Raw genomic sequence first — 69733 nt, 5'->3', positions numbered from 1 at the left:
TCGCCCAAGCTGGAGGATTTCTTGGGCGCGAGCACTGTGATGGCGCTGAGCTTGGACAGCTCCAGCTTCTACTACGGCGGCGGTCACAGCCACCACGCGCACGGTCACGGCCACGACCAAGGCGGCTACCTGCAGTGCGCGGTGATCCCCGGTTCGGGCGGGCATGACGTGTACGGCGGGCACGGGCAGATGGTGGACGAGCAGTCCGCCGCGGCAATGGCGGCGAGCTGGTTCTCGGCCCGCGGCGGCGGCAGCGGCGGCTACGACGTCAACGGCGCCGGCGCCATCGTGCCGCTGCAGGGCAACCCGCACCCGCTGGCCCTTTCCATGAGCTCCGGGACGGGGTCCCAGTCCAGTAGCATCACCATGCAAGTCGGCGCCCACGCCGACGCCGTCACCGAGTACGTCGCCATGGACGGGAGCAAGAAGCGCGGCGGCGGGCAGAAGCAGGCCGTCGTCCACCGCAAGTCCATCGACACATTCGGGCAGCGCACGTCGAAGTACCGCGGCGTCACCAGGTATCCCCAGCCTCCCCACTCCCGACCGTCCGTACGCCGTGGCCGCCGTCTTTGTCGCACCCGCGCGAACCATCCGGCGCCCGTCCCGCACGAGTCGCTCACTCGCCGCGTGGTTTCCACCGTGTAAAAGCAGGCATAGGTGGACGGGGAGGTATGAGGCGCACCTCTGGGACAACAGCTGCAGGAAGGAAGGCCAGTCCCGGAAAGGCCGGCAAGGTACGCGCCACTGCCGCCATGGCAGCCTAGCTACGCCCTTCATCTTATTCACCTAGGAAAACTCCCTGTGCTAGAGCCTGATGAACTGCACTCCCGTGTCTCTCTGCCGAACCTTCACCCATGGGGATTGATTAACTTCTGGGACGACGTACTACTGCCACTGCCTCCCTGCAGTTTACCTCGGTAAGTACGTGCATTTCGTATTTAATCACTGCTCACTGGGATCAGTAATCCTGTGTGTAGGCAGGTCACAGTAATCTTGTGTTTTCTGGTTGGCTTAGGCGGGTATGACATGGAGGAGAAGGCCGCGAGGGCGTATGACCTGGCGGCGCTCAAGTACTGGGGGAAGTCCACGCACGTAAATTTCCCGGTAATGAACTGAATATATACAACGGTAGTCTGAATATAGGCGGTGTCTTCACAATGTGTGCCGATTGATGTTCTTGTTGTTTCCACCGTTTTGACGCTGATTCAGATCGAGGACTACAGGAAGGAGCTGGAGGAGATGGAGAACATGACCAGGCAGGAGTATGTCGCTCACCTGAGAAGGTATTAATCCTCTGTTCTGATGCTTGCTTAGGATGTTTGGTTTGTTCGAACAGATTGTGACGGAGGGAATCGAATCGATCGCCATTTGTTGCAGGAAAAGCAGCGGGTTCTCGCGTGGTGCTTCGATCTACCGTGGAGTGACCAGGTTTGTGCACGGCCATTCATCACGTCTGGATCAATGCGAAATACTGCACGGTCTATTTTCCCGTTGTATGTGCTACTGGAAGGTTACTGAAACGAACGCTAGTTGTATTTCCCGCAGGCATCACCAGCACGGGCGGTGGCAGGCGCGCATCGGCCGCGTCTCGGGCAACAAGGACCTCTACCTGGGAACATTCAGTATTTGTTCTTTCTTTCACCTTCTCACGCTTCCAAGTCGTTATCAGTGTCTAGAGAACCCTGCAATTGCAAACTCAACTCCTATCTATCTATCTATCTATCTATCTATCTATCTATCTATCACGCATCATGATCACCAGTGCGACTGCTGGCAGACGGGCTATCCGTTGCCGTCGCAGAGGTGTGTCACGGTTTAAGGACGCAGGGTGTCCAGTCACAATGGTCGAAAACCGAGCGAGCGTCCCCAATGATGCCCCTGCGCTCTGCGATGCCCTGGCCCTCCTCCCCCAAAGAATGTTTTGCCCTCTGCGTGCTTTTGGCTCTCTCGCTCGCGCATGCATCGACTCGCCGGCCCCAGTGGTCTCGCCCTCTCGCGTATGCATCCGGCCTCCTTTCCCTAAGGCTGGCGCCGCCGCAGTCGGGGTTGGCCGCGCTCGGCTTTGCGTTCGCACGCTCGATCGCGTCGCTTTCGCGCTTTGCCCGTTTGACCGTTGGCCCGGCCAAAAGCGCATTTCCGATGGCTGTCACTCCTGGCGCGCCGTGTTGGTGTTTAAGCGGGTGTTAAGGTGGATCCGTTTTTGTGCAGGCACGCAGGAGGAGGCGGCGGAGGCGTACGACGTGGCGGCCATCAAGTTCCGGGGCCTCAACGCGGTGACCAACTTCGACATCACGCGGTACGACGTCGAGAAGATCATTGAGAGCAACACGCTGCTCCCGGGCGAGCAGGTCCGGCGCAAGAAGGACGGCGACGCGGCCGCCTCCCCGGTCTCGGAGGCCGACGCCGTGGCCCGCGCCGCCGCGGCGCTGGTGCAGGCCGGCGGCAGCTGCGTGGCGGACACCTGGAAGATCCAGGCAGCGGCGCTGCCGGCTCCTTCCGTCGCGCGGGGAGGCGGTGGCCAGCAGCAGCAGCACCAGGACCTGCTGTCGAGCGAGGCGTTCTCGCTGCTGCACGACATCGTGTCCGTGGACGCTGCTGGGACGGGGGGCGGCAGCGCCAGCGCGAACATGTCCAACGCGTCGTCGCTGGCCCCCAGCGTGAGCAACTCCCGGGAGCAGAGCCCGGACCGGGGCGGCGGCGGCCTCGCTATGTTCTTCGCCAAGCCCGCGGCGGCGGTGCCCAGGCTAGGCTGCCCGCTGCCGTTGGGATCCTGGGTCTCGCCGTCGGCCGTGTCATCCGCCAGGCCCGGCGTGTCCATCGCGCACCTGCCAATGTTCGCCGCGTGGACCGACGCTTGAACATACATCCATCGCTTTACAAGGGTACTACGGTGGAGGTGGATAGGCAAAAACTGTGGCTCTTTTGGTTTGATTAGGGAATGCCTATTAGTTTGTTGGGTAAGGTTTAGTTGGGTAGTGGAGCGGTAGTCTAATCAGCATATGTCAGGAACTAGAACTCGCCATGCATGGCTGCTTGGCCTCCTGCGATTCCTCCATTTGCGTTGGAGGTTTCTTTTTGTAATATTGGGGCTAGCAGCAGCATGGTTCCTCCTACAGCCACACTGATTTGGAGTAGGATGATTAGTGTTGATCTACTAACCTCAATCAACTACGAAAACATGCCAAGTAAGATTAGTTTAAACTTCTATTCCATTCATCAGTGGGCTGGAATTCACGCGCATGAGCTAGGCTAGGGTCGTGCTAACAGTGCGTCTACCTCTCTGTAGTCTATACCGTCTCCGGCGGCGACGGCTTTTGATCTGATGTTCAGGTTCAGTTTCATACGGTGCTCGTGCTACTCGGCTAGATAGACTGGGCTGGGCACGCGGGAAGAGATGACCGATCGCACTGTTCCGGTGCGTGCCCCCGCCCCCTCTGAGTCCCTGTCGTCTTGCAACACCTGGACGACAGAGGAGAGCGGGCGGCGCCATGGCCCACCGTCCTTTCAGATGTCTCGGTGACGCAGCGCGCGTGTTTTTTTTTTTACAACACAGCGCGCGTGTTGGGTTGCCGGGAAATCAGCAAGCGCGGCCGGCGTCGCACCGCCCGAAAGCCGGGATCCGCTCCGCCGCCTCGTCACTACTCCCGGTCCCGGGCCCGGACCGCCCCGCGCGTTCCGTCGGTCCGGGGTCATATCTCAGCGGGCGCGCGGCGCGCCAGACCCCCTCCCCCCCCCGCGCAAAACACGCCGACGCGGCCTAGCTCACAGCGACGCGCGGTCGGCGCCGGCGGTGGTGGGTGGGGTGGGGGCATGGCGGCATGCCGCATACCGCGCTGCCCTGTGCCGGCGGCACCGCGGCAGCCGCATCCGCATGTCTCCTGTAGTCCTGTTTTTCCGTCTCCTTCGCCCAAGGCTCTCCTCGCAGGCAACACGCTCCATCGGCACCTTGACGGTTACCAGACCGCCGGCGCAGCGCAGGGCCGTTATTACGGAGTTTCGAGCCCGTGCGGCGCACGACGGGCACAATAGGCCCATACTGTCTCTCAGCCTATTTCGTGGAGGGCCTGCTAGGCTTGATTCCCATCTAGTAGGGCCACAGCAGGCTAACCACGAGGCCCAGCAGGAGGTCCGGCCCGTGTGGCATTTATTGGTGCCGGGCGATTTTGTGTTCAGTTCTGTTCTGACTACGCGCAAATACGGCGTACTATACTATCGTGTGCATTGCTGGACTGCGCTGCCACCTGCCAGCCATTAGTTTTACACTGTACCAGCTGAAAAATACTGTAGCCATTGTTTTTTTATGAGAGAAAAATACTGCTATGATCGGAACAAAAAGCTGGCCAGCCAGCCGAACAAGCCAGCTGGAAAACACTATCAGCCCGTTCGGTAGGCTAGCTGGTGCTGAGCTTATCGGCCCAGCTGTTCGGCAACCCAGCACCAGCCGAACGGCTGGAACTTATACCCGTAGCTTGCTCGCGTCTCTCACTTTCTCCTATTTCTCCCATCGATGGCTAGGGTTCCACGCAACGCGCCGCTCCTCGCCATCGGTCCGCGCATTTACCGGCGGTAGTCCGCGCCATGTCAATGGGCGGCGTCGGTGGCCACCAGATCCGGGCGCGGCCGCCTCTGTACGCCGTCCTCCTCGCCGGGGCTGCGGTTACCGTGCCGTCATCCTCTTCCCCCACCCCGCCTTCCAGCGATGGCGCCTAAGGCCAGGCAGGTAACCCGAATCCCACACCTCCGTCCTCTCACATGTCCGCCTCTGAGTCGCAGCTGGTCGTCTTGTTGTTTGACCTCCGTGCGGCTAGGGTTTTCCTCACTCTCGCGCGGCCTCGGTGACAGTGGACTCGGCCTCCCTCCCCGGATCCATCAACGACGACTCCTTCCAGAACGATAAGCCCCCCGGAACCCGACGCCGGCGCAGTTTGACCCCATCGGATCTAAGATCCAACATGTACTCCTGTCTGCTCCTCTATGTGTCCGATAGAAATCCCCACATCTTGTTTCTATATTCCAGAAGTGCTCTACGTACATATTTTAGGACTATGTTTCTGAATACTTTCCGAATAGATCTGGCAGATGATGCTTAATGGCTTAGTTAACCTTCGAATCACCTTTTGCTAACCGTTGTTTGGGTTTGCAGTCAATTTTTGCTATTAGTAACATATTTCCCGAACCATTTACGGTTATTAACATTCTCGTCTTGTTTGGTCGGTTTGTAAGGTTGCGTTCGGTATAGTGTTGAGGTGGAGCTGCAAGATGTCATGTCATTTGTTTGGTGCACATGTTCTATAATTTTGTTTGGCAACTGGTTGGCCATGGGCTACTTAGTTAGGCTGATCCCCCTGATAATATAAATGCTCTTTAATTACTCCTGTTAATCCATCTATTTTGTGCTACCTCGATGTCACCATTTGCCACGGATGATTACGACTTGTAGTGGTAATTAGGAGCCAAGAAGTCTTCCAGAGCAATTTAATGGAAGCTTCGTCGCAAGCTTATGTTGTTAATGTATTACTTTCCTCATTTGCCTTCATCGAGAAGCTGAGTTAGTTTAGTTAATTTGCAAGCCGACATTTTCCTTAACTTAGTTTCTCAGTTTTGTTGGATTGATTTGGCTGGCATTGAATTTGTAACATGTTTGGAGTATTAGTCGATTTCTGTTGTTATAAACTTTGTTCCTGTGCGATATAGGGTTATCTCCTATGAGTTATCGAGTCTAATGATTCATTGTTGTGTTCAATGTCAAACAACAATTTAGATTATGTTTTTCATCTTACAAGTGTGCTCTATGATTGCACTATAGACAAAGAAGGGACGTTTCGTCCGGTTGTGATCAACGCTGCCCAAACTGGCAGCGTCGTCGGCTTCGTCTTGCTCTCCAACTGCTGGCAGCCACTACACCCTCCGCTCAAACCGCCACAAACGGCCACAAAAGGCAAGTTAGGGTTATTATTTGTCAATTTGCTGTTTGGATTTGGGGTTTAGTTCTCTTTTGGTAATGTTACAGTGTCAGTGAAAGGTGGTCCTTACGCACCATAGTCATTCTTGTGGTTAAGTTGCTTGCCTCATCTCTTGCTTTTCGCCATGAAATTGTGTATGTATGCTCACCATGAAAGTGGTTGGACTTTGTGCTTCTATGTTGCCTTGGTTTTCGCTGATGGACAATCTTGGCTTTGGCATTTGCTTTTGGAAGGTTGTTACTTGGTTGGACTTTGCAGCACTGAAAAGACAAGGCAAACTATATTAGGGTTGACATGTCTTCCATTCCATTGACAAGTATGGTGCGTCTTCTGTACGGTAGTCAACCATCTAGTTTGTTTTCTTAATGTGTTCACAATAGACCCGATGTCTCCTACTTTTGGCAGTTCGTCTTTTGGTGTCCACCACTTATTATCTGAGTTGCCAACTTAATATGTAGGGAGTTCCATCCTCCATTATGTTGACATAAGCCACATGGCTGTGTCAACTCTCTCTCTTTTGTGTGTGTTGGCTCAGTTTTCTGTTTCCAGTAGATTATAATACAATGTCCTAACTGGTGATTACATTTTGGTACTGCTGCATTACTAATAGCTTTATCGATCCTTGAATCAGATGAGCTAGGACCATGCTTGCTGGGATGACAGAACAACCTCTCTGCTTCTTGACCTAATCATCTAGCAGAAAGACCTCTGTCACTAGAGCGGTGCCCATGGTCCAACCTCACTAGGCTGGACCAATATCGTTCATGCCTTCAACGAAGTCACGAACCTCAGGTACAACAAGTGTGCCAGAATAAGTACAACGAGCTGAAACGTTGTTACTTCAATTGGCGCGGCGGCTAGACCCATACTGGGCTAGGCCGTGACCCGCTAACTAGAGAGGTTACAGCTGACCCCGAGTGGTACGGCGCCAGCCCCGAGGTACTAACTACATGCATTTCTTTGATTTTTTTGTAGCAATTAGGTTCCTACTAACTCAGTACTAACTTCGTCATCACTGGAACATGTGCAGGAAAGTAACCAACCCGCTAGAAACAAGTACAAACGGCCCCAATGCTGTGAGCAACTGATCACAATTTTGGGATGCACCCCACGTGTTAGGGGCTAGTTGGTATCGACGGGGGGCCATCGACCTGACAAGTCACCCAGTAATGGAAGCCCTCGCACTCCTCCATCCTTGTCGGACGAGCCAGTCCTTCCACCTAGTAGTCATCAGCCCTCGAAGCGAGTCCATAGAGAATATTCAGTTAACAGTCCTCGCAGCAAGAAGAGTAGCCAAACTCCATCCATAGAAGAGTGCCTTGAAAACCTAGGCAAATTTCTCAGAGAGGCTAGGTCCTAGAAGGCCCGTCGTAACGCCGATTCTTAGGAGTTGGCGCAAGTCCAGGACATTCTGATTCAAGATGGTATCAGCGAGGCTGATGCAGTATTCGTGCAAGCCCTAAACCTTTGCAGAGACAAGCTCCGTCGTCAGGGTTTTCTTAAAATGAAATCTAAAGAGGGGCGGCTGAACTGGATCAATGTGATGTGGGACTTTGTGTGCTCCAACAAGTCCCAGTGATCAACACATTTCTTGTTTTTCTACTGTTTGCGGATATCTAGTATGTGCATGTTGAGTTCCTTCTGTTCATTGTTTCGTTATGCTCATTTTTTGCATTACCAAAGACATTGCATGTATCACCTATCTGTTGAGTGCATGTCGTTGTCTCGTGTTTTGAATAAAAAATTTGTGTACTGTTGTGAGTGTTGTAAGACATTATGCATGTATCACTTTTCTCTTGTACATCCCAACCTGTTTTCATGGTGCTACCTAGTTCAGGTATCTTTATATGTTCACTTATTTCCACATGTTTTGTTCCTAAAATCTGCATTATAATCTGCCTGATTTCTGCCCATTTGCAGGTAGCATCATGAGCAGCATGAGCAGCACTGACGAGTCGTCGTACAGCGACACTTCCAGTGATGGACCGAGCACTGTGACCGTGGCAAAGGCAGCATTCATCCTATTGAAAGGTATTATGTCACAGGAAAGGCCTAAGGTAAATCCTCCTTGTACCATTCCTAAGCTTTCTAGAGCCCAATGGATGCAGCTTACCCTTGCCGACCATACCAAATGTTTAGACAGTTTGCGCATACTGCGTGATGCCTTCCTGCATTTGCATGAAACCCTGCTGTCGTTTGGCCTGCCAACAACAGATAAGTGCACCTCGGTAGAAGCTCTAGGCATGTACATCTGGACCTGTAGCCACCAATCAGCTAGTAGAGAGTGCAAGGATAGGTTTGAAAGGTCTTTAGATACAATTAGCAGGAAGATTATAGTAGTTGCAGAGGTCATGTATAGGTGGGCAAATACTGTCCTAGTGCCAGTAGATAGGAACTACGCACGCGTGAGCCAAAAACTTGCTGCATATACACCATGGTTTGATGGATGCATAGGTGCTATAGATGGCACGCACATAAAGGTTGAGGTTAACCATGAAGCAAAGACTGATTTCTACAATAGAAAAGACGAAACAACAATTAATGTTTGTGCCATCGTGGATATGGATGGCCGTTTCACATACGTGGGGGCCAGGAAGGCGGGGGCATGTCATGACATGGCGGTGTTGAAAGACTGTCAGGACGACGCTTTGTTCCCATATCCCCCACCAGGTTCGTGATTCCTTGCTGTTCACATTCCTTATTTGTTTGCTTATAGTAGATGCATTGAAGCATACTTGTGTTTAATTTGCTAAGACAGCTGATGGCTGTATACTGTCTCCTAACAAAATTTGCAATTTGATTTCTCGCTATTTTCATCGCTTGTAGGCCGGTACTGCCTGGCGGACGCGGGTTACAAGGAGATGGTAGGTTACATGACCCCATACAGAAACACAAGGTATCACATCAACGACTTTAGGGGCATAGATATGCAACAATTGCAGAGGGAGGAGAAATTCAACTACATTCATGCGAAGTTACGGAATGTAATTGAAAGAAGGTTTGGGGTGTTGAAAGAACGCTGGCAGATTCTGGACGGGGTGTCATTTTGCAGTAGGATGAAGTAGGCTATGATAATCATTTCATGCTTTGCTTTATATAATTTTTTGTGGATGCGTAAGTACGGCGCAGATCCATCCGCCTATGAGTTGCCGAAGTGGGTTGACCTAAATCTAGGAACCCCTATCTCTGGACTTAGGGAGTTAATATCCATGGCGGTGTGGAGCGGTGTCTGATTTAGGCCAAGGCTGTTGTTTTAGAAACCAGTAGCTGTAGGTACAATTCCATGGCAGTCTTATCGTGTGCATGTGTAAGGATTTGTGGGACTGTGTTCGTTTCAAAAATTGGTTTATGGGAATATCATATTGGGTTCATTGGTGTATGAGGAATTGTAGTGATAGAACTACAAGTGTCAAGTTATATAGTGTTTGGTGATGTGTTGAAATACTCTGGTTCATTTGTCTACGGACAATGGACTAGTTGCTACACTGTTTCTGTGATTCACCATGGGAAGCAGTGGAGCAGATACAGCTTAGGCTTGGCTTTCTTCAAGGATTCTGTTCCTCAGAGGTATCATTGCATCATATTTGTTACTTTTTTGGTCATATGGATGATTGAACCAGAGGTAATATGAGTTTGCAACTGGCCAGGCCGCAGGTAAAGAATAAGAGAAGCTTCCAGTCGACGGAAGAAGACATGCTTCGTGCTTCTCAAGTTGTGCTTCCGGTTGCAAAGGTTATGATATCCACGGCACAAGTGCATTTTAGGCTTGCAAGTTCCAGTTGTAGTTACCTGACATTTATCCATGTTTGTCCTGAAAGCAGTGTTCCCTTTTCGTAATAGTAGTTCTTACCTTTTGTGATACTATATTTCTGAAAGGGTGTTCCAAGTGGTCGGGCCAATCCTAGTGCGGTTCCAGGTGCAGGAATAGGTGCCTTTGATGCCTTGCAACAGCTTCAACATGTACTAACTGTGCATCTTCGTACATACAAATAAGTAATGAGCCTATAGTTAACTTACTATGATTTATCGTCATCAATTTCAAGCACTGCTCCAGTTAGACCAGAAGGTGGTACTGTTGTTAGCAAATCCGAAGTTGGCTCAATATATGAGGTTTGGCTCAATACTATAAGGTGGATAAGTGCTCATGCTGTGTTCCATTTGGTACAGTATGGCCAAATATCAAGAAGCAAATCCTGGAGTATTCACCACTGTGACTTTCCCTTTCTTACTTGTTGTCAGGTTTGGTGTTTGGGGCCATGGAATTTGTTTGTTACTTGCAACGCTTTATCTGATATTTCGGGAGAAGAAACTAGCTTCACAGGTTTGTGCACTAGTTCTGATTGTATTTTGCTTCACTTATCTGTGTATCTGTAGGACTACAATTCTTTGACAGTGAATGGAGACCCTGAGTGCATTCCTTCAAGCGTTGCGGCTTCACTGGGTGGAGTTCCAGAACAAGTTCTATGAAGGCGATGGTTACAAGTTCGCCCCATTCTCCTTCGCACTGATTCATGAGGAGGAAGATTGAGCTCATCCCAGCATTTTGTATTTATTGTAGCCGATGTAAAATCTATCTTTGGTGGCCTTTGTTCCCAGAACAAATAATTTTTTCATCTGTTGTCTCGGATGAATCATAAACCTCAGTCCCTTTTGATCTGTTTAAACAGTAGACCTGACGGGCATGTAGCCTGATTATGGGACAAACTGTTCCAGGTCTTGAGTTGCAAACTGTAAGTTATTGGTTCAAATTCTTGGTTGAAACTGTAAAACAGCATGTCTAGAAATGCATGGTAGTTTGAATTTGAAAGTTTAAAATGAGCATGAGTAATAATTGGTTGGCGCTAATTTTTAAACGTCTGCACACTGGCTGCTGGCTGGAGGATGCTAGCTACGGTTAAAGGCTAGAATTAGCTGGCTGGACTGGCTGGTCCAGCCCCAGCACCAGCCAGCCTGCCGAACGAACTGTATAGCTTGGAACCCTTTGATCGTGCAGCGAAATAGTATTCATACTGGTTTGTACTGAGTGCTGCCCGCTGTCAACTGCGCGTCTTTTACAGTAGCAAGTTATTGCGTTCGCTCAGGCTACCCGTGCGTTTTTACTGTCCTGCGTGCTGTTATTTTCTTTTACAAAGGTCTGCATGCTGTCGGTGGCGTAAATACAATACACTCCACGCGCCATGATATTTGTAACGAGTACATACGTCATCAGAAAAAAAAAATCCCCACTCCATACGAATTTCATTGCACAAGTCACGAACCGAGTCCGAGAAACGCCCCAGCCCCAGGCGAGGTCCAGGACCCCTGCAATAATGCATGACGTCACCATCGTCCGAACAAATTGTGCTACCCGGCAAAGACAAAACCATCATTAAGCTAGCAGCGGCCCCTTCTACCAGATCGCTGGGCTGCGGCCATCATGGCTCGCGTCCGGTCCGCCATGATCGCAAGAGGTCAAGCCCACGTAGCACTGACCCATCAGGGCAATCGCCCGTCGTCCCTTGGCTTGTGCTGCACGACGAGGCCTTCCGAGTTCCGAACGCCGAGCAGCGTCACTGCGTCAGACAAAGGGAGATGCACTTGATCACCCATTATTATTCTCTGCGGGCGGAGGACGGGAGGAGGCCTCAACCACCACCACACACCACCGCGCGCGTCCACCGTCCACGACCGCACCAAACCGTCATCTGAAACGCGCTTGCTTTGGCTTGCTTGCTCACTGTGCTCGTCCTCGACCCAGGAGAAAATGCCTCGGCACGACACCAGCTGCCACGCAGTCGCGGCGGCGTGCGGTGCATGGGCATGACGATGGTAGGACGACTCGGCCAGGGTCAAGCGTTGCCACTTCTACGTAGACGTCGCCCACCTGACTCTCGGTTACTCACAGCTCAGCTCCAGAGGAGCCCACCTGACCTGAGTATGAGTTTTTAATAGCTTCACACTTGGTGCCTGGCAGCTGAAGACAAATGAGATCAGTTGGCCAGGTGTAGCAAGCACATTGTTGTCTTCTAGAAGTAGTATTCGGTAAAACTTCGGTGTTACAGAAGCTTCTCTTTGCTTGAAATTTGCTTTGAGGCTAAGGGCCAGTTTGAATGTCAAAATTTTTGGCAAAACGCTACTGTAGCGTTTTTGTTGTTATTTAGTAATTAGTGTCCAATCATAGTCTAATTAGGCTTAAAAGATTCGTCTCGTGGATTTCGTCTAAACTGTGTAATTAGTTTTATTTTTTATTTATATTTAATACTTTATGCATGCGTCTAAAGATTCGATGTGACGAAAAATCTTAAAAAATTTAGCATTTTAGAGGGAAACTAAACAGGCCCTAAGGGGAAAAAAACGCCCAGCAAATATGTTCTGCCCGACAGAAAGAACCAGTTTGACCAGCTGCTGGAAACTTGATCCACAATGATTATGGGCATATGGAGGAGACACAGCGCTCGACAACTCCCAACTTTCCCCCAGGGTCAAGCGGGGACAGGTACAACAAACACACATGGACAAGCTCACGATCTGGATCTACTCCCAACTTCACAAGTAGAGCAAGAGATCAGCAGCGTCCAGCTGCATCTACCAGGGCGTCTCCTTATCCAGTGGCACTTCAGTTTGCCTTCACCAATCGTACAGGCGAACAAGTGTGTGCTGTTACATCCTTGAGAAAGATCCACACATGAGCAACAAAAATTTATTACAAAAGAATGGGAGGGGACCCTGGACCTGGAAGAGCCGCGACGCAACAAATTTTACAGGCCGAGGAAACTGTATCTACACCTCCGAGGCGGAGGAGGTTCCTCTTCACGTGTGGATATCATCATATGCCGTGCAGCCAGGACAGATCCGGGAAGGCACAGCTGCACAAAGCATATCTTTCGAATCTCAGCCAAGGGCTGCTGCCACGTCCATGGCAGTGAGCCAGTAACACATCCCTCCCCCCCAGCGTTTCCATGGTGACTCCCCGTTTTCCACACCTATCAATTTCTGTTTTACACATTTTACTCGACCTGCTCGCCTATGAGGTCAAGGCCTACTAACAAGAAGGAGATGCCCTGGAACAGGAGGAAGTAGAAGTGTATACCCTGCTTCGAGAGCAAGCTTCGGGCGGCCGCGGTTAGGAGCAACATCGAGAGCGCGAGCTCCTTCTTGTATATCCGGTTGTGCTTCTTTTTTGCGTCCTTCTTCGATGCCAGCTGCTCCTTTGCAACCGCGTCGAGGTTCGGTGCAGAGCCTGTCTTTAGGTGCTTCAGCTCCTTGGGGGCCAGGGAAATGAGATCGCCCTCTGATGAGCGGCCTGATTTCTTGGTCACCACCCACTCGTATGCGCTTCCAAGCTGGAACAGACCAGAGATCATGGCGTTGAACTTGGTCACGGACATGGTGTTCTCGAAGAGTAGGTATGGGATGATGAAAGGGAATGACTTCGGAGAAGGCAGGATGTTGAGCAAGGACATGAGGGCAGGAATGTAGCACACGACCCAGTCAGGAAGCTCGGCTTCAGGCACAAACATCGTCATCGGGAGGATGATGCAGAAGAGCGTGAAGGAGTAGAAAGGTAATATGAGCTTTCGAAGCAGGAAAAAAAGGAAAATCAGGTTGGCTTTCTTCCAAAACGCAATCTGCAGCAAAGTGAAATAAAGTGAACAATAAATTAGAAGTCTGGAAGGTAAATTATGTTCATAACAATAACTAAAAGATAACTGAGGAGCAAGTTAATCGAGTATCATATTATAGTCTACAAATAGAGGTACAATTTATATTGCACTGCGTGGAAGCCAAATGATGACAGCATCTTAAAAGTGCATCAACCTAAGTAGCACAGTGGAAAGGTACATAATGTAGAGTACAGGTTTCTAAGCAATGAATTGGATGGATCCAGACACTCAGATCAAAGGCATCACACACAAAACATCTAGCTTTTCATGCTTTTATTAGCATGTACTCCCTCCGGTTCTCTAAAACAAGTCGTTTTGGACATCGACACGGTCTTTAAGAAACGACTTTGACTACAACTTTTTACTATAAAATATTTATAAAATATAGTCAATATATACTTTTATGAAACTACATTAGGAGATGAATCTACTTACATCACTTTCATATTTTCAAACTCAACCCCAAAAAAGTTATTTGTAGTCAAAGTTTAAAATGTTTGACTTAAGACAACCTCAAAACGACTTGCTTTAGAGAACCGGAGGGAGTACATCATTGGAGCACACTCTGGGCACGGACAGACATGTCCCATAGCCAAAGAAAATAAACCATTGCAAGGATGTATTTTATTAGCATAATGCGATCTTACTAAACATTATGTTAATTGAACAGGATATGCGAAGCATGCTATTTGGGGTCGAGGTTAAGTGCAGTTGTTAAAGAAGCAACAATGACGCCTTAAAAGTTCAAGATATACAGCAAAGAAACGTGTAAACCGGGATTGCAGTGACTGTGATAATTCTTTGTAATCACTGCTGCTACAGATATTAACCAAATAGTCACAAATAGAATCCAATGTTACATCATAGCACCAAAACATAAACCATATTTGTGCTGACAACTATAGTGCCTTTAAATCATAATAACTAAATTCCTTGCCAAAAAGGACATCACTAAATTTCCTCATTAACGGCACAACTTGAATTATTAAGTATTGGCTAAGGGATAAGGTAGATCCAAAGAGCATTGCAATACCTTGCATTTGATGATGTCCGGTAAACAAAGCCTGAAAAGCTGCATTGGACCGGAATGCCACCGATGCTGCTGCTTCCTGTAAGCCTCATAAGACTCGGGCAATTCGCACTGGCACTGTCCACAATACGACAAAAATCAGGTCAACTGAGGAAAACATAACATGAGCAAACACCAATTGGAAGATTTTCATATCAGACTAGTACCTCAACATCATTCAGGAATATAAACTTCCAGCCATGGAGATGTGCCCTAACAGCAATGTCCATATCCTCCACGGTTGTCCGTTCCATCCATCCACCTGAGTCCTCTAGTGCCTTGATCCTCCACACCCCAGCAGTGCCATTAAACCCAAAGAAGTTTAAGAACACTCCATTCACCTGTTGTTCCACCTCAAAGTGGAAGCAAAGATTAATATACTGCAACCGAGTCAGCAGGTTCTCATCCTTATTCACAAAGGACCATCTTGCTTGCACGAGCCCAAGTTCATTATTGTCCTGCAATGGTCCATTTGACAAATTAGACTTAGAATCCTAAAATGAAGAACAATCAAAAGTAAATTCCCCTCAATTCACCTTGAAATGTGGCACAGTGCGCTTCAGAAAGTCAGGATGAGGTTGGAAGTCTGCGTCAAAGATGGCGACAAATTCGTAATCCTTCACATAGCTGCAGCTCATGGCTGACTTGAGGTTTCCAGCCTTGTAACCATCCCTCAACACACGGTGCCTGTACACAATCCGGGCACCTTGCTGTTGCCATTTGGCCACCTCTTCTCTAATCAGAGTCTGTGTCAGTGGGTCGTCGGAGTCATCCAACACCTGAACCAAGAAGTTGGATTTCGGCCAGTCAAGGTTGCACACGGCCGCAATTGATTGTTGATACACCTGAAGAAACCCAACAACAAACCAATTGTCAAAAGACCGAGAGGTAGGTGACCAGAATTGCGTAGTATTTAGAGCGAGAAAGACAACACCAACCTCCTTCTCGTTGCACATTGGTATCTGGACAAGTACCATGGGGTAGTACCCGGCATCCGGGTCCTCGACATCAGGCAATGCAAGGGACTTGGGCTTGGGCTTGATGCGCTTGATGTGGATGTAGAAGCAGCCAAGGCACTGGATGAGGCGGTCGGCGCTCTGGATGAGGAAGAGCACGACGCAGGCGTCGGTGAGGAACTGTATCCCCGGCGCAACGTAGGTGGCGCGGAAGCGCAACCAAGAGGCGTAGAGCGACTCGAGGCCGATGACGGGGAGGGCGAGCGCGGAGGCGGCAAGATTCCAGCCGTTGAAGTAAGCGGCGACCTCGACGGCTAGGAGGAGCAGGGAGACGACGAGGAAGGCCTTGATGAAGGTGTAGAACCTGGAGCGCACGACGGGGCTCTCGCCGGTGGCAGCCACCACGCCGGCCTCGGCGTCGGTCCTCCCCGCGGCAACCCTGCGCCTGGCCGCGCCGCCTAGCGCGACGGCGGCGGAGGCGAGCGAGGCGAGGCACCCGGCGGCGCGGTGCGCCTTGAGGAGCAGCACCCACCTGATCTGCTTGGCGTTCTTGGTGCGGCCCCCCTTGCGGCGGCCGCCGGCGGCCAAGATGTCCTCGTCGTCGTCCTCCGGCGAGGAGATCTCGGAGATGGACCAGTTGGGGTTCTCCATCTTGACCACCACCGGCGTGCCCCGGTAGGCGTCGCCGCCGGCCTTGCCGCCCCACAAGCCGCTCCACGGCGTCATCAATGGCCGGTCCAAGAAGCCCGCCGCCTCCCCCGGCCTAGGCCACGCCTCTCGTTCTCTCCCCTCCCAAAATAGCCGCTCAATCCGCCACACGCTAATCCTGGGCTTCCTTTCCTTTTGGCCCCGCCAGCTCCACTCCAATGCCAATCCCTCTTCTCACAGGAAAATCCCCAAAGATTACTAGTACTAGTGCTACTCTGCAGAAGCTCCGCTCCACTTCCGTTTGAGAGTGAGCTTTATGAAGATGAGGGGAAGAGGAGGGCAGAGGTGGGAGCTGATGCTGCTGAGGCTGAGCGGAGGGAAGGCGACGAAGGACTGGGAAACAGCTCAACACGTCTGGGGAGAGAGAGAGAGAGACGAGAGAGATCCGGCCGAACGGTAGCCCCCAATATTTTACGCGATGTTCGTTCTCTTGTCCTTCCGCATGTCTGTGGACTTCCGCGGCGCGTTGTTTTGGTTGAGTATTCCTACTTCTGGCCTTGGTTTGGTAAGGCTTTTAATTTGGGAGTTAATTACGCGTTTTCTGTGGGTTAAACATGGCAGGGGGAGAAGGGCAAAAGAGAAAACATCATTATAACCTTTCATCAGGTATGTAGTTTTTTTTTCACATTTCACACTTGCCTTGCCTACCTGTAGCCGTTTGAATCAACTTCTTTTGTCGCCAGAATTCATGAGAAATTGCGAAATTAGGACCTCGCAGATTTCGTTGGTCTTCTTGGCCAGTCTGTTTTTAGGGGAATTTCTCGTCTGTCATTAAAAAATATCGCAATACTCTGTGAGCCTCTGAAAAAGTTCAGCATTATTCAGTATCACTGCTCTAACTTTTTTGTGTCCTCCATGCCACTGCCGTCAGTTTGGGCTCTAACGCCGTCAAATTGCAGGTGTGAAAAGTCAAAAATATCTTTAAGTCTAAATATCTCATTAATTTTTTTCGAGCATCTTAACGACTTTAAATAAAAAAACTAAAAACTAGAAAGTCCCGCCGTGCGTTAACTCTGTCCATATACGAAGCCCCTTCCATACCCAATCGAATGGATAATTCCACTGTATTAGTAACCGACACGAATCAAGCCCAAAAAAGGCACGTTTTATCTAAAAATGTATGCTTAATTAGAATCCTATTCGTTTCCTCTACCCTGTTCGGTGGGACTTATTGCTGTTGCGGTTGATTTATACGGCTAATTTGTTGTGAGAGAAAAATACTACTCATATGGCTAAAAAGTAGGGCTGATTCTAGGTGATAAGCTGAAGCGAACATGGTCTAGGAGCGCAATTCGAGGGATTCCTTCCATTTCTGGTAAAAAAATTTCGAACTGCTGTTGGTTTCGGTTGGGGCTGAATTGTGAGTTTCAGAGCTCTCATGCTCCAAAACACTACACTGATTACGTATTTGGTCTAACTTCGTCTTGAGAGGATGTCAAGTAATTAACTACTTGGGTATGATAAAAAAAAAACTACTTGGGCGAGGTCCTTGCTGGAAAAAGCGAGCCAAGGAGCCGTAGCTCTTGACCTGCCTCCCCGTGAATAGATAGAGGCCAACAGCTAAAACGGAGCTGGCCGAACCAACGGCGGAGATCGCCACCGACGCGGCTCTTTCAAACTGAGCCGTCCGACGTCTCTGCCCTTTTCCTCCTGCAGTCCTGCCGGCGTCACTCCCTGGCTGGCTGGCTCCCACCATCCCAGGCGAAGGAAAGCGGCGCGGAGGAGCGCAGAAAAGGGGAGGAAAGCGAAGGCCGAGGAGGTGTCGGACGCGGGCCCCGCCCCGGGACACAGAGACGGGCGTGCGGGCCCCGTTTGAGCGGGGCACGGTCCGTGGTCCCACGCGGGGTCGCGGGTGCGTTCCCGTGGTGCCGTGCGCTGCGCCCCCTCGCTCGCCCGCCGCAGCGCCGCTATTCCATTCCGCTGCGCCTCCACCCGATCGGCTCCGCTGTGTTCCAGAGTCCAGGTCGCCCCGAACCGTGCTCGTGCCGTGCGAGCCAGTCCCCTGTCCCGACCCCGAGCTTTGCTTGCTCGGCTAGTTCCAGCTAGCTAGTCCGCACTGCACAGGCAAGGGCGGTGAATTGCACAATCTGCACACTGCAAAGCACTGCATCGCGTCGCGGGCGAAAGCAGCTCAGCTCCGCCGGGTTGGCATTCTGCTGGCACGTTACGTGCAGCGACCGCGCGCCGCCTGCTTGATGCGGTGGTGCCTGGCTGCCTGCCACTGGCGAGAGGAGTAGTACGTGGACGAGTCAGTAACACGTGGACGCGTGAAGGTAAACACGTGCAGTAGCGGCAGTAATACCCCCTTGTATGGTGTATGTATGCTACAGGCTGCAGTAATAAGCCAGTAATGACACGGGTATAAATTGCTGGACTCTGGAGCAACAAAGGCAGAGGATGCACGTACGCTCTCTCGCTCTAACCAGGGTAAGTACACGTGGTCCACCGCTGTACCGCTGGTTAATGGAAAGTGCCGCAATGGCGCGCGGACGGCAGCTGTCGGTCGGTCCATAAGCGTTGCCACTCTTCTTCGGATGAGTATAGTCGTACTCCCTCCATACTGATAAAAAACGACGTTTAGGATAACATTTAGTATACTAAGGAGTAATTAATTAAGATAAAATTTTCCATGTCTACCTCTATTAAATACAGCTGTGGCTCCATTTCATATAAAAAAAGTTGCACACCCTTACTGGCTAGCGCAACAGGGGCTGGTGTCTGATGTTGAGAACGGTGCGGGTTTGACTCCCCACTGTCTCCATTTTTTTTTGTTTTAGCGCATTTTGCATAGCACTGTACAGCGGCGCATTTTGCATGGCTTGCGCGCGGCCTGGACGATTTCGCGCTGCATGGCACTGTGCAGCGATGCGAGCTGGTACTCGAGCGGCGCGCGGTTTTAAGACGTAGACGACCACACGAGAGGGCGAGCGTCCCACGCGCGGCGCTGAGTAATTGCACGCAGAGATCAATGAGCCAGGGACAAACAAGTCCGAGGGAGGGGCTATGGCGCTAGAACGACGTTTTATCCGCAAACTATGCGAGGAACCAGGACGTTGTTTTATTTGTATACGGAGGGAGTATATCCTGTTTCACGCATAAAACTATTGTTTGACTGCCAATATTCACTTGTTTTGTACGGTCGAAACGTCAACGGCAGATATTTCCTGCAGCATCGACGAGGCCACCCAATATTTCATTTCTGGTCGACTTTTGATGCTACTCGCCTACTCCTAGTTTGCATTTCGATTCCCCCGAAAAATTCCTTGCTTATCCCTCTTGATCCACATGCTTTATTGATAAGTAGAGTAACAAATGGAATTGCTTATGATCTTCCAGAAACCTTAACACAGCCTGCCCTCCCGTGCTGCCGTGCATATGTTGATACTTGATCCTTCTGCTGCTTTGCTAACAACTTGTTGTTTTTTTAGAATTATGGAGAACAAACAAGCAACCAGACCATCAAAGTGTTTACGGTTATATTCAACTATATCTGGGCATCGGGCCGGCCCGGCCCGGCACGACACGGTCACGGGCCAAGGAGGCACGCCGTGCCCTGCGGGCCGTGCCTCATCGGCCTGCGGGCCTAGCCTTCGTCCCAGGCACGGGCCTGTGGGCCATTTTTCGTGCCGTGCTGGCCCGTGAGGCACGGCAAAAATAGCAGGCCGTGCCAGCCCACAGCCCGTTAAATCTAAAACACCTCCAAATAAACATCTCGATCCATTTTTTTCAACCATGAACATATAAGTATGAATTTTGACCAACACAATTTTTTCACACTTAGCCATTTAGGACACTTAGGCAATAAACAGCAGCAACAGCAAGATGAAGACAACATATTTAAATATCAAAAAGAGCTGTTTTGTGTAATGCTGCCTCATTAAAAACCTACCTAGGTAAAACTCATCCTTGTGAGAAACCCTAGGCAGGAAAAAAGAGTGCAGCCAGCTCCAAATGTCTTAATCTTACATAGTTATTACAGACCGTTGTTCAAATGTTCAAATGAAAACTAAGCAAGTGAGTGAGGGACACATCCACTCTTAACTCACACAAAAGTACTCCAACACTCCCAGCCAACCAATGCCACTCTCAGCCACCAGATGCATCATCTTCACCTTCTGGTTCATCCAGGAACAGATTCTCGAATGCATCTTCAATTTCTTTGGTATCAGCAGCTTCATGTTGTTCCCTCTTCTCTCCTAGCTCCCAGTCCTTCAACAAGGTCAGCATCTCAATATGTTCTGGTTTCAAGCTCCGGCGCCGTTCTTCTAGGATCCTTCCTGCTAAGCTGAAACAAGACTCTGAAGAACAAGTGAAAATAGGAACTGACATGATATCTGTGGCCATAATAGCCAGGATGGGATATGTTAGTTTGTGGTCCTTCCACCACAGAAGAATGTCAAAACCATCCTCATAAGCAGTTATGCAGTCGCTGTCCAAATAGCTTAAAAGTTCAGAAGCAGTAGAGTGAGAAGAAGAACAGGCAGTGCCACTAGAAGGACCAGGCAGACCTGATCCTCCAAAAATTACCCCCCAAGCCTGTTTTCTCTTACCAGTGGGTGGGGTAGGACCAGCAACCCTTTGTGACCTGGTTGCACCAAACTTTCTCAAATATTTCTCAAACATTTTATGCAACTCAGTTTTCAAATTAGCATAGTAAGTAGTGTAATCAATACCAGTATATTCAGTAAGTAAATGGAGGACCCTTTGCATACCTCTGAGCTTAGCTCTAGGGTCAAGAATGAATGCAAATGAGTATAAGAGAGGAATGTCCTTACAATACTTAAGAAATTTATGCTGCATAGGGTACACAAAGGGTCTAAGATTAACATCCCTTTCACATGCATGCAAATGGGTTGCAATCTCCAGAACATGGTGCAGCACAAGAGGACTGGTAGGATAATAAACACCAGACAGTGTAACAGTAGAGTCATAAAATACTTCTAGGAACTCTAATATTTTTTCAGCCACGTGTCAATGGGCTAGAGACAACAGTGCAGAACCATAATTTGAATTTATGAACACAGAAAATACTTCACTGTAAGGAACCAAGTGTTTTAGCATGAGATAAGTAGCATTTCATCTAACATCCATGTCTAAGCCAAATTTTCTAGGTCTCATACCTTTAGCTTCATAGTAGTTTCTAAACATAGCAATTCTTTGATTAGAGGAGTTCAAAAAATTAATTGCAGTTCTAAAATCCTCAATATAAGGTTTGATTCTTTTTAGTCCAGATTTGACTATCAGATTAATAATGTGACAAGCACAGCGTTGATGCACAAGACTGTAACCAGGTGTAGGATCACAACCAAGATAACCAGCAAACATGGGTGTCAAAGTTTCTATAGCCTTAGCATTAGAAGATGCATTATCTAAAGTGATAGAAAAGATTTTATCTGTGTCAAAGTTTCTATAGCCTTAGCATTAGAAGATGCATTATCTAAAGTGATAGAAAAGATTTTATCAACCAAGCCATACTCCTCAACAACAAATACAATGGAAGCAGAAATGTTTTCACCAGAATGCTTAACTTGAATCAACCTAAGACCAACAACCTTCTTTTGCAATTCCCAATCAGCATTCACATAGTGAGCAACAACAGATATGTAATCCTCTTTAGCATTACCAGACCATATGTCAGAAGTCAAAGCAACAGATGCAGAAGCATGCACATAGTTCCTAATCATAGCACGACGTTCAGCAAATAACTTATCCAGATCTCTAGTGATGGTTCTTCTAGATGATCTAACAAATCTTGGGTTATGAGAATTTTTAATATATTCCTCAAATGCATCAGTGTCACCAAAACTAAGAGGAAGATCAAGCCTAGCAATCAATCTACACAGTTCAGTTCTAGCAACAACAGGATCATAGTTCCAATTATGCAAAGATCCATCAGCATTAAAAGCTAGTCGAGACTGAACCCTAGAAGCATTATCAAGCTTCTGTTTGCAAGATTTTTGGTGCCTAAGAATGTGACCAGTACCAGCAGCAGATTTAGCACTCAACACAGTTCTACACATCTTACATATAGCTCTAACACGCACATCGACACCATTAATCTTCTCATAAACCTCCTAAGTCACCCCAACACTTAGACTTGCGCTTACCAAGTCCAGAAACAGCACCAGAGGAAGGAGTATGAATACCATTACCATCAGCATTACCATTAACACCAGTGTTGTTGGAGTGGGTGTTGGAGTCCACCGTCCCTGTCCCTGTTGCCCCTGCATCGACAGCATCGACGTCGATCGCCGGCTATGTCCTGCGGGTGGCGTCATCAAACACCGCAAAGGGGTCACGACCGTCGTCGTCGTGCTCCGGGGACAGCCCAGCCACGACCAAGTCATCGTCGCTAGTCACAGGCAACATGGCATCGTCGCCCTGTGGGTCACACGCCATGGGGCCCTCGGCTGCGGACGGCTGAACTCTAGCACCATTCCTCAACGGTGCGCGGCTATGGCTTGGCCGCGGTGCCATTGCCCGTCGTCCGTCTATGGCTCTATGCCAAGGCTAGTTGACGACGAGGCATCGACAGCAGACCTGCAAAGAAAAAGAATACGAAAAAAAGAAAAGGATGAGAAAATAATCCCAAAAACAGAATCAAAACACTGAGAAACGTATAGATCTAGGGGCTAGGGTTAGGGTTACAATGGGGATAGACTTGCCTGCGCAACCGGAGCCCGGCGCCGGAGAAGACGAGGGCCACACAAGGGCAAGACGGGATTAAGAAGGACGGCGAGCGACGGCGGAAGAGAGACGGGGAGGCGGACTCACATGTTCATCGACAAACAGAGGAGAAAGAGTAAAAAGGAAGACGGAGAGGGATTGAGGGAGCAGGGAACTCAGGGAGAGGTGATGGAGCGGCGGCGATATCACCGGATCCAAGGACGACGGTCGCACCAGCGGCGAAGATGGATCGATGAGCGACCGAGCGGGTCGGGTGTCGAGTGCGGTGAGGGTTGGGAGGGGAATGGGGTTAGGGTTAGGGTGGGGGTGGGGGCTGGCCGACCGGGGGGGGGTTCGCGGTTAATATATGGGGAGGAGGGGGAAGTTCATGGGCCAGCGGCCGCCGGCCTGCTTGCCGTTGGGCCGCTACGGGTGAAGGGTCGAGATAGCGGACTAGAGGGGGTGAATAGTCTTTTCTAAAATTAATCGTGTCGGCTAACCGAAACAAGTGCGAAATTATAACTATCGGTCTAGCCAAGACTACACCCCACTATCTATGTTCACTAGCACCTTACAAAGATAACAATTATGCAACAAAGGTGCCGGGCTAGTTAGAGCTCTCCTAAACAATTCTAGGAGCAAGGTTACACAAACCTATGCCACTAGTATTTTAAGCAACAAGAGAGCTCCTACACATGCTAGTAAGCAAAAGCACAAAGCTAACAAAGCTCACTAGCAATGCTCAATAACAAGGCAACCAATGCCTAATTAGAGAGCGCAAATACTTAGCTACACAAACTAAGCAATGTGACTAACAAGGTTACTAAAACCAAATTAGCCACGCAAGGGAGCTACTTCTATGCTACATAAGCAAGAAGGTAATTAGCAAGCTACACAAGGTATCTAATTACAAGAGCAACTATACAAGCTTAATATGTATAAAAGTAATTGCAAGCTTGTGTAATGGGGATGCAAACCAATGGGAAGAACAAGGTTGACACGATGATTTTTCTCCCAAGGTTCACGTGTTTGCCAACACGCTAGTCCCCGTTGTGTCGACCGCTCACTTGGTGGTTCGGTGGCTAATTAGCATCACCCGCTAAGCCCACACGTCGGGCGTCGCAAGAACCTACCCCTTGAGTGAGGGTAGCTCAATGACACGCTTTACTAGAGTTGCTCTTCGCGGCTCCCGCGGGGCGAGCACAATGCCCCTCACAAGCACTTCTCCGGAGCGCCGCGCAAGCTTTTTGCGCGCTTCGACGGAGACCACCACCAAGCCGTCTAGAAGGTGGCAACCTCCAAGAGTAACAAGCACCACCGGCTTGCAACTCGATCACCTAGTGCCACTCGATGCAACCTCATGATGCAATCGCACTAGAATCGCTCACTCACACAATCGAATGATCACTATCAAGTATGTGTGAGATGGAGGGCTCCTAAGCACTCTCAAGCATGGACACAAAGTCCCCCAAGGTGCTCTACACCAGCCATGGCCGAAGGCCACTTCTATTTATAGCTCTAAGAGCTAAACTAGCCATTACCCCTTCACTGGGCAATGGTCGGGCCGACCGGACGCTCTAGTCGTGTTGACCGGACGCTGGACCTCAGCGTCCGGTCGCCCGCAGACGGCCACGTGTCCTGATTCCAACGGTCACTTGACCTGACTGGACGCAGCAGCTTTAACTGACCGGACGCTGGACCCTCAGCGTTCGGTCGTTTCCAGTAAGCTCCCGAGCATGACTGGACGCGTCCGGTCGAACGCGATCGGACACAGCACCAGCGTCCGGTCACTCTCCAGCTACTGCTACACTCCATGTCAGCACGACCGGACGCAGGCAGTCAGTGTCCGGTGCTTTTGAATCCAGCGTCCGGTCACTTGACCGATGCTGGCATCTCCTCCATTCTCTTCACCCTTGCTCAAGTGTGCTAACCATAAGAATTTACATCCGACGCAATAGAAAATAGGCATTTTATTTTCTCGAAAGCGCCAAATCACCTCCTTTGTAAATGTGCCAACACCACCAAGTGTATACCACTATGTATATGTGTGTTAGCTTTTCACAATCATTTCCCAAAGGATGTTAGCCACTCAACTTGCCACGCCACTCGATCCTAGCGACAATGCAAAGTTAGATCACTCGAGTGGCACTAGATGACCAATATGCAAACAAGTTTGCTCCTCTTGATAGTATGGCCATCTATCCTAAACCCGATCATAAACTTCTCTACACATCTATGACCGGTGAAATGAAATGCCCTAGGTTATACCTTTGCCTTGCGCATTCCATTCCATCTTCTTCAATGTCGATGCAACACATGCACCAACACGATTAACAATGATATGATTCACTTCATATCATCACGTGATTATATTGGTTCATCGATCTTGACTTTATTTGCTCTTCACCGTTGCTATCGTCCATCGACGCCAAATCTTGCTCAAGCTTCACCGCCACGCGGTCCATCACTCCAAAGCCTCCGACTTGCCCTTCACGCTTGCAACTGGTCCATCAAGCCAAGTCTTGTCTTGATCTTCTCCACCTTGATCGCATGACTCAATGTCATGTCTCATGTGTATTTAAGCTCCTTCATCATCACATGTGTGAGCTTTGCAACATCTCCAAGCTATTTTCACCTTCATGGCACATGTTGCTCACACACATGTACCTGTGGACTAATCACCTGTGTATCTCACATAAACACAATTAGTCCACCTAAGTTGTCACTCAATTACCAAAACCAAACAAGGACCTTTCAACGGGCCTGTCGTTATTTTGTGGGCCATGCCGTGCCGGCCTGTGGGCCTAGGGTGTGGCCCAAGCATGGCCTGCACCCCCGTGTCGTGCTAGCCTGGGCCCATTGACCTTCAGGCCAGGCCGGGCTAGGGCCGAGCCTAATTAGCGGGCTCCGTGCCGGGCTCACGGGCTCGGGCTTTGTGCCTAGATATGTATTCAACTAATGCCCATGCATCACCACAGAGGTTATAGCCAACCAACAATTCCAAAATTCCTCACGATTTTTCCTTTCAAAAAGAACATGACTCATGCAACACAACAGCAAAGAAAGGATTTTTGAAACGCCGCCAGAACATTGAATCCTTGCTATATTTAGCTTGTGCTTCAAGTTGACCCAACTTTGTATGAGACGGAGCCCCAACTATGGGCAGCTTGGGACAATTGCCCAAGCTAGCCGCGACAATGTTAAGGATGTGTGTAATAATACTCCATGAGTTGGCTCGAGTTGTCAAAATGCAGAAAGGTCAAGGCCAAGCAAATGATACAAAGAGCCTAGACGACGAGTTGAATGGAACATTGATGATTATTGTGAAATCCAAATAGATTCCCCTCCTCTCGAATTCTCCTTTTATCTAGTTTTGTTTTTCGTCCTCCTCTAGATCTTCATACTCCGATTGCTACTCATCTAATCCCCTGACTGTCTTCTAACCCCAACTACCCTGTTGTTAATATACAACCCCCTCTCCCTCCCTACTCTATCTCTCTTATCCTTTGGCCCTTCTCCTCCCCTCCTGGTAATCCTATGTTGGTATTTTTTTTCTAGTCAGAGTCAAGCAATTGTCTAAAGGATCAACAAAAATGTTAAGTTGCCGATCGGTGTCCCAACAAAAGTTATCAACTAATCATCCATTCGAAAGCTCAAAGTTTAACAATCCAGAAGATTAGTTATGCTTCCCCATCTGTCTGTCTATATTGTGTGTGTGCGCGCGCTTGTCGTCCCTAACTACTAGCGAAGAAGCAACAAGTTGAACCTAGTTGCTGCTCACCAGGGACAGCAGTTCGTAAAGATGGCAACGGGCCCCGATATCCGATACCCGACGGGTATTTGATCCATTAGATGACGGGGATGAAATCATATCTTTACCCGTGGACATATAAATGGGCAAGTATAACACTCCGGTGTTATGCAAGCATTTAGGCACTGCAAATCATGCATATTGTACATCATCAAGCATCCTAATCATACATGCCTAATCATGTAAATAATAACTGAAACCATGCTTCAAAACGTACGAAACATGCTCGTGAAACATGAATGTTGCATACACTTGTTTAGAGTTGTTTTTGCCCTAATTATGCTTGCTAGGTTAGTAAAACATGTTTGGCTATAATTGTAAATCATCTAGAATTATTTAGCATAGTTTTTGGAGCAAAGTTTGTATTCAAACTTTTGACAAAATATGCATTGAAATCTTTATTGAAAATGGTCAAAAATCCTCCATATTTAGCTTTTGCTTCCCAATTCAAAATCTATGCAAAATTTTTAGTTAGTCCCTAAAGCAAAGTTGTAGAGGATTAAATTCTAAGCAACTTTTATTTTTGGGCCATTTTCAAAAGAAGTCATTTTCTTGCTCAAAAGGGTATTTGAAAACTGATATGTGAAAATTCCTTGAAAATAGAATTTGAAAAAGGGTTTCTCTCCTTTCGTGGGCCGCCGCCTCACTTCTGGCCCGCCAGCCGAAGCCGGCCCAACACTCCACCTCGCGCCGTGCCTTCGCTTCAGCCCAGCCCGCTCGCCCCGCCTGCCTCCGCGCTGGCCCGCTCACGGCTCGCCTGCGCCGCGCCACGCCTGTTCCCGCGCGCTGCGCCCAACCGCGTCAGGGCGCGCTCACCGCGTGGCCGCCATGCGCCGGCGACGCACGCCGCACGACAGCCCTGGCCTGCCTCGCCCTCCATGCGCTCGCCTTCATCTGCTGACCCTGCTGCGCTCCCCACTTCACTCTCCCGCGCTGCCTCTCTGCTTCGCCCGCACCGAGCTCTGCTCTCGCGCCGCCTTCGCCACCGCAGCCCCGCCGGCAAAATTGGCCGCCGGTGGTCCACCACTGCCCACAATCAAGCACACATCGCTCCACCTTGCTCCCCGGCACCTGGTGCTCGCGGTAGTGACACCTTTTGAGCAAGGTATAGCGGCTTGCGCGTTTCGCCGCCGTCGTTCATGGCGCCGCCGTGGAAAGCTTTCCCCCGTCCCTCCTCCATCCCTTTGTGTAGCCTGCTCAGGTTCGTCACCCTCTTGCGGACCCCGCGTGCACGCCCGCTTGCCCAGACCTGGCCGGCAACGGCCGCTGGCCCGCTGGCAGCGCCCGCGCCGCCGTGGCGTTTGGAACGTCGACGTGGCGTGGCGCCTTCGCCTCGGCCGAGCTGGGCCAGGACGGCCTTGGGCCGAAGCCCTGAGCCAGGCCGCCGCCCTTCTCCTTCGCTCGATCTGCGCAGGCCGAAAGTGGCCGTGGGCCAGCCGTTTCTTTGGGCCGGCCCAGTAGTAACAGGAAAAATTGATTTCGATTTTCTTTTATTATTTTGGGAAGATAAATACTTTAGAAAATGTTTGTGTACTCATTTTGGCTTCAAATTTGTTGAAACAAATTTTTCTAGGTTTCTTGTCACCAGATCTACATGATAAAAATATTGCATGTCATTTTTGAGATACTTTTCTGTAGAGCTTTGTTTAATCCTTGATATTGCTGATATCTTGTAAAATGTGTAGTAAAACCTATATGTTTCAGAAAAATATGCTTCCAAGTGTGTTATTCTTCTTGTGTAATGTACTTCCTAGGAAAAATATATGTCATGCATGTCCTGTAGAAAAATTGTGAGATGTAGTTCAAGTGCCTTTAATGGCTGATTTTTGTTATTTTTGCTAGAGAGCAAAATTTGTATAAAACATGTATGTGATAATTTTTGTGCAATGATTATTTACTGTATAGAACCTAGGAAAAATACTAAATCTATTGTTTGACACTTTTCATAATACAAAGTATTTTCATGCTCATAATTAGGTCCAAGCTTGTCATTTTTGTGTAGGTTACTCCACTTATCCAAATGCCATAAAAATCTGGTGGTAGACTACTTAGGGTAGTACTGTGCTATGGTAATTTTCTAAGATTTTTCTAAGCTATAAAAATAGATGTTGCTATTCAAACCTATTATTAATTAGGGTTTAATCAAATGTTGCTTTATGCATGATTAAGAAATTAGTAAAGCTTTGGTGTATCTTTGAAGCATTTAATGAGATGTGTTGACTTAGCATATTAGTAGTAGAAGAGAATGCAGTAGATGACATGTGCTTGTAGTATATGTTCTTGGATGATGTTGACTACCTTGCATTCTAGCATATCCCTTGTGTTCATTTCATCCGATGCACTTTTTGCATAAGCACTTACGCACATGCATCATACAGGATCGTAAACCGAGAGCCCAGTCGTCATACCCAAGGAGCCCGAGGAGCAGCTCGAGGTGCAGCCGTAGGAAGTGACCAAAGCCGTCGAGGAGGATGTTGAGGAACTTCCAGAGTGCCCCGATCACCGCCCAAGCTCCTTCGAGAGAGGCAAGCCCCGGAGCATTTTTCTTCCTGGTTTGCAATTATTAATTAAATGCTTTACTTTAATTAATGCATTACGTTCAGGAGTTGTTTGCAACCGTTGCTGCATTATACCTTGTCTACCTTTGTTATATTATATCCTTGTTACCCTGGTATCCGTAGTCGAGTCAATGCTTAGCTGGCTTAGACTGGTAAAAGTCGGGTGATTTCCTGTCACCTGCGAGCTATAGGTGGTTATCTGGATCTGCTTGGATAACTATGTAGTCATGGTATAACTAAGTGTTAAATGAAGTTGAGACCAGACGGAGACTTACAGAGTTTTGGACTGTAGTGCTTTCCGTCTGTGTCGATTAAGGACCGACCGTTGTTGGGCCTCGAGTCATGTTGAACGCATGCCTTATATTTAGCTGGCCGAATAAAGTACCTTTTGACCACGAAGCTGGGAGATTATTCGGGCCGAGTAGATTACCCGCAGTGCACTGTGCCAGAGCAGGTGTGGTTGAACACGGGGGCGAGATGATAAGACCAAAGTGCAGTCGGTCGGCCCCCGGGTACATATGGTTCCTGGTAAACTCGAGATTCCTGGATAGTTGACTCGGTGACTGATACCTCACTTTAGCGGGTGAGTGAGGTTTGTGTAAGGAATAAATCACCAGCTGGTTAGAAATCGATTCGAATCGCCATCGCTCCTGGATAGTGAGCACTTGACTTGAGTTACTTCATCGTAGTAATGTTAATGGAACACTTGGACAGTTATAATAAATATGACATTATGGAAGTTGTTAATGATCATTGGTTATCATTATTTGCTTAATCACATGTTTGCTCTAGTATAGGTGCAAATCTAGTCGGCAGGTTAATAATAATTAACTTGACAATAATGCTTTTGGAAAGATTCTTGAAATGCTAAAAATGCTTCTTTTGCAAAGGAGTCAGCTACCCTACTATAAAGCCCTTCATAATCCTTGGTGTCACTTATTTTCGGTTATGTCGGGTAAGTCTAGCTGAGTACCTTCTCGTACTCAGGGTTTTATTCCCACTTGTTGCAGATAGGCAGATGTATTACGACTACTGTATCAACTGCCTTTATCCTGCGATGGGTGATGCTTAGGACCATGGGCGTGGTCATTCCGTACGTCTCGTCTGATGCTTGTGTTGGAGATGATCATTAGCTGGCACTGTATTTGAACTCCGTGTGAGTGTGTGTGGTTTTGAACAAATGGCTTCCGCTACTTTTATTCGAACTCGTGTGTAATAACTATGTTTAAACTTTGATGTATCTGTGATGCAAACTTTTATGTAATATGTGATGGTGACCGCTAAACTTATTACGATCTTAGCTGGTATGTGAGTTGGTTTGAAATTCTTCGTGATTTCACGGACTACCGGGTTATACGGGCTTAAGTTTGCTAAATCGTCTGCTCTGACGGATGATTTTCTTACTTAATTTCGTATAATTGGTCGGTTCTGTTACATCAAGAATCCGTCCCCGACGGGTATAACGGGTACGAAAACGTTCCCTATTTACTGTCCCCGTTACCCGTTGGAGGAACCTGACTATTTGAGCTGTCATATGAGTATTAGGTCTAAAGAAGCTCAACATAGGTATTTTGGTCCAAATCTGAACAATCATATATATAGTTCGTATGTTCTAGGAACCCTAGTTCAATTTTTTCTCACCATCTCCGTTAGCAGCACAAGCACGCCAGTCTCACGAGCGCTCGTGCCCCTTGCTTTCTCAGTTCGGTCTCTCTACCATCTTTGCTCGTCCTCCTCGCAACCTCGCTCCTTCTCCTTGGCATCTCCGAGACTCCGACACTTATACCCGGGTGAAGAAGAAACGTCTCCGATTGCAAAGCTGCGACCCCAAGTGTCTTTGTTTATCGGGTATGCGGTACCCGTCGGGTATCTGTTACCCGACCGATGCCCGACGGGTACGGGGATGGACAAGAATCTATACCCGAGATAGTTAACGGGGACGGGGACGGGATGGATTCTCCGTAGCGGGAAAGAGAACGTTCCGACGAGTACATCCCGTTGCCATAGGAGCCGAGGAGAGAAGCTACAACCTAGTCAAGCAATCAGAGGTGCAACTACATAAGGCGGCAAGGACAACACTTATTGCAAAGGGAGCATCGGTGTCGATGCTATTGACAACGAGGTTACGTAACGACTTTGGTTAATAAGCGGCAACTGGTAGGCGTCAATGTTAGACGAGGATAAGGTAAAAGCTTGCGATAAGACACAAGAACATGTTTGGATGCCTCCATCCGACGAGCTCGCATGCCCTCACTCGTATAAAAATATTGGAGAAGTTTGTTTGGATGTCTAGTTCTGCAGTGCAAAGAAATGATCCCTCCATTACTAAAATCAGATAATAAACCTTTAACAAGACCTACATTAGCAACTTTTCAAAACATCCTAGTCGAAGAATTAGGCAGGACCTAATTTTCCCGGGCACCCACATTTGTGTGCTCCCTGCCCCGGCCGATTACGCTGCCCGCCCGCCCGGCGCGTCACGCGTGGTTTGGCTCAGCCAGCCGACCGCAACGCGATCCATGTGCCCTCCTGTTCCGCCGGCTGCCTGCGGCGGCCTACTCCGCTGCGCCCATGGCTCAGCGGAAAACGTCGGGCCCAGCTCAGGGGACTCGGGAGGCGAACGCGGAAATGGAAAAGTGCCTGTGTTTCGACATGACGACATGCCTCCGGCCTTTAACCAAAGTCGGATGGGTCTTGTGGTGTCAAAGCACAAGAAATCAAGGGGGTCAGCGGAGGAAGAGTGGGGAAAAGGTGCCGTCCACCACGCGATCAACGTGACGGATCACCGGAGAACAAGACGCATGCAACTGCGCGTTCTCAGGGGCTCAGGGCTCATCTGAGCCATCTCATCTAGTTGTATTATCTGTGGCCGGCCGTATGGGCGATCGGCGATGGACATGTTGATCAGAGCAGGTAGGACCCTTCTTCATGCCACTTTAAACATGTGCTAACTTTGGTAAGCAAATGTTAATCCATTAACCGTACGAATGTTTGATCGCGTTTATTCTGTCACGTACTGGTAATAAAAGCTTGTACTCTGCCATTGTATCTGTAATCTGTGCGATGTGGCGCTCTCTTCTCCTTCAGTAGCATGCATGATGTGCACATCATACATCCGACGAGTTCGCTGGCTCGTATACGATCGTGGATTATAAGCTGGAACAGTATTTTTCTCTCACACCAAACCAATCAGCAGTAAATAATACACGATCGTTTACGACGAAACGAACGGGCCAAAGGAGAAGAAAACGAGAAAGACTAAAGCGTGTCGATGGCAATCTCAAGCGGACCTTCCGGCATCAGAGAGCAAACAAACGCCTCGGCATGAATCGGAGTATCGGGCTATCGCAGGCCGTATACCGAGCCATCTGGCCTTTATACCACCACGGTAGCATGCGATCGAGACGTACGTGCGAGGAGAATCGGTCACTATCCTGTGCCCCGCTAGAGAACAGAGGAGCGGACAGGTTCTTCGGTTGCACACTCGCTGTCTCGGCCGAGAGCAGAGCTTCTCCTCGCACTCGCAGAGCTGAAGCTAACGACCAAATCCAAACGTCACATTTCGATCGGCGTTGGACCTTCCGGTCAGCATGCTTGCATGCATGAACTTGCCGCGACCGCGAGTACGAGAGCACCGCGATTTTTCTCGGGCAGATCCGGCGCGGAATCAGGCAAAAGTGGAAAACGGAAACGCCACGTGCTTTAGCCCGCGTCCACCGTCTCGGTAGGCTCCAGTGCGCGCGCGACCCACGTGCCGCCCGGGAACGCCGCATGTGAATGAGACTGTGACAGTGAGGTCGCCTACGCTACGACGTTTCCTGCCGCTCCGCGATCACTGTCGCTGGACCATCTCCGTCTGCGCCCGGGGGGGTCTTGGCATGTGAGATCCACCTCAGGTCCACAGTTATGGCGATGATGACAGCGCCGACGGACGCTAGGAACACGGTCCTGAAAACTAACAGCTTCCCTGGTAAGTACGTACCCTATACGCAGCTTCTTCACTGCTTTAACGCTGGTGGCAGTTAAAAAAAAAAGCTGGTGGCAGTGGCACAATACATTCGGTTTGTTCGCTGGTTGGTTTCTGAGCTGATTTAGGCTGGTTGGTGTTGGTTTGTTGTGAGAGGAAAACACTGTTGGCTGGCTGGTTTGGACTGACTGAAACCAACAAGCGAACAGGGTGATTATCATAACGTTTGGATAAAGATAGGGAAATGAATATTCCACCCTGCAAAAGGTAATACTGTATCCTAGCCATCTATCCTTTACGTCTTATTTAAACCTAGCCGTTCATCTATTTTTCTTTTCCTATCCCACTCCCTCTGTATTCAAACGCCACCTATTTGTTTGTTCTCGTTCTGACAGCAACCTTTGTTACCACTTGTATGCAGTCCTCGCCAGCTCGCGATCGTGTTTTTCTTTCGCCCCCCACCCTCATGTATTCTACGGGTGGACGCACAGTTGCACAAAATGAAAAAGCTTCATCTGTTCTCTCCAATTCTCCATGAGTAAAGTGCAGAGGTGACACAGGAGATTACTATACATTTTTAAAATACAATTCTAATATAGTACAAACAAAGGCAAATCATCTCGAGATTGATCAACTTTGTATAAAATTATTAATATTTATCGTAATAAAAAGAGTATTATTAGATTCGTCATAGTAGAATTTTTTCTTATTATTCCTATTTAGTGTCATATACATACTTCTTTTCCATATAAGTTTAATCAAACTTTAATTAATTTAACTAGAATTGGATTATTTTCCGCTAGTAGATGCCAGACAAAGATGCCGAAGGCGTGTTTTATGTGCACGCTGCTTTTCTTTACGAAGAAGGAGCCAAGGACAAGGAGGCAGGGAAACCGTGCGGCAGGGGGAAGTGCGTGCACCGCTTGCCTGTCACGTAACACGTGCCAAATCGGCAATTAACTGAGGTCCCACGTTCGGTCTGTTCGCTGGTTGGTTTCTGGGCTGGTTTGAACTGGCTGGTGCTAGTTTATTGTGAGAGAAAAACACTGTTGATTTGCTGGTTTAGACTGGCTAAAACCAACAAGCGAACAGGCTGATATGGGCAGGCAGGCAGGCTGTCTGTCTGGGCCCATCCGGCCGTGACCTCGCCACTGCCAGCCCACCTTCGCCATCGCCGACACGCCCTCAACTCAACGGCCGCCGCGATTCCTGCACCATCTCCGGCAGCGTCCGGTTGCCGCCGCCGTCATGCTCCCATGTCAAAAACCTAGCCCAGTGCATAAGAATAGTACATGACGTCTTCCACGACGAAGTCAGTTCCCGGATGCGCCGCCGTCCACGCCGTGAGCTTTTTTCGTTACCCTCTGCACGGGTGTTCACTAGCAGTATTCGTTGGTTTCTAGTCTGCCTCCATTTGTTTTAATGCAGAAGCGTACGAGACGCAGGGTTTATCAGTGTTGAACGCACGCATCTGCAATTTTGTCTACAACGCCGCTCGAGGCCGGCGGTTTTGGAACATTTCGGGTCAAGCCGTCAAGGGGACCCAAGTCCCAACAGATCGCGCCCTCCTGGTTGTGAATGCAGGTGTTGACGACCAACGGCTTCCTGCGATGCGAATCTATATATGTGCTTGTCTCGCCAAAGACGACGGTGTCATTCTGTCAAAGCCTTAAAGTAATCCAATTCTTCACGCGTGAACTGACACGGCTACAGAAGTGTCGTGCCAAAATGCGAGCCGCGGCGGGACAACCTTTTGCCCGGTTACATTTGGGGCATCCGGAACGCGAATCCAGCAGAAGCTTCGTGCTACAATCTAAGAGGGTGTTTGGTTCCATGGACTAAATTTCAGTCTATGTCACATCGGATGTTCGGATGCTATTTAGGAGAACTAAATATGAGTTAATTATAAAACTAATTACATAGATGGAGACTAATTTACGAGACGAATTTATTAAGCCTAATTAATCCGCCGTTAGCATATATTTACTGTAGCACCACATTGTCAAATCATGGACTAATTAGGCTTAAAAAAAATCGTCTCGCAAATTAGCCATAATCTGTGTAATTAGTTATTTTTTTCGTTTATATTTAATACTTCATGCATGTATCCAAATATCTAATAGGACAGGGACTAAAATTTTCCTGTATGAAACAAACACCCCTTAAGTCAGCTGTCGATCGTGATGGCATATCGTTTTTTTTTACTTGATTGAAAAAGGTACTAGCAACAAATAGTACCGAACAAAAAAAAAAAGAGGCACTTTACAAGGCTACAAGCAAACAAGAGGTGTCCTACCAAGTACCAACTTTAAGGCTTGCCCTATCACCGACCACGATCAGAAAACCCGACACCGAGCAACGGCGCGTCGATACGTACCCACGCGTGAAGGGCACCCCGGGCCTGAGTCACCGTGCGCCGCGCACGCACGAGAGATGCCCCTGCGGCGTCGCTGCTGGCTGATGAGTGATGAGCTGAGCAGCGAGGCGCCACACGAGACACGACACGCAGCGCTCGCTTATTACCCGCAATCAATCCGATATCCGTCATCCGTGGCACTGTTCACCGGATCACCGGCTACGCTGCGCTGCGCGGCGCAGCTCGATCAGCCAGCCGTGTCCATGGCAGCATTGATCAGAGGTGCCCATGGACAGGGCAAGGGCCAGGGCCAGCCATGGAGGGATGGATGGCTTCATGGCGGGGCTGCCGTATCTGTTCGATGGAAATGTATCTGCATCTGCTCCGTGCAATGTACTGTACTGTACATGAAGTGGTCCACTGCCTTGAGGGGGCCTCCTCTTCCATTTCCATGCCGGGCTTGGGCGCTTGGCGACGCGCTGTCGTCCTCTGTGTCGAGGGACCAGCAAAGCTGGTAGCGGTTTCGGATTGGCTGGGCGGCGGCAGCACGCCACTAACGCTCTCCTCGTGACACCCTGGTTGGAATTTTTTTCCTGAATTTGTGTTGTGGCTATTTGGATCTTGTTCATGCACATAAAAGGAAACGGGACTGGAAATGGGACGCATGCAAGCACAGAACAAGGAGTCAAGGGCAACAAGATAGCGAGATGAAATGGCTCCTAGTCCACACAGCTGAATCAAAATGTCTCATGGGCTGGGCCTCCTTTCCCCAGTTTAAGCTACAGAAAGAATCAATTCCAAAGCATTTTACAGAAAGAATCTTGACATCTTGTTGGTTGGTGGTGGTACAGTAACAAAGTACTATAGGAATTCCACCACATGATTCGCGGAAATAAATGATCAGTGTACATAAGTCAACAAAATCCAGAAAACGAATTCGACGCCGTAAATACAGAACTCGTCGTTGGAGGCTTGGAGCAGACAATAAAACCATTGTCAACAGTTTCTCTTTTCCTTCCTGATCCTCCACGAACTCGCAACTGATGTTTGGAACCTCGACAGTTTCACGGTAGCCTTCCTCTCCTTCCCAACCCGGGAAGGTGTCATAAGGCCACTGCGCAAACAGAAAGTGAAATTGTTATGTCAGGCTCAGGCGTCACGCCGTGGACAGCAACATATATATGGCCTGTCAGGGGTGGAACAGAAAGTTAGACTGTTTGAGCTTAACAACGAGTCCTTGCAAACCTTGCTGTTTTGGTTATTCGAGTTGATGATGCAGCAACCCTAGAAACTGTGTGTGGTTTCACAGCTTTGCATTGGATGCTGTTGAAGGCCGGCCTGGACTCACCTAGCTGCTGCTGACCCGTTACAATCAGGGTGCTTTGTTTCTTCTGAAAATATATGGTAAGCACAGATCAGCATGAGCACTCGTACTACTTGTATACTTGAATTCGACTAAGAAATATTTGGCAGCATTATTGCTCACCTGTTTCTTGCCGCAGGTCGGCTTGTCTCGTCCCTTGCCATGGGTGTGTTTGTCCATTTGCTGCATTGTATTGCAAACATACAGAGCAGTCAGCGACCTGGCTGTTGAAACTTGAAAATGATGGGCATCTGGAAGCTGATGAGCTTACCGTCGGTCCTCTGTTTGCATCCTTGAGTACTGCCATGGAGTTATTCTCAGAGAACGGCTGCCTTTTCTCTGGTTTTGCTTCTTTAAGCACTCCTCTTTCCTATAGAGAATAGACCAGTGAGAAGCAAAGCTATTTTTACTAGTAACTAATCCTGAAGTACAATGAGAATCGGAGGGTGTAAATGCTCACGTCAGTCCTTAGCCTGAATGGCCTAGGATTGGTAGTTTTCTTCAGCTTTCCTGCTTGCTCCGGATGCACTTTGTTCTGCATTTTGGCCACCTGCATTTGATCCACAACAGCATGTCAGGTTCTTCACATCCTAACTGCAGGGGAAAAAAAGCTTCATTTCTTTTTCAGTACCATCAGTTCACAGTCATAGTTACCTTCAGAGCAACATTCTCCTTCAGAGGAACATTCTCATTGTTCTCCAACTGTCTGTTTTCACTTTCAGAATGTGAATTGTCCGATGCTTCTTCAGTCGGAGCACTCGACAGATTCTCCTTGTTGTCATCGGAATTGTCAGATCGCGATGTATCCACCTCAATTCTCAATTCCTGCAGCACCACCTTCCTTTCCTGATCGGAACCAGCAGTTTCTGCAAGCAAGTTCTCGTCTGCAGCAGTGCTGCAACCATTTCGGTTCTCTCCATCAGGCTCCGCATTAGCACACTTCGCCGAGCGTCCTAAAATTTTCTTCTTGGCATTCGTCTTGGATTCCTGCACCCGGTTGTCGCTCTTGGCCACCGCGGTCTCCTCACCCTTCTTGGCAGTCTTCGGATTCTTCAGCTGAGACATGTACCTGCTCGGCACCTCCCGGCACGCCAAGTTCAGCTTCCTCGGCTTGGAGCAGGCCTCAGACACCGCCTCCTTGCCCTTGTCTGCCGCCGGCGTCTGGACCTTCTCCTTTGGCGTGCTCATGAACAGAGCCTTGACGACCGTCCCCTTCCTGGCTGCAGCGGCGAACGGCTCCTTCTGGTGCTTCACGCTGTGGAACAGCTCCGGCCTCGGCCGGACGGCCTTGCTCCGCGGCGTCGTCAGTGCCTTCTTCCTCTCGCTGGGACATTCGACCCTCGCAGCCTTGGTACGGATTGGGGACGCTCGCAGGGCGCAGATCCGCTGGGCCCTTGGCTTGGGCTTCGCCGGTGCCTTATCTGCGGCCTCCATCTCCACGCTCAGCCTCGCGAACCGAGCCCTCGGAGGCTTTGGCGGCGCAGATTGCGGGCATTTCAGCATCGAGCTGCAGCAAAATTAGAACCCGGGATATAAATCTGAATCGATGACTGTAGAGTTCAAATGGAGCATCCAGCTCAAGTCGATGCTGTCGGTACCGTACCTCTGGTTCTTCCTGCTGATAGCCTTCTGTAGCCGCATGTTGGGGCTTCTCGCCGCCATGACCTGTGAATTAGCATCACACCATTGATCAATCGACGACATTCGCGTTGTATTGTATCCCGGGTTGATTGATACTAACGGAGATATGATAGAGAGAAGGGGACAAACCCGCATAAAGAAGCTCCTGTCCAGGGCCTCCGGGTCGACCTGCTCATGGCTCTGGTCACAACCTGCGTGCCACGACACGGATCAGGACCCTTCGCTGGCGTAGAACCCGCGAAGCAGCGAAGAACCGAGACGACTTGCGAGGGGGTTTGTCGATCACTTACCGACTCGGAGGCAGAACCAGGCGGGGTCGTCGTCGGGGCGGCCGGCGTCGGGCGCGGTGAGGTCCACGAACTTGGGCGCCTGGATGTCCTCGTAGAACAAGGCATCGGCGTACTCCTCCTCCTCCTCGTGGTCCGGGTGCCTCGACGGGATCCCCATGGAGTTCTCTGGATCCTCGACGGGGTGCGCCGGTGGGCGATCGAGCTGGCAGCTGAGCTCGCTGGCGCGGCGGCGGCGGTGGCGTGGTGCCGGTGTTTGGGCTGAGAATATGAGATTATGCCTGGTGGCGCGGGTGCTGGATGAATTTGAGATCGCGGAGGGGAGTGTGAGCGGGTGGAGGGTCGGCAGGCTAGGCAACTAGCCGTTGGAGCGGCGGCGTTGCGTTGGATTGGACTATTGGAGGGAATTTTTATATTAAACAATACGGTGGGTGTCGGCACATGCCACATGGCAGCTCTCCAGAGACGTTGGCAACGGCTGCAACTTGAACTAATTGAACTCGATGGATCGGTGGGGAACGGGGATTACATTACATGGAGGGTAAAATGAGCTGCTTCAGAGTTCAGATTTGCAAAACGAACTGGGTTACCGATGTAGGTAAAAAGGTAGAAATAGCCGCGTGACCGTATAATTACACGGCTTAGCACATGGTTCAGACTTAGTGAAATTCAAATAGCAGGTATCCTCGTCACATGCTTTACTATCTCGTTCCGCTTCTAAGTTAGTGGCTTCATCAGTGATTTTTTGTTAATAGAAGTCGAGATTATATCATCGTGATTTGTAATAAGCCACACATGTTTGAATAACGCCATGACCTTGAGCGCTCTAGGCGCTGAGGGTGGTGAGACAACTTTGTATAGTTAAAAAATATTATCATCGAGACAATGTGTTGTTAGCGGTGAAAGAGGGTATCTACTGGATGGTGGTGAGAAGCAAGATGAAGACGAGCTTAGAAGAACAGGGCAGGGGAAGCCATGAGCGGCTAAAACCTAGCGTGGCACACGTGCGTCAAAGCCTCACTCGCCAATAACTCACGTGCCACCGTCTTTGTTGAGATTTATGCGGTCGCCGTGGGCTCTTGGCATCTCAAATGACTTTGGTCCCGTTTGGAGGAGCTCCGGGAGGCTCCGGCTCCGGCACTGTTCATGCACTGTAGCACCGAGCCGGCGAAGCTCGAAATCGTGGCTTCGCCGGCTCCTCCTCTTTTCGGCTTTTTTTCAGTTCATTTTGCGCCTCGATTTCCGAAACGGCTCCTGATACAGTGTCGCTACAGTACCCATGAGGGGAGGAGCCGGAGCCGCCAGGAGCAGCGCCAAACGCGTCCTTTGTGAACTTCCTATTTAGTCACTACGCCTCTTATCTCGCTCTATTGGCTTCCCCTCCATATCTGCCATAAGATTGCGTTGTCCCCTTGTAGATTTATAGCCTCCTCGACATGGCCACAAGCCTTGTCGCACTACTTCGCCTACAAGGTCCACACCTTCTCCTTCTATCTCTTAGTCCATCGTCTACCTTAGCAACTCCTATACGGTAGTTACCCCAAGCATGTGCTTCCACCTCTACCAATTTAAACCGGTCGAAGATAGAACGAATAAGGCAGAGAGAGGAGGAATAAGGGCCTATTTGGATCATCTTCTCTAAACTTTAGAGATAAAGCTCCAAACAGGTAGTTTAAAGTTAGCTCTAAACTTTGGTCCGCCTCACATTAGAGTTTTAGACATCAAAAGTGAGCTAAAATGCTCTAAATTTTTTAAAACTTTAATTAAAGTTTAGAGAAAGAGATCCAAACAGACCCTACGATAAAGCGAGGATAAAAAAACCCAGTCATAACCTCTCTCTCCACTATTGAATAAATAACTATTTTAATTGTTACGGTGTCTAATGATGAAAATTCAAGCTTTTATAATGGCGCTAGACAAATTCGAACGTTAATAGTATGCATCAATAAATCCTACACAAGAATAATGCCTGTGAGCAAAAATTGCCTATTCATTTTCGTGTCACGAGATAAATTCACCACGGGCAGATTGTCAGCCTGTTCGTTTGGCTGTGGCTTGTCGTAAACGATCGTAAATTTCCAGCCGGAACAGTATTTTTCTCTCACACAAACCAGCCAACAGTACTTCTTCACGAACCAGCAACGATACGAACCAGCCAACCGAACAAGCTATGTATCATTGCGTGCCCATCGATATTTTGGTCCAAACTTCACTAGAAACTGAAGTACATGTGATTTGTGAACCACAGAGTGGTAGAGAAGCCCAATGCCAATCGAGCCCAACGCAGCTTGATTACCTGGGTCAAACCCCAATTTCTCTTTCTTCACAGCCACTAGAATTTGGCGTCTGCATAATTCGAAAAAAGTTCACATTACCTTTGTCAATTTTTACGAAAGTATGATTTTCCTCCCTGAACTCTAAAATCGAGTAAACCACCTCCTTAAACTTTTAAAACAGTTCTTTTTACCTCTTGACTGGTTATAAGCCGTTTTCGAAGACGATTTTGTATTTTTCTTTTTATTTATTTTGGCTGAATTTTTAAAAATCATAGTAAATCACAGAAAAATCATAAAATAGAAAATCCAATTTTGTTGGACTCCACGTGAATAGATCTATACAGTGAACATATAACACGGTATGCTTTAGTACAACATTTTTGCTGTAGCTTTAGATCTATGTTTTTTTATAATTAATTCATAGCTGCAGTTTCTATGCTTTAATTGTGCTGAAATTTTTATGGTTGACTAATTATTGTATGCTTGAATTATAGTAAAAATTTCATACTCATTGGATCATGTATAACTTAGTTATAGACTAAATAAATCTATAACTAAGTTATACATGATCCAATGAGTATGTAATTTTAACTACAGTTCAAAGATACAATAATTAGCCCATAATAAAAAGTTCACCACAATGGAACCATAGAAACTGCAGCTATGAATTAATTATAGAAAATCATAGATCTAAAGTTACATCAAAAAATTTGTACTAAAGCATACCATATTATATGTTTAATGTGTAGATCTACTCATGTGGAGTTCAATAAAATTAGATTTTCTATTTTATGTTTTTTCCTGTGATTTACTATAATTTTTTTAAATATTCAGCTGAAATAAATAAATAAATTAAAGACAAAAGCGCTTATAATCGGTCAGAGAGGTAAAACGAACGGTTTTAAAAGTTTAGGAGTGGTTTACCTAGTTTTAGAGTTCAGGAAGAAAAAATAAACTTTCGTAAAAGTTGAGGAATTAATGTGGACTTTTTCCGCATAATTCGCCGAGGCAGCCCAATAAGCTTCTCCATTCGAACACTGGAGCCCTTCTAGGCCGAAAGCACTCGGCCCATGAGGACTAGAAAGCCTATGCAACTCTCCGCTTCCCCCACGCGGCCACGCCGCTTCCGACGCCCCGGTTCCCCGCTGGCCTCACAGTCGTGCCGCCAAAATTTTCGCTGCCTCGTCTGTCGCCTCGATCGGGCAGAAGGGGATCGTGGCGGCGGCCGGCGGGAGCTCGGAGAGGCGCGGCAGAATATCCGATTCGACGATTCCCGGGCTTGCGCTAACCCGCCGGTGCCATCTGACGAATTCCCCTCTCGACCATCACAACAGGTGCCAAAATTTCATCCAATTCGACATTCCCTAGTTGGGCTGGTTCACGTGATTCCTCGCAGTCTCTGGGTTCCTGCTCTCGATGTACGGTACACGGAGAGAATGGATAGCTGTTGTTTGCGAGTCGATCGACGAACGAACTCTACCTTACCAGGGTTAGTTGTTGTAGGGGTCGCAAATCGATCGTGTATCGACCGAGGGCAGGAGAAGAGGGTTGTTCGACTTTCTAATTGTTGAACAGGCTGAGAAGGTGGCAAGAGTGCTGTGCATGGTTCAGTAATCTAATAACTTGAACTTTTTGCATATAATTGTACCATTTGTCGGCCACAAGTTATTCAGTTGAAAATGGTTCTGTTTTATTTGCCACCGGACTGTGCATTTGATGCATCTACTAGAACTGACATGCTGTAATGTTCTTCAGAGATCAGTATAGGAGTGTTTCATAGTGTTTTGGTGTAGCAGTGCTTCAGAGTTCAGTTCAGAACTGACATTTGACCCACAAGCTAGCATAGTTCAATATTTGTCAAAAAAAAAGCTAGCATAGTTCAGTAGACTAATAATTTGAACTTTATTTGCCATTTCGTACTCTCTCTTTTATTACTGAAACATTTGGGTTTGAGAGAGATTCCTTACAACACAGCACAGTTGCATGTAGCAGTTTTGTTAGTGTCCTAATTTGCTTGCATATACACAGTACTGTTGCCATCTCGTACTCTCTTGTACAGCTACCGCAGCTAACGTGGCGAATGCTGGGTCGACCCATTGGTCACCAGAGTAACTGTCTCCATTAGGTTGGGTTGACCCAAAAACCAAACTAAATTTATTGGGTACTCTAAGTCAAGCTATGGGCCGATTAATTGTGACCCATCTGCATCGCTAGTATGCATGCTCTCTCCCACTTTGTACTTATTTGGCTCCACTTCAACCAACCTAAATCCACATGTATTAGAGTGGATTAGGATAGGCAATTAACTAATTTTCCACCCCTAATACATGTGGATTAGGGGATTATAGTGCAGCTAAATAAGGCTTTAAATGGAAAGTGTGCACTGATGTGGTCACCCCTTGCAAAGGAAACCACATCATCTTTTGTCAATGCCTCAATGGCACGGATCACTCGTTTCGGTTTTGGGTACATCCAAGGCGATTAACATGTAGACAGGCACCACAGTTAGGACTGCACGCACAACCGTCCTGCAATTGTCATCATTGCCTCCTTCTGACCGGGCAGCATGCCCAAAATAGAGTTTAGATGATGAAATTAGAGCATGGGTTTTGGTTGCTATGTCCTTCCTTTGCAGGCCTGCAAATTTTATTTACATTTACACACGTAAGTTTTTTTTTTGACGAAAAACAGGAGGGGCACGTGCCCCTACTGCAATTTATTTATAAAAAGAAACTTAAGGAAAGTTTCATGAAAGGCAAGTACCTTCCTGATGCATTCAATATATAATCTACGAGGTTTGCATTCTTATAAGCTCTACCATATATCGCATCAAACATAAACAGGATATATGTTCGAACTGTATTGTAAAAACCTGTCCTTTTCCCTAGAAAGAAATGTTGATGGAGCACGTTTACCGAGTAAAAGGGTGCATCATTTCCACTTTTTTGTTTCTCTTTTGACAAGTAGGGACCATTTGATTATCCTAGATCATGAAAAGAGGTTCCAATCTTGTGCCGAAAGAGCAAGTGGTAGATCCTAGGTTTATTGTAGCATGTCCTCAAATGTACAATATGTGGTTCAGGTATGAAATCAATTACTCTGATTGAGAATGCATGACAGTAACTTTGGATTCCTTTTTACTGGCATAGATAACTTAATTGGCTCAGATGCATCTTTGACCAAAAGGCCCAACAGCTCTTCCACCAGTTAGTATTTTGGTCCATGAGAAACTAGACATGGCTAACATGGTTTTGGATAGAGTAGCGAACTTATTATAGCTCACAAATAAGAAAACTAAATCAACCATATATTGATTAATATAAGAAAACTCTAAATCATTTTTTTTGTAACATGAATATGTCAGTGTTATGCTTTAGAGAGGCCTTTTGGGTATAGTTCTCTGTTATGCATATTATTCTTTTGTTCAGCTTGGTGCTATATAACTATGCTACTGGCCTTCTTCTGCAGCAGGATGGAATATGTGTATTGAATCAACAGTGTTACACTCATTTATCAACAAACAAAACAAAAGGTTTCCTTTCTAACTATGTGCATCTCATCAATCTTTTTTGCACAATGTAGGAATGCAGTGATTACGGCAAGAGACCTTCAGTTGATGTCAGTTCCAGTTCATTCATATTCTGAATGGATCCAACTCGTGAAACTTGTGACAGCTGCAACAGCATGGTGCATTCTTCCTGGCTGTTTCATATGCTGCATCATCTTTCATCTTACCGTGATTTTTCATTTCATTATTTTTTTATACGACATGATAGTACAATCATAACATTCTTTTTCATTCCTGTCATGAGAGGTAATTGCATTTTTCTAATGCACCAAACTTGCTGCTGGCATTCAGATATAATAGAAAGAAATACAGGATTGAATTATTGAGGATGCAGCCATACAGAAGAGGATCGCCAATGAGGTTAGTATGTCACTATGATTATTCCTTTATCCCCTTCCTTTAGACAACATAATCAGAGCCATCTCGACGTCTTCCTCTTGTAATAGAACAACCAACAAGTTAACAAAGTAGCTGCCCTATGACAAATCATTAAATAATTATGACCTCGATCTATAGGTGCAATAGAGTATGTTGGGGGGAGGAGGCCGCTAGATCAAACACTTTCGTGCTAGCTTATGAAAAGCTAAGCAACATCACACTCGATCTTAGTGACTGTCCCTGTCAAGCAATAAACAATGAGCCCTTCTCCGATTTCTTGAGTACTTTAACATTACAGGGTTAGTTGTCTAGTTCTTGTCTCAGGTCCAGGCTTGTTAGAATTAGACTCAGCTGTATTGACGGCATGTGCTATCAAGTTGTGAATGTTTGACATTTTGCAAGGCGCCCTATCTAGCAGAAACCTAGTTGGGCAGGGATATTCTCACCACTTTACAGCCATGGTCATGGTTTTTATATGAAATTTGTGTAGCCCGCGTGTTCTTTTTGGTGTGCGTGTAGAGCTTATCTTGTTGCACATTCTTGTCTAAGGGCGGTTCTCATTATAAGTTTCAGGGCCCTTGATTCGTTACAGGACATACTCGTGTTCGCAAAAATCATGTCTGCTTGCCTATCTTTTCCTAATTAATTTTATTTTTACAAATACATGTTGTTAACATTAATTATTAATTATTACAATATTCTTATTTTCGCATGCATCCACTGAAGTCGGTTGCAGTAAGCAAGCAATCGCTGCCTAACAGTCTAGTTATATATCTAGTCACTACAAGCAACATGCATTAGCTCTTAATTTTCGCAACCTACTAACCTCAGTTAGACAGCAGCTGTTCCCTTTATAGTTTATCCTATAATAAAATGGTCCTCTTTTGTGAGTTTGGCTGTAATGAGGGAAATGAAAAACAAAGCCATTTATCATAGATATCATATAGCTGAGAAATTGCAGGAGAACAAGGAAGCTTGATGTGCTATCAAATGAAATAAGGGTCTGCTAAGCAAATCAACTTTATATTCTAAAAATATTTTTGTTAGTGATGACATTTTGATTTCGCTTGGGGTTAGATGACCATACTTGTCTCACAAGGCCCTTCTGCAAAACTCCTGTAACACAAAAATGGTATGCTTGCTATCTGCAGTACCACCGTTTACTTGCTGACTCTACTGAAGAAGACCATCGTATATAGTTGTAACGTCCACTTCGAAATTCTCTGCATGTCACCACTGATGTATATATCATCACTGTGCTCATATTAAAATGTTTTTTTTCCACATAAGGGTTTCTTGTCCATATCTTTAGGAGATCTCTTATATCCTATCTGTTCTTCTATTCTAACCTGTGACGGTGGGTGTGCTAGCCACACGGGTCTATTCTAAGTTGTGACAGCGCTAGTGTTCTATCGATCACAGGTTGATCTAATGATATCACCGAGTCACTGTTAACAAGCATACCTCCTTTTGAGTTCCATGGAACACAGTTTCTCCACATCTATTGCTGTTGTTTCCATTAAAGAGAATAGATTTATAATGAGAGCCTGGCAACAGAGCTAATAAACAACTGTAATAGGACCATAGCAATTCGAAGAAATATCAAATTGTTGGCTGGCGTGGATTGACTCATCCCATGAATTCAGCGTGGACAAATTTCCTCACTGACCAACTGGTAGTGACAGATGAGATGACTTTTGCCCCATCAAGTCATCATTATAAACATGCCTATAACTCACCTACGCAGAGGTTAGGTAACCGAAGCAACATTGACTTCTCATTATATATATATAAAGTTCCTTTATGGTTTGAACTGTGAAATTACCCGCCTTGACTGTTCTCAAGCATGCACTATTTTATTATTTCTTTCTAACTATTTGTTGACTTGTTTGTCATTGATGCTTCCTAAGCATCATACTTCATACACCCATATAGACTTGGAGTGTTTCTTGCTTGAACATATGAACTTTTAGTAAAATAAAGCTACATACACTAACCCTAGTACTCCATCCATGTGTTTATTTGAATTACTAGAATACCAGTTTTCTGATAAGATGATCCGTCTCTCTGAACATGCCTTTAGCAATGTGATTCACATAGAGCAAGCATAAACTAATTAACTTGGTATCAGTTAACATTAAATTATCACTATCGTAAATGAAATATATTTCTATGGGGCCTAAAGCCTTTCTTGCTTTAGGAGCTACTCCTGTGCTTTTGTTCCTCATGATACATATGCTTTGACATTAGAGATTAATGTGTGTATTTGCTCATCCCTTCTCTCAATTTCAGGGTGTCCCCTCGCTGTGCTGACTATATAGGGACAAGGCACTCCAGGATTGAGAAAATTCATGTCCATCTCCGTGGCAGCTTTTTTGAATTGCTAGATTTTGTTTTGATTGGAATAATATTTCATGATTTATTTTACAAATCATATAAAAAATGCCATTGTAATATTTTAAACAATAATAGTTCTTTTTAAAAGAACAATAATAGGTGTTAGATACCCAATAACTTATAATTTCTTTCTTTTATCCTCAATTCACATGTTATGAATCTAACCCAATGTTAAATTCTTCATCTATGCAAGCATACATAAGGAGAAGTAATATGCACACTGTCGGTGTTTTGGACCGGCGAGCCCTCAATCGACTAGTGAAAATATACTGCGTGTCCCTAATCCCGGATGGTGATGCAAAGAGACACAAGGTTTATACCGGTTCAGGTAATATGTGCTCTACGTCCAGTTTGAGAGAGCGATCTTGTATTCCTTGCACCGAGGTGCTTGTAGTAGGGGTTTACAAGCTGGGCGAGAGAGGGAGCTAGTCCCAGGTCTCTGCGTAGTGGCGTGAGTTGCTTGAGATGTTGATCTCTTGCAGTGAGGAAGAGTGCGTTACAGAGCGTTGTGCGTTGTTTGCACGTGTGTGTGCCTGTGAGTCTCCTCTCCTGGGTCTCCGTTTGTCCTAGAAGCGGCCCCGGTCACTCCCTTTTATAGTCGAAGGGAGGCACAGGGGCGGTACATGGGTTTGCTACGTGGTGCTTTGTGAGCAGAGGCGGCATGTCCGAGCCCTGTATCTCGTCACTGTGGTGGTATGGTCGATGGAGTGGTCTTGTCCTCGGTGCACTGGAGCGACGCGCCGGTCACGCCTGATCCTGTGCGACGTGGGAGCTCCTGTGGCCTAGACGCAGGGTATGGTGCGTACTGTGGACGACGTGCCGGTCGCTGTATGTTGACAACGTAGAGAGCCGAGGCCCAGTCGGTGTAGAGGCTGAACCATTGTGGGGGCTCGGCGGGCGCGAGTCCCGAGGCTACCGAGACCCCGAAGCGGATAGCCGAGGCTCGGAGGGAGCGGTTGGTTTTGGTACGTCGATTCCGAGGCTACAGGGACCCGGACATGACTCTCCACGCCGCGCTGTCCTCGGAGCAGGGGTTAGGCAGCACAGTGCAGCACGGGTGTCAGTCATGGGCACAGTGCTGAGCACAGCGACCGGTAACCCCTGCCCCGTCCTGTCCCGGACGGCATGGCGTCGATGTGACTCACGTCTCGTCGACCACTACGCTGTATCGAGCCGTCGTTCGGCTGATATCGCGGGGGTGGTTGAGCTCGTTAGTTGGACGTGACGTCCTGTCAGAGAAGTCGGTCAAGGCGGAGGCGACGGGGTTGTTGCCAAGCCGGCCTCGAGCGAGGCGGAGAATCGATACCTCATTCGAGGCCTTACGGGCGGGGCCTCGGGCGAGTCGGAGAATCGGTACCTCGTCCGAGGCCTTACGTGCGGGGCCTCGGGCGAGGCGGAGAATCGGTACCTCATCCGAGGCCTTACGTGCGGGACCTCGGGCGAGGCGGAGAATCGGTTCATTGTCTGAGGCCTTACGTGCGGGGCCTTGAGCGAGTCGGAGAATCGGTACCTCGTCCGAGGCCTCACGGTTTCATTTTGGGCCGAGCCCGCTTCGGGTGAGTCGGGATACTGTCCGAGGTGGGCCGGGTGATCCAGCCGGGCCTTGGATGAGGTGGGGGTTTGCTGGTGGTTGTCTCTTGGCTTCAGTATTTACAAGGTCTAAGCGATTTTTTCGGTTCTCGCTTAGGGGACCCCTTTTTATGGTACCCGACAGTAGCCCCCGAGCCTCGGGGAGAGTGTGAGCGCTCTTTCTAAGGTTTTGATGAGACTTGGCTCGTGGCAGCTCCTGGCGGGATGGTATTTCATACTTGAGGCCTCGGTGGGTGCGCATGAGCGCACCCACCGGGTGTAGCCCCCGAGGCCCTGGAGGAGTGGATTCATTCCTCCATGGGCTTTTCTCATGTTGAGTGAGGGGTTCTATCGCGTTTGCCGAGCCTACGAGTGCGAGTTCGGGTCGCTGGGCCTTGGCTTGTTTGCAGGAAGAGCCCCCGAGCCTCTGCGCGGAGCAAGAGGGCGGTCAGGAGTTTCCCTGTCTTTTTTGTGCGGCCCTCGCGCATCCTTTTCGTTCGGAAGGAGGGTTGGAGTATGCCAGGCTACCCTCGGTGGGCGCGAGCAGTGACACCTCCGATGAGCTGTTATCGGGTAAGTCCAAGTGGAGGCCCATGCCCTATTTGATAGGGGTCGGCTAGTGGTCCAGAGACGCACTCCAAGAGTACCAGAAAGCTTCTCTAGTGGGTCCTAGGGCCGTTCGATTGGCCCCGAGAGCTCGGTGCCTCCCTATGGTGGGATCCCAATCAGAGACCTCCCTGCCGGTCTCGGACACAACTTAGGGCATCCCAAGCAATCGCTTGCTTGGGCCTCGGCCATGTACGGGCCCGCACATAGTCATCCCTGACTCTGTTTGTCCTGGGGTGGCTGTCGAGACCCTCGGAGGCCCAGCCTTCGAACCCCTGGACCGTAACGGGCTCGGTGCCCAGTTCCTTAGTCTAGAAGGAATCGGGTGGGGGATATCCTGTTCCCACCGGCTGACAATAGCGGTTGCGCCTTTTGAGGTGGTTCCTCGGGGAGACGGAACGGCGCCTGCCGTTGCTGTGGTCGGATGCGACGTGATGTCTGCGGATGGGACATTGCTGTGTGCGCGTGGTTAATAAGGAAAAGGTGGACGCGTGGGCGGTTTAGTCAAATCTGGATTAACTATGCTAGATCTGAGGGAAACTTCCCTGGTTTCGTCGCCCGTCCGTTTCGCCCCCTTCCCTCATAAATACGTGACGAGCCTCGCCCCTCCCCTCCTTACCTTGCCTGCCTACGTTCGCCTTTTTTGCCCTCAAGCGGTTGCTAAGAACAGAGGAAGAGAGCGCCGGGGAGAAGAAGGGAGAAGGGGGAGGAAAGGCGAGAGGGAGAGAGAGGGATAGCGAGAGCACGCCTTGCCGCCTTAGCCGCATTCTCCTCCGCACCCATGGCCAGCGGCGCTGTTGTCGTCCAGGCGGATCCTTGGGGTCCGTCTGACGTGTCTGCGGCGACGCTGCAGTCGCTCATCGACAATGACCTCCTCCGCCCGGTTACCGACCCCAACAGACCGGAGTGGATTACTCCGAGGGCCGAGCCGGAGCCGAGGCCATGCGATGGCTACATCGTGAGCTTCGTGGCCTTCCACGAGCGCGGTCTTGGCCTGCCGGCGGACCGGTTCATGCGGGCGCTCCCGCATTACTACGGCGTGGAACTCCACAACTTCAACGCCAACTCTATTGCGCAGGCGGCCATCTTCGTCGCCGTCTGCGAGGTGTATCTGGGCATCGCCCCCCACTGGGAGCTGTGGCTCCACCTCTTTCGGGCGGGGCTCACCACCAAGCCGGCGGGCACGATACGTACGCAGAAGGCGATGAGGGCCGACGGCTGCACTCTCCAAGTGCACCAAGACCGGCATCCCCTCTACATCCCGGCCCAGCTCGTGTCATCCAACCGTCGCTAGTACAACAACTGGTTCTACCTTCGCAATGACGACGGCGGGCTTCCTCCCTATACCGGGCGGGTCATGGAGAGCCAGCCGGAGAGGTGGAGGTACGGCGTCCCGATGGCTGATCAGCCCAAGCTGCGACCACTCCTAGAGGCGTTGGAGAGGATGTGTAGCCATGGCCTTACGACGACTGTGGTCGTGGCGGCCTTCCACCGCCGGAGGGTGCTGCCGCTGATGGCTCGGTGGCAGCGCCTATTCGAGATGACACCGTATGAGCCGATCGAGGGCGTTCGGTTGTCCGTCGTCGCCCTCTCCGATGAGAAGATTCTACGTCGGGTGAGAGAGACGGTGGAGGGGCGGCTAAGGAGCAATGGTCTGACCCCATTCCTGATGCGCCCGTCGTGGGGGTACATCTCCCTAGTGAGTCACGCGCCGCTGTGGCCCCCGAGGCCTCCTTGCTCCTTACATTCGATCTGTTCCCTTATTTGCGCTTGCCGTTTCTACAGGGGATGAGGGATGTACGAGCATCCCCGCCGCTCGTTCCCGAGGACGCAGAGCGGCGAGCGGTGAACAGGGTGCATGTCGAGGCGTACAAGGAGTGGAAGGATGCTGAGGAGGCGAGACACAAGAGGAAGAGCCTCGAGCACGACGAGCTAGAGAAACGTCGTCGGCAGCAGAGGCACGACGGTCTCCCGGTGGAGCCATCTCCGTCACCGTCATCGATGGATTCTTCGAGCGATGACGACGAGAGCGAGGTGGGGCAGGGTCCTCTGGACCATCTCCCTGATGTCAGGGGACTGCGCCTAGGGCGTCGGCGAGCGGCCTAGTGTTTCAAGGAGGAGGAGGAGAGGATGCCTCGGGGCTAGCGATCGCCCGCCCCGGGGCTGAGGCCGACACGCCCGAGGCACAGGTATTGGGGAAGCACGCCGTCAGCCCGATGTGCTCGACAGCGGAGGTGGAGCGGGCGACGGCGGGGGCGATCCAACAGCCTCCGCAGAGGGTCGAGGGGGCGTCGGAGTTCGGCGAGGGCCGGCCGGCACCGGCGGACACGGGGGCCGCGCCACCGCCGTTGCCACCGCTATTGCAGAGGACGAGGGACATAGTGCGGAAGCTATTGTGTCCCCATTCGAGGTAAGTGTTTTGTCAGTGGAGTTTACAACATCTTCCACTCGTTCTTTGGCCGTATGCTGACCTCGTGAGTGCCTTGTTTTCAGTCGGAAGCGTTAGGCGGACATGCCTATCCTAGCACCACATAAGGCGCTCAAGGTGAGCACTAGCTCCACCGCTTGATGGGTGGAGGAGGCGTAGGCCACCATACAGCGTGGCGTGGCATCGACCAGGGCCGACCCGAAGGAGCCGATTGCCCAAGTGGAGGCTATCGAGGCGGCCACGAAGCAAGCGGGGGAGGAGGCGCCTACGCCCTGTGAGGCCAAGGCCCTTGAGCCAGGTGAAGCCGAGGCACCCTCAATCGCTAAGGCCACCGAGGGCGAGGCTGGGGCCCCTAGGACCTCCGAGGCCAAGGTGGCGGAGGCTGGAGCTCTCGGGACCACCGAGGCCGAGGCGGTGGAGGCCGGCGTGGGTACGACGGAGCTGGCGGCCCAGGATGCGGAGACAGAGGCAGGGCAAGCTTCGGTACCGCCCCTGGTCCAAGACCCGCCGCCACCGCAGGAGAGCGCCCGAGAGGTGGAGGTTCATTCAATCTCCTCCGACGATACTTCCTGAGGGAAGGAGGTGGCGGACATTGAGGCGACCAGCACCGCGGAGCAGCCAGCTCTGACTTCTGGCGAGGGGAGCTCGGCCCTCGTTCGGGTACAACCCGAGCCCCGCGGGTGGGATAGCCCACGTGTCTTGTGGCGGAGCCGGGACGACCCTGAGGGAGAGCCTCTGTTCGCCCTCGAGGATGCGGCCGAGGGGGGCGCTGGGACTCCTTCGAGCAATTCCGTCGTCTGGCGGAGCAGTCATTGCGGACAGCGCTGTCCGTCGTGGCTGACGACCTACCCAGTGTTGCCCAGGTACGTGCCTTCTTTTCTTATGCTGTGTCCTTTTTTCCTGAGTTTTCTCGCAGTGCTTGACGTTTGTTTTGCCTATCCAGGAGCTCGAGGCCCGGTCCCTTGGGAAGTCATTGTTCCTCCGGCGGGAGACGGATGTCTAGGACCAGCTCCAGCAGTAGAAGGACTTGCTCGCCAATGCCAATGAGCTTCTATCGGCGTGGAGCATAGAGGTGGAGGACCTCCGCCTTCGTTGTGCTGAAATAAAGGCCAAGACGGCCACGGCTCGGGAGCAGGCCGCCCCTTTGGCGGCTCAGATCAAGGAGCTAGAGGAGGAGTTGACTCGGGTGGCTGGCGAGCGGGACACTGTAACACCTCGGTGTTAAGCATGCATTAACATTTTGCAAATCATGAGCATAATCACCATCATGCATTCATAAGCATGACATGAAATATAGGATTGAAACATATGTGTTGCATAGTTTTATTTTGATAGATTGGATGCTATATTTCTTTTGCCATGTGTGAACCTTGATTGATCACTTAGACAACTTAGAAGTAATTAGAATGCAATTTGGAGCAAGGTGTATATTCAAAGTTTTCTCAAATTTTGCTTTTAAAAATAATCTTCTAAAATAGGGTTTTGATTTAAATTAACTTTAAATCTATAGTTCAAAATCTAATTGGGTTTTGACCTTACTCCTTTTGGCAAAGTTGTAGAGTACATTTTTCTGAACAACTTTTATTCTGGGTCCAACTTTTGAAATTACTTTGAAAAGGTTTAAAAATTCATTTGAATGAATTTGGGGAGGAAAATAAAAAGGAAAGATCACATTTTCACTTAATAGGCCGCCGCCTCCCTCCTGGCCCGCTCGTGAATTCGGCCCGCAGCGCCTGCGCCCTCTCGCTCTCACGCTGCGCCATGCCCCCGTCTGGCCCAGCGTCGCTTCGCCGGCCCAGGCCCACGCCATGCCGCTCCGGCGTGCGTACGCACCACGCCCGCCTTCCCCGCCTGCCCGGCCGCCACGCGGCGTCCGTACACCGGCGGCGAAGGGCGGTGCTCTGACCAGCGCTCGGCTCAAGAGCTAACCAGACGCACGCTCCACCCCATGCTCCTCTCACTTGCTGCCTTGTCCCCCTGCCTCTCGCTCAGCAGCAGCGGTGCAGCGGCCGTCTGCCACTGCACGTGCATGCTCCCTCATCGAAGTTCGCTCGTCCGGCCACTGAAGCTCGCTGTCGACCGCTCCATCTCGCCCTGAGCTCCTCCTCCACCTCGTGCATCCCGTGCTAGCACCTTCTCACCGTGGTAAGCGATGAGTCACCGGTAATCGCTCGCTGGAGCTAGGTCGAGTTCACTGGAGATGCGTCGCTCCGTGGACCTCACCCCTCCATCCTCCTTCTCGCCTCCTTTTTATGCGCACGAGCACCGCACGAACACGGGGTAGCTCTCAAGCCACTCCCCGCGCCACCTCTTGGTCGGAGATGGCCGGCCAACGGTGAGCTGGGCCACCATGCCGCCATGGATGCCGATGAGCTTGCTCCCGAGCTCCACTGGCCCCGATAGATGCACCGGTAGGTCCGGCTTGGCCCGATGGCGAGCTCGCGCCGGTCAGCGCCGCCTCCCCTGCAGTGGGTGGCTGGCAGTTGGGGCCGACTGACCCGCGGGGGCCCGCTGTCAGCACCTCGGCGTGAACCTGGGTGCACTGCACCGGGTGCACCCAACGTTTTCAACGGCTGGATTTTTGTTTTAAAAGAAAAAGATTTCTGGAAAATGCTTTTAAAGGATTCTAAAATACATAGTTGCTGCTGTGGTGCCCCAATTTTGGTGAAACAAATTTCTATATGCTTCTTATTCTTAGATCTACAGTAGAAAAAGATTGCATGTGGTTTTTGTGATACTTTTGTATAGGGTTTTATTTAATTCTTGTATTGCTGTTATCTTAGAAAATATCTAGTAAATAGAATAATTATCAGAAAAATATGGTTCCAATTTTGTTAATCTCCTTTAGTGATGTACTTTGTAGGAAAAATATATGTCATGCATGTTCTGTAGAGAAATATTGATGTGTAGTTCAAGTGCCTTTAATTGATGATTTTTTGTTATTTTGATAGAGAGCAAAAATTGTATAAAACATGTGTATAATAATTTTTGTGCAGTGATTGTTTACTGTGTGGAACATAGGAAAAATATTAAATCTGTTGTTTGATACTTTTCATAATAAAAGTATTTTCATGCTCATATTTATGCCATAGCTTGTCATTTTTGTTTAGGCTATTTTACTTATCCAAATGCCATGAAAATTTTGTTGTAGTCTACTTAGAGTAGTACTATGCTACCATAATTTTCTCAGATTTTTCTGTGCTACCAAAATAGGTGTTGCTGTTCAAACCTAGTTTCAATTAGGGTTTAATTAACCTTTTTAATGCATGTTTAGTTAATAATGTTTGCTTTGGTGTATCTTTGAAGCATCTTAGCTTGCTGTGGTGACTTGGCATGTTAGTACAATGGTTGTAGTAGTAGTATAGTAGTACATGTTCTTGGATGATGTTGGCTACCTTGTAGAAGAGCTTTACTTCTACTATGTCCAATAAAGTTAAACATGTTCATCTACATTCCATGCATCATGATCATTACATGTCATCTCTCCGATGCACCTATGCATGAGCACTTATACATCTGCATCATATAGGATCGCGGGAGGAGTTGCTAGTAGCAGTTCAGGAAGAGCAGACCGGGATAGATCCACAAGAAATCCAGGCACAGGAGGTGCTAGAGGAAGAGGAGCAAGGAGAGGACTTGCCCGAGTGCGTGGATCATCAACCTAGTTCGTTCGAACGAGGCAAGCCCTGGAGCATTCTAAGTCTCCTACTTTATAAAAGCAATTCTTTCTATATATGAGTTTATATATTGTTGCATTAAGTTGTAGGAGTTGATTGAAACCGTTGATGCATTTATTACTATCCTTGCCTACCTTATTACCTTTTTACCCTGTTAGGTCGGGATTGAATAACTGCTTAGCCTTGCTTAGACCGGTAGCGATCGGTGATTTCCGATCACCTATATTTATAGGTGGTTACTGGAAGAATTTAGCTATGGAAAGAATGATATCCTGGAATTAACCATGTGTGATGGATAATTGAAGACTGGACGGAAAAGTTGGAGGCAACTAGACAGGGTTCTGGGGTGCTGTTAGTTTTCCGTCTATGTCGATTAAGAACCGATCGTTGCTCGTCCCTCTTGTCATGTTGAATGTATGCCTCACATTTAGCTGGCCGAATAAAGTATCTTTCGACCGCAAAGCTAGTGATACTATTTGAGCCGAGATAAACTCGGATTGGTAGACTGGTGCTGAAGGGGGTATGATGGGGACGCAAAGACTGAGCCCAAGGTGTGTCCTGGCTGTCGGGCAGTCCCTGGGTAGTGCGGTCCATGACTGTTATCCCGCGGCTACTTGGAAACTATCATTAGTGATCTGTAGCTCACTTGATTGGTGAGTGTAGTTTGTGTGAGGAATAAATCACCAGCTGGTTAGGAATCGATTCGAATCACCATCGCTCCTGGATAGTGAGCACTTGACTCGAGCTACAGCATCGTAGTAATTATGATGGAACACTGATGGTTATCTGGATGGTATGGGATATGCTAAATCTAAGTTGGTAACTAGATATTATTGGTTAATCAAGTGATTGCTATAGTATAGGTGCTTACCTAGATGGATAGGTCATAATAAAGATGATGCAAAGTACTTAAAATGGTTTCTTCATGATAGCTTATGCTTTTCGCAAACGAGTCAGCTAGCCCACTAAAGAAAGCCTTGCATAATCCTTGGTGTTGCTTTATTTTGGTTTAAGATAGGTAAGTCTTGCTGAGTACCTTCTCGTACTCAGGGCGTTGTTTCCATTATTGTTGCAGATGGTCAAATGTACTATGGCTATTGCATTAACTGCCTGTACCCAACGATGGGTGACAACTAGGACCAAGGGCAATGGTCACTCCGTATCTCTCATCTGATGCTTTTGTTGGAGATGACTACCTACTGGCACTGTATCTGAACCAAAAGTGTGTGTGTGGCTTTAAAACTATTTGCTTCCGCTATTTCAGTTTGAACTTGGGTTGTAATAACTTTATGTTCTAAACTCCGATGTATCCAACTGTCATTGAGAACTTTATGTAACATGTGATGGTGATTGCTAAACTTGTACGATCTTGGTTTGTATGCCGATTGGTTTGAAATCCATCGTGGTTTCACGGATTACCGGGTTATACGGGCTTAAGTTTGCTAAATTATCTGCTTCGGCGGAAGATTTCCTTACTTAATCTCGTATAATTGGTTGGTTCTGTTATAGACACCTTCAGGTCCCGGGCCGAACAAGTGGAGGCCTCTGCTAAGGCTATCGCCGGGTAGCTGGGGGCGGAGCAGGGCGCGCACCTACTGACCAAAGGTGCCCGGGCGGAGGCCCTCAAGGTGGCCGAGGCCTCCTGGGTCGAGGCCTTAGTCTAGAAGGAAAAGGCCGAGGGTGAGTCCTGTTGAGCCCTTGTTTTATTTGTTTCTCTTGCGTTCGACCCCTGACTCCCCGATGCGACGTAGAGCTAGAGAGGGAGGCTTCTAGGGTGGCCGAGGCCTCTCAGGTTGAGGTCAAGAACTGGAAGGAGAAAGCCAAGGGTGAGCCTCGTAGGCTTGCACCCCTATTCAGCTTGTTTTTCTTTTGTGCTTGACCCCATCCTACCTGTCTTGGCATAGGGTTGGAGAAGGAGGTCACCCGGGCAGCCGAGGCCTCCATCGTAGTGCAGGTGGTGCTCGAGGCTGAGATCTAGGAGCACAATGCGCTATAGGGCGCCACCCGTACCACCTACGAGGCCTTGGAGGTTGGAGGGGTCGAGCCAGGCAGCTCCCTCGGGAGCCGCTTGATCGCGTTGAGCGGCCAAGTCCACGAGCGGCTTCGGGGGGCGCTGCATACGAGCGTCAAGCGTGCTATGGCCGTTGTCTCCTTGCACTATGCTAGCATCGACCTCGAGGCCATCAGCGACGGTTACATCGTGGCCGAGGATGACGAGAAGGTCGAGGAGGAGGTCATGAAGCTGGTGGAGGCGACTGAGGCCCCTGGCATGGCACTGGCCAAGCTGTTCGAAGAGGAGGTGGTTCCTCCTATGCCGACCGTCGACGCTGGCGACCCTAAGGTTTGACCTGGGCCAAAGGGGTCATGTAAATAGATTAGGACTTATATTATTGTGCCGTAACGCTTGTGGTCGTCGAGGCCTTTTCGAAGTACTTATGTGTATACGCTTTTTAATCGTTTTTATTGTATTTCCGAGCCTCTGCCCTCTGTCTCGTCTTTGACATACCTCTTGTAAAAAACTTCCTTAGAGCCTAAGCTGCCCTTAGGGCAAAAGGTGGTGAGGGAGTTGCCGTAGCCCAGAGGTGTAGGCCGTCTCGCGGCTCGGCCGGCCTTTTGGCCCTGAGATAGACTGTCGGTCCTTAGTTTTTTTACAATCAATTTGTCAGAGTACGCGAGAGAGTTTGACGTAGACTTTTTTTTTCAAAAAACAACTAAAAACGGTTACTGGGACTTAGGGGGGGGTCCCCCCCTTCTAGCCCCCGAGGGAGGCTCGGTTCTGTAGAGGCAGAGCTGAGTCTTGTTCGAGCCCCGCGGTGGGCACCTCTATAGAGGCAGAGCCGAGTCTCCCTTATAGCATTATCGTAATGTTGATCCCCCATCGATGGGCTCGGGGGGTTTCTTGAAAAATTAGAATAACTAAAGAATGCTTCTTTATTGTATTTCGAGAAACAATGTATATAATGCTTGGAAATTTAAGGGTAGAAGCGATGTAGCTGTTCTATGTTCCAAGCGTTGGTGAGGATTTCGCCCTTCTCGTTGGCTAGCTTGTAGGTCCCGGGCTTTAGCACTTGGGCGACGATGTATGACCCTTCCCATGGTGGGGTCAGCTTGTGACGGCCCTTATTGCTCTGCCTCAGTCTTAGCACCAGGTCACCCACCTTTAGGTCTTGGCTTCGAATGCGCCGGGCTTGATAGCATCGTAGGGCTTGCTGGTACTTGGCTGAGTGTAGCAGCGCAACATCTCGGGCTTCCTCCAGTTGGTCGAGGGCATCCTCGCGGGCAGTGTGGTTGCTTTGCTCATTGTAGGCCTATAGCCTCGGGGAACCATACTCCAAGTCAGTAGGGAGGATGGCCTTAGCTCCATAGACCAGGAAGAACGGTGTGAACCCCATGGCTTGGCTCGGAGTGTTTCTTAGGCTCCAGATGACCGACGGGAGTTCGGCAAGCCATTTCTTGCCAAATTTCTTCAACCAGTTGTATATTCTTGGTTTGAGGCCCTATAGGATCATGCCGTTGGCACGTTCTACTTGGCCGTTTGTCCTAGGGTGTCCTACGGCCGACCAGGCCACACGGATGTGGTGGTCGTCACAGAATGTCAGGAACTTGTGGTCGGTGAATTATGTCCCATTATTAGTGATGATGGTGTTTAGAACCCCGAACCTATGGATGATATCAGTGAAGAACAGCACCGCTTGCTCGGATTTGATTCGATTGATCGGATGAGCCTCGATCCACTTGGAGAACTTATCGATTGCTACCAGCAAATGGGTATAGCCCCCGGGGGCCTTCTGTAGAGGCCCAACCATGTCTAGCCCCCACACGGCGAATGGCCATGTAATGGGAATGGTTTGGAGGGCTTGGGCCAGGAGGTGTGTCTGCCACGCATAGTACTGACATCCCTCGCAGGAGCGTACCAGCTTGGTGGCGTCAGCAACCGCCGTTGGCCAGTAGAACCCTTGGCAGAAGGCGTTTCTGACGAGCGTCCGAGGCGCTGCATGGTGCCCACAGGCTCCTGCGTGCAAGTTCCAAAGTAGGGCTTGGCCTACCTCGGTGGTGATGCATCGTTGGAGGACGCCAGACGAGCTTCACCTGTACAACTCGCCGTTGCTGAGGACGTAAGTTTTGGCTCATCGTGCAAGCCATCATGCTTCGGTCCTGTCTGTAGGAAGCTCTCCTTGAACGAGGCAATCAAGGAATGGGACTCGCCAGTCCGTGCCCTGGTCGGCCTTGGGAGGCTCTGCGTTGATTTCCATGGCCTCGGGCTCGGCTATAGGGGTCTCGATGGCAGAGGGGGCCTCAGGCCCTGCGGTGGGCTCGACCGGTGGGCCCTCTTCTACCGTTGAGGCGTAGTCGATGGAAGGCACGTGCAGGTCTCTGGCGAAGATGTTCGGGGGGACCGGGGCCCATGCCGACGCCATCTTTGCCAGTTCGTCTGTGGCCTCATTGAATTTTCGCACAATGTGGTTGAGTTCAAGACCGTCGAACTTGTTTTCTAGGTGACATACCAACTTGCAGTACGCCTCCATTTTGGGGTCATGGTAGTTCGACTCCTTCATCACTTGATTGACGATGAGCTGCGAATCGCCCCGTATGTTGAGACGCCGTACTCCAAGTTCGATGGCGATCTGCAAGCCGTTGATGAGGGCCTCGTACTTGGCTGTGTTGTTGGAGGCGGCGAAGTGGAGCCAAATCATGTAGCGCATGTACACTCCGAGGGGTGAGATGAAGAGCAGACCCGCGCCTGCCCCGGTCTTCATCAGGGACCCGTCGAAGTACATGGTCCAGCATTCCGCCTGGACTTGAGCAGGTGGCAGTTGAGTGTCGGTCCACTCTGCCACAAAATCGGCCAAGACCTGGGATTTAATTGCTTTCCGAGGCACAAAAGACAGGGCTTCCCCCATGAGTTCCATGGCCCACTTGGCTATTCTACCCGAGGCCTCTCGGTTCTGGATTATCTCTCCTAGAGGGAAAGACAACACCACGGTCATCGGGTGGGACTCGAAGTAGTGACACAGCTTGCGTCGAGCCAAGACTATGGCGTAGATCAGCTTCTGGATGTGGGGGTAGCATGTCTTAGTCTCGGAGAGCACCTCGCTGATGAAGTAAATAGGTCATCGGACGGGTAAAGCATGCCCCTCTTCCTGCCTCTCGACCACTACGGCCACGCTGGCCACTTGGGTCGTTGCGGCGACATAGAGTAAGAGGGCCTCGCCCTTGGTCGGTGGCACCAGGATGGGAGGATTGGTGAGTAGTGCCTTGTGCTCGGCGAGGGCTTCTTCGGCCTCAGGGGTCCAAGAAAAGCGTTCGGATTTTTTTCAAGAGGCGGTACAGGGGGCAAGCCTTTTTCGCCAAGGCGTGAGATGAAGCGGCTCAGGGCTGCAAGGCATCCCATAACCCTCTACACTCCCTTGAGGTCTCAGATTGGTCCCATGTTGGTCACGGCCGAGACCTTTTCTGGGTTGGCCTCGATGCCACGCTCTGAGACTATGAATCCCAAGAGCATGCCTCGAGGGACCTCGAAAACACACTTCTCAGGGTTGAGCTTGATGCTCTTCTCTCTGAGGCATTTGAAGGCTATCTCCAGGTCATCGATGAGATCACTGGCCTTTCTAGACTTGACCATGATGTCGTCCACGTAGGTCTCGATGGTTCGCCCGATGTGCTCACCAAAGACCTAGGTCATGCATCGCTGGTATGTGGCCCCTGCATTTCTGAGGCCGAACGGTATGGTCACATAGCAGTACATGCCGAACGGGGTGATGAAAGAAGTCACGAGCTGGTCAGATTCTTTTATCTTGATTTGATGGTAACCGGAATACGCATCAAGGAAAGATAGGGTTTCGCATCCTGCAGTGGAGTCAATGATTTGGTCAATTCGAGGTAATGGGAATGGGACTTTTGGACACGCCTTATTCAAACCGGTGTAGTCTACACACATCCTCCACTTCCCATATTTCTTCTTAACTAACATGGGATTAACCTCCTCGTCGATGGCCCTGCGCTTTTCCTCGTCGAATCGTCGCATGCGCTGCTTCACCGGTCTAGAGCTGGCCCGGATGTCCAAGGCATGCTCGGCGACCTCCCTCGATATGCCCAGCATGTTTGAGGGACTCCACGCGAATACATTAGCATTCGTGCGGAGAAAGTCAATGAGCACGGCTTCCTATTTGCTATCGAGGGTGGCGCTGATCCTCAGCGCCCGGTCGTTGGAGCAGGTGGGGTCGACCGGGACAAGTTTGATGACCTCTGTGGGCTCAAAAGTCCTAGCATGATGCTTGGAGTCAGGCCCTCGCTGCCAAGTCGGTCGAGGTTGATGATGAGGGTCTCGACCTCCATGAGAGCCTCGGCGTACTCGATGCATTCGGCATCGTAGTCGTGTGCATGCTCGTATGTGGAGTCGACAGTGATGACGCCGTTGGGGCCCGGCATCTTGACCTTGAGGTAGGTGTAGTTGGGGATCGCCATGAACTTGGCGTAGCATGGGCGCCCTAGGATGGCGTGATAGGTCCCCTTGAACCCAACCACCTCGAAGGTGAGGACCTCCTTGCGGTAGTTAGAGGGAGTGCCGAAGTAGACGGGCAAGTCGATGCGCCCGAGGGGTCACGTGCGTTTCCCTAGCATGACACTGTGGAAGGGCGCGCATCGCCTCAGAGCCATGATTGGTCGAGTCCCAGGAGTTCCAGGGTGTTGGCATAGAGGATGTTGAGGCCGCTGCCTCCGTCCATCAACACCTTGGTGAGCCGGGTGTTGCCGATGATCGGGTCGATGACGAGTGGGTACTGCCCTGGGTTTGGGACATAATCAGGGTGTTCATCCCGATCAAAGGTGATCACCTCCCGAGACCAGTTGAGGTATCGGAGAGTGGCTACCTTAACCGAGAAGACCTCCCGGCGCTCCTTCTTTCGTTGACGCACCATGAGGCACGCTAAAGGCCCACCAAAGATCATGAAGGCGTTGTACACCTCGGGAAACCCGTGATCCTTGTCGTTGTCCCTATTGCCGGCGTCCTTCTTCTTGGCATCGTCGTTGGGGAGCCTGAGCTTGGCATAGTAATGTCAGAGCATGGTGCACTCTTCGAGGGTGTGCTTCACTAGGCCCTGGTGGTAAGGGCAGGGCTTCTTAAGCATGTTGTCAAAGAGCCTAGGGCCTCTGGCAGGGCCTCGGGGATTCTTGCAATCTGCGGCTACGACGAGATCGGCCTCGAGGACCTCCTGCTTCCCCTGGTGACCCTTTTCCTTTTTCTTGGGGAGGTGGGGGCCGAGGCCCCGGGGACCTCGTCCCTCCGCTTCCCCTTGGCATCGTTGTCAGGGAAGATGGCCCCGACAGCCTCTTCGCCCGAGGCAAAGTTGGTGGCGATGTCGAGGAGCACGGCCGCCGAGGTTGGCATGTTCTGGCCTAACTCTCGGACCAAGTCCTGGTAGGAGGTGCCGGAGAGGAATGCCTGGATGATTTCTGAGTCACCGACGCTGGGCAACTCAGTGCACTGCTTGGAGAAGCATCGGATGAAGTCTCAGAGAGACTGGTCCGGCCTCTAGCGACAACTCTTGAGGTCCCAGGAGTTCCCGGGGCGCACGTATGTGCCCTGGAAATTCCCGACGAAGACCTTTACCAAGTCACACCAGTTGTGGATCTGCAAGGGAGGGAGTTGTTCGAGCCAGGCTCGCGCTGAGTCTGACAGGAACAAGGGGAGGTTACGGATGATGAGCAGGTCATCGTCCGCGCCGCCTAGCTAACAAGCCAGGCGATAATCGGCCAGCCATAGCTCGGGGTTGGTCTTGCCACTATACTTTGTGAGGTTGACCGGTTGCCGAAACTGGGCCGGGAAGTGAGCGCCGCGGATGGCCTTGCTGAAGACTCGAGGGCCAGGTGGCCTAGGAGAAGGACTATGGTCCTCCCCACTGTCGTAGCGACCACCTTGGTGTGGGTGGTAGCCTCGGGCGGGCCCATCATTGTTGTGGCACCGTCGCCTGCTGACCACATCGTGGTCGCCTTGCGCCTCGTGTCGGTCATCGAGTTGGTCATGCACCGAGGGGGCCTTGTTGGCTGTCGGTGCCCGAGCAGGCTCGGGACGAACCGAGGCCTCTCTACCCTACCAAGGCGATACCACGGGTAGTTCCGAGGCGCCCCCGCGCCGTCGAGAGGCGTAGCTTTCGGCCTGCTATACCACGGCAGTCTCGAGGAGGTCTCGGAGCTCACTATGGACCCATCGCCCCTCCGTGGTAGAGGGCTCGAGCATAGTCCGGAGTAGCATCGCCGCTGCTGCGACGTTCTGGCTAGCGCGATTGAAAATAGGGGGTTGCTCGCCCCCTACGTCATTGTTGATGCGGTGGTTGACATCACGAGCCCTCCGCCGGGCTGCTCCGCCATCACCGTGACCCCACTGCTCTTGCTCAAGGGTGTCTTGGAGCTACCGCAGAAGGAGTCGGTCTTGTTCGACCTTAGCCTGAAGCTCACGGAGCTGCTCCAGGTCAAGGCGTCGAAGTTCCTCGTGGGTAGGGTTCTCGTTCCACGCTGCCAGAGGCTCGATGCGTGGAGGTGCGGGGTCGCCTGCCCCCTAGTAGGGCGGGAAGCGACTGCCTACCCCTTCGTCCTCGTCGCTCGCGCTCAGCATCCCGAGCTCGATGTTGAAGCACTCGTGAGTGGGATCGTAAGTGCCTTCGTCATCGAAGTCGGAGTAGCCAAAGCAGTAGTCGCTCGCGGCCATGAAGCGGCACATGGCTTCAGGGTCACAAAGCCTAGAGAAGTCCGCTTCGGCCCACACCTCGTCCTCCTCCGAGGAGTCAGTGTGGGTGTGGGTCAGAGTTGTGGCAATGAGGTCGAGGGCAAAACGTTGGTGGCGTCCTGAGGGCTCCGTGTGAGCGGAAGCGTAGGCGGCGGCGGCATTGCTCAACCCAAAAGGGTACGGGGATGGTGCCATCGCCGGGCTCCGCTCCGCGGGAGTCAACTCCTCAGGAGGTGGCGGGGCAGAGCTTCATGACGGGGCGTCGCTGCATGCCACCGGCGTCTTTCCCTTGCCCAGGCTTAGGCTGGACAGGTCCCTAACCAGGGACTCTATACCAACAGCTGGGTGTGGGATGCTGGCGGAGCGTGGTGCGTTGCTCTGAGCTTGTGTGGTGTCAGGGTGGTCCCGCCCGCGTCGTGCTTGGCGAGCGCGATGAGAGTGACGACCCGGACGCCGCCTGCGCCTAGGCTGCTGGGGCGTGGTGTCGTCGTCGATCGGTGGGGCTCTAGGTGTGAGGAGTACCATATCGTACTCACATCCTAGAGACATGAACTCTAGGCTCCCAAACCAGATCACCGTGCCGAGACGTAGTGGTCGCACGGGGTCTGCCATCCGGAACTTGTTGGGATGACGAAGCTAACATGCAGTAGATCCCCTACTTGGCGCGCCAACTGTCGGTGTTTTGGACCGGCGAGCCCTCAACCGACTAGTAAAAATGTACTGCGTGCCCCTAACCCCGGATGGTGATGCAAAGAGACACAAGGTATATACTGGTTCAGGCAATAGGTGCCCTACGTCCAGTCCGAGAGAGCAATCTTATATTCCTTGCACCGAGGTGCTTGTAGTAGGGGTTTACAAGCTGGGCGAGAGAGGGAGCTAGTCCCAGGTCTCTACGTAGTGGCGTGAGTTGCTTGAGATGCTGATCTCTTGCAGTGAGGAAGAGTGTGCGTTATAGAGCGTTGTGCGTTGTTTGCACATGTGTGTGTGCCTGTGAGTCTCCTCTCCTGGGTCTCCGTTTGTCCTAGATGCGGCCCCGGTCACTCCCTTTTATAGTCGAAGGGAGGCACGGGGGCGGTACATGAGTTTGCTACGTGGCGCTTTGTGAGCAGAGGCGGCATGTCCGAGCCCTATAGCTCGTCACTATGGCGGTATGGTCGATGGAGTGGTCTTGTCCTCGGTGCACTAGAGCGACGCGCCGGTCACGCCTGATCCTGTGCGACGTGGGAGCTCTTGCGGCCTTGACGCAGGGTATGGTGCGTACTGCGGATGACATGCCGGTTGCTGTATGTTGACAACGTAGAGAGCCGAGGCCTAGTCGGTGCAGAGGCTAAACCGTTGTGGGGGGCTCGGCGGGCGCGAGTCCCGAGGCTACCGAGACCCCGAAGCGGATAACCGAGGCTCGGAGGGAGCGGTTGGTTTTGGTACGTCGATTCCGAGGCTACAGGGACCCAGACATGACTCTCCACGCCGCGCTGTCCTCGGAGCAGGGGTTAGACAGCACAGTGCAACACGGGTGTCAGTCGTGGGCACAGTGCTGAGCACAGCGGCCGGTAACCCCTGCCCCGTCCTGTCCCGGACGGCATGGCGTCGATGTGACTCACGTCTCGTCGACCACTCCGCTGTATCGAGCCGTCGTTCGGCTGATATCGCGGGGGTGGTTGAGCGCGTTAGTTGGACGTGACGTCCTGTCAGAGAAGTCGGTCAAGGCGGAGGCGACGGGGTTGTTGCCGAGCCGGCCTCGAGCGAGGCGGAGAATCGATACCTCGTCCGAGGCCTTACGGGCGGGGCCTCGGGCGAGTCGGAGAATCGGTACCTCATCCGAGGCCTTACGTGCGGGGCCTTGGGCGAGGCGGAGAATCGGTACCTTGTCCGAGGCCTTACGTGCGGGGCCTCGGGCGAGGCGGAGAATCGGTTCATCGTCCGAGGCCTTACGTGCGGGGCCTTAAGCGAGTCGGAGAATCGGTACCTCGTCCGAGGCCTCACGGTTTCATTTTGGGCCGAGCCCGCTTCGGGTGAGTCGGGATACTGTCCGAGGTGGGCCGGGTGATCCAGCCGGGCCTCGGACGAGGTGGGGGTTTGCCGGTGGTTGTCTCTTGGCTTCGATATTTACAAGGTCTAAACGATTTTTTCGGTTCTCGTTTAGGGGACCCTTTTTATGGTACCCGACACACACATTAGTTAATTAAGCTGTTGGCTCTAGAACAATGTATGGTACCAGTGATTGACAAGTCTGCTCTGTTTGTTGAGCTGACATTTTCCTTGGTCGTAGGAAAAATGCATATATATAATATAAATGTACAGTTTAGGTAGTACCTGAAGGTAGAGAGACACAAAATTGTTCCAATGATGGCTAATAATTAAGGCAGAAAGTCAAGCCATGGATATTTTTTTTTTCTTGGGAATAGTTTAAGCAGCATGTGTACTAAATTGGGCTGTGACAAGTGAGGTACGCCTTTGGAGTATGAACTCTGGAAGTGCAACGAAGTATATGGAATCAAACAAGTGAAGTGGAAGCAACCTTTTGATCATTTCTTATGGCGGTATAGAAACGAAATGATCATTTCTTCATTTCACATTCCAACTTCAAATATAATTTGTCAACACAAAGTACTGACACTACATGAGCAGATTTATAGCAATGAAATATCTCCATTTCATATGCCATTAAATTAATCTGTGGCACTCAGTTGGAAAAATTCATAACTGTCAAAATGCCTAGAGATTTACTATAGAAGATAGAGAATTATGAAAAAAAATCTAACTGATACAAGGTTTCGATTTCAATCAGCTTAACCTTATTTCTCATTTTGAAAAAAAAAAAAGAATAGAAGGTTTCAGTTTGTGTACATGCCCAATTAATTTCTTAACTCCTGCTGTGTAAACTCCCTTATTTTGAGCAGCAAGTTCTTTGGTGCTCCTGTGCAATATATCAGGTGGGGAAGTCTTTTATTTCCCCTCCGTTGCCAGTTTTTTTTTTTAAATCCTTTTTATCACATGAAGTGCAGATCATGCCTTCTATACCAAAATTAGGCAAACCTTGTAGATTCTGAAAATAAACTGTTTCTAGGTAGTTAGGGACAGGCAGATTCAGCGTTCAGGGTCAGCACTCGGTACAATACTGTATTCATTCACATCAGATAAATTAACAGAACAGTGCAGTTCGTACAAGCCAAAATTGCAAATGTTTCTTAAAGCAGTAGGCTGAGTAGATGAAATTTCCATTTCAAGAAACTCGTAGAAAGACACCTACCTCGAAACCAGGCATCTCTCATCTATATGAATGGTGAGAAACCTTATTTTGCTTTTAACTCAAAGAAACTCTCATCATGTTTCACCATTCCCAATGAATTCTAGTACAAATTTACACCACAATCATGCATGTACATGAAAACATAAACAAGTGGCTACTTCATCCCAAGGTTTCCAGGCTCATCAACAACAAGGCAGTACTGTTGCATCCCTTGGGAGCTCGAAGCTGCCACAGTGTTATTAGGGCAAATCAATGGGCTCAGCTCACTCCACCTCATGCTCTGATCAGTACCCGTGTCGAAGAAGCTTTCCAGGCCATCCAGCTTAACCTGGTTGAAGTGGAAGCCCTGGTCCAGCTCCAGCGTCGGCAGCATGCCAGAACCCTGCACACCGCCTTCATCAAGCGAGGTGCCGGCGTCCACCGCCAGGCATGACGACGGCGGCGGCATGAGGCCTGGACTTCCCTCGTACATTGGAGGAACACACTGAGGAACCGACAGTGCTGTGAAAGGGCCTGCTCCTCCTAGCTTATACAGAAGCTTCCGAATTGACTCATCTGCCTCATCCCCTGGGCGATGGCCTTCCATTATGGAACCTGGTATTGGTTGCAGCGGCACGGCCGCCATGGCTTGGTAGTGCCAGTTGTAGCTGGCCACTGCCATGCTACTGCTCCCGGCTGCATCCCTGGCAGTTGCTGCTTCTTGCTTCATCATCCCATCGTTTGCCGCCGCCGCCTGCTGGCGCATGAACTGATGCTGCCGCTGATCCTTGCGGGACTGCTTGCCGAAGAGCTTCTTCTTGAGCCTCGTGTTCCAGTAGTTCTTTATGTCATTGTCCGTCCTCCCCGGCAGCTGCGCCGCTATTATCGACCACCTACGCGCAGCAGGCAGCATGACTGGTCCGTTCAGGTCATAGCTAGACTCTAGCACACATCCATGTGCGTGCGTGCCTAACAGTTATTTTGCAGCTAATTCTACAGTGTGTGGATTTGATCGGAGAAAACACTAGGACGAGACCTACTGAACTTTACCTGCTGCCTATGCTGATGTAGAGGCTAAGGATTATCCTGTCCTCCTCCTCCGAGAAGCCGCCGTGCTTGATGTTTGGCCGGAGGTAGTTTAGCCACCGGAGGCGGCAGCTCTTGCCGCACCTCTTCAGACCTGCGCAGCCCCCAGATACATGATTAACCTCTTCTACTGCTGCTGCTGCTGCTGCTATCACTGCATATCTACTGCATGGCGAATTGGCGATGGCCGTGAACACATACATACCTATCTTCTGCGGCAGGGCTATCCAGTTACCGCCGGTGCCGTTCTGCTCGATGTAGGACTTGAGCTCGGCGTCCTCCTCCGGTGACCACGGGCCCTTCTTCACGGTAGCCTTGTCGCAGCACGGAGCTCTGCCCATGGCGGACGTACGTCTTCCTTTCTCCCCTCTGATGACTCTGAGCTGCTCTAGCTGGGACTCTCTCTCTTGTGAGCGAGCGGTGGATCGAGCAAGTGCTGATTAGGGCCGCCTAAACTTGGTTAGTCATGATGACGGTCTAGGCGGTGTGTTTATGCCTCCAAAAGGGAGAGGTGTATTATTGGCATGGAAAAAGGTGGCTGCTCTGATAGTAATAAAATACTGTTTGAGCGGTGGTGGTGGTGATCTGGGTTTCTGTCTTTCTAATTGTTGTTTCTTCTCTTGTATTAGAATCTCCATCAGCAGTCTCAGCCAACCTCTTCCTGAACCTGCTCTTTGTGCACCATAGACTGCTTGCAACTTCGTGTAGTTTGTTTATGTGATCTGATCTGATCTCTGCTTATAGATGACTAAACACGATATATATACCGGGATCTCATGCATAGAATACATTGCACCTGTTTAGTATTC

The 69733-nt window shown here is 49.9% G+C and overlaps 4 protein-coding genes and 1 long non-coding RNA gene across 5 annotated transcripts in view; 2 read left to right on the top strand and 3 right to left on the bottom strand.

Annotated features, from left to right (window-relative positions):
• The window catches only part of LOC136537949 (AP2-like ethylene-responsive transcription factor CRL5), a 4020-nt gene extending 899 nt beyond the window's left edge, over window positions 1-3121 (top strand). The window contains exons 2-9 of the mRNA XM_066529925.1: window positions 1-518; window positions 652-734; window positions 909-917; window positions 1016-1104; window positions 1210-1283; window positions 1378-1428; window positions 1546-1622; window positions 2209-3121. The exon at window positions 1-518 is cut by the window's left edge and continues 20 nt beyond it. Coding sequence (XP_066386022.1) covers window positions 1-518; window positions 652-734; window positions 909-917; window positions 1016-1104; window positions 1210-1283; window positions 1378-1428; window positions 1546-1622; window positions 2209-2858 — 1551 coding nt within the window. The 3' untranslated portion in view covers window positions 2859-3121. The remainder of the gene's footprint in view (window positions 519-651; window positions 735-908; window positions 918-1015; window positions 1105-1209; window positions 1284-1377; window positions 1429-1545; window positions 1623-2208) is intronic.
• Window positions 3122-12348: 9227 nt separating this feature from the next.
• Window positions 12349-16723, bottom strand: LOC136517259 (probable xyloglucan glycosyltransferase 9). The gene is made up of 5 exons (XM_066510801.1): window positions 15614-16723; window positions 15212-15520; window positions 14843-15133; window positions 14640-14753; window positions 12349-13570 (listed from the first exon to the last, which is right to left on the bottom strand). Exons 1-5 carry the CDS (start codon window positions 16355-16357, stop codon window positions 12950-12952), a joined length of 2079 nt encoding a protein of 692 aa, XP_066366898.1. The 5' UTR covers window positions 16358-16723; the 3' UTR covers window positions 12349-12949.
• A 19711-nt stretch (window positions 16724-36434) lies between these two features.
• LOC136537948 (uncharacterized) lies at window positions 36435-39313 on the bottom strand. Its single transcript, XM_066529924.1, has 9 exons — window positions 38992-39313; window positions 38831-38892; window positions 38664-38725; window positions 37715-38567; window positions 37521-37610; window positions 37332-37430; window positions 37184-37243; window positions 36943-37088; window positions 36435-36811 (listed from the first exon to the last, which is right to left on the bottom strand). Exons 1-9 carry the CDS (start codon window positions 39146-39148, stop codon window positions 36694-36696), a joined length of 1647 nt encoding a protein of 548 aa, XP_066386021.1. The 5' UTR covers window positions 39149-39313; the 3' UTR covers window positions 36435-36693.
• Window positions 39314-42397: 3084 nt separating this feature from the next.
• Window positions 42398-47766, top strand: LOC136537947 (uncharacterized). The gene is made up of 4 exons (XR_010779174.1): window positions 42398-42598; window positions 44847-44951; window positions 45124-45192; window positions 47503-47766. It is a non-coding gene; the product is annotated as an uncharacterized lncRNA (long non-coding RNA).
• A 20134-nt stretch (window positions 47767-67900) lies between these two features.
• Window positions 67901-69364, bottom strand: LOC136537946 (myb-related protein Hv1-like). The gene is made up of 3 exons (XM_066529923.1): window positions 69130-69364; window positions 68889-69018; window positions 67901-68731 (listed from the first exon to the last, which is right to left on the bottom strand). Exons 1-3 carry the CDS (start codon window positions 69263-69265, stop codon window positions 68014-68016), a joined length of 984 nt encoding a protein of 327 aa, XP_066386020.1. The 5' UTR covers window positions 69266-69364; the 3' UTR covers window positions 67901-68013.
• Between the last annotated feature and the right edge of the window lie 369 nt (window positions 69365-69733).

This window comes from Miscanthus floridulus, chromosome 2, assembly GCF_019320115.1.
Source record: "Miscanthus floridulus cultivar M001 chromosome 2, ASM1932011v1, whole genome shotgun sequence".
Classification (NCBI taxonomy): domain Eukaryota; kingdom Viridiplantae; phylum Streptophyta; class Magnoliopsida; order Poales; family Poaceae; genus Miscanthus; species Miscanthus floridulus.
The sequence above is the reverse complement of the archived record's forward strand: the minus strand, read 5'-3'. Positions and strand labels throughout refer to the sequence as shown.

Coding starts and splice junctions, on each gene's coding strand:
- LOC136517259 (XM_066510801.1), bottom strand. CDS start 16,357: ATGACGCCGTGGAGCGGCTTGTGGGGCGGCAAGGCCGGCGGCGACGCC. Junction 15,521..15,613: donor CAATGTGCAACGAGAAGGAG/GTTGGTGTTGTC, acceptor GGGTTTCTTCAG/GTGTATCAACAATCAATTGC. Junction 15,134..15,211: donor GCACTGTGCCACATTTCAAG/GTGAATTGAGGG, acceptor GGACCATTGCAG/GACAATAATGAACTTGGGCT.
- LOC136537948 (XM_066529924.1), bottom strand. CDS start 39,148: ATGGGGATCCCGTCGAGGCACCCGGACCACGAGGAGGAGGAGGAGTAC. Junction 38,893..38,991: donor CTGGTTCTGCCTCCGAGTCG/GTAAGTGATCGA, acceptor CGTGGCACGCAG/GTTGTGACCAGAGCCATGAG. Junction 36,812..36,942: donor CGAATAACCAAAACAGCAAG/GTTTGCAAGGAC, acceptor CTGTTTGCGCAG/TGGCCTTATGACACCTTCCC.
- LOC136537946 (XM_066529923.1), bottom strand. CDS start 69,265: ATGGGCAGAGCTCCGTGCTGCGACAAGGCTACCGTGAAGAAGGGCCCG. Junction 69,019..69,129: donor AGCCCTGCCGCAGAAGATAG/GTATGTATGTGT, acceptor GGGGCTGCGCAG/GTCTGAAGAGGTGCGGCAAG. Junction 68,732..68,888: donor TACATCAGCATAGGCAGCAG/GTAAAGTTCAGT, acceptor TGCTGCGCGTAG/GTGGTCGATAATAGCGGCGC.